The sequence below is a fragment of the Delphinus delphis genome, chromosome 16 (genome assembly GCF_949987515.2).
Source record: "Delphinus delphis chromosome 16, mDelDel1.2, whole genome shotgun sequence".
NCBI classification, from domain to species: domain Eukaryota; kingdom Metazoa; phylum Chordata; class Mammalia; order Artiodactyla; family Delphinidae; genus Delphinus; species Delphinus delphis.
In genome coordinates this window covers 15,299,472-15,371,560 of record NC_082698.1, presented here as the reverse complement: position 1 = coordinate 15,371,560, position 72,089 = coordinate 15,299,472, and the positions used below count along the sequence as shown (strand labels likewise).

At 38.1% G+C, this 72,089-nt stretch overlaps 1 protein-coding gene across 3 annotated transcripts; it reads left to right on the top strand.

The window, feature by feature from the left end:
- The first annotated feature begins 15,611 nt into the window (after window positions 1–15,611).
- Window positions 15,612–68,368, top strand: TRUB1 (TruB pseudouridine synthase family member 1). Of its 3 annotated transcripts, none has more exons than XM_060034015.1 (9): window positions 15,612–15,917; window positions 19,126–19,224; window positions 25,487–25,542; window positions 31,930–32,011; window positions 39,068–39,140; window positions 40,457–40,596; window positions 42,510–42,566; window positions 43,368–43,568; window positions 68,290–68,368. In XM_060034015.1, coding segments are annotated over exons 1-9 (990 nt in total). In that variant the 5' UTR covers window positions 15,612–15,637; the 3' UTR covers window positions 68,292–68,368. The 3 variants fall into 3 exon arrangements, with proteins under 3 accessions (XP_059889998.1, XP_059889997.1, XP_059889996.1); XM_060034014.1 differs by lacking the exon at window positions 68,290–68,368 and adding an exon at window positions 64,969–65,118; XM_060034013.1 differs by lacking the exon at window positions 68,290–68,368 and having other exon boundaries at window positions 43,368–46,310.
- The last annotated feature ends 3,721 nt before the right edge of the window (window positions 68,369–72,089 follow it).

Sequence of the window (72,089 nt, the reverse complement as noted above, 5' to 3'; positions counted from 1 at the left end):
CTTTAATATGTCTACAGCTGTAGAAATAGAAATCTGTGTGTTAATGCTTGATGATTCACTGTCTGATCTCAGGCTTGTCTTTTGCCCTTTAGAAAGAAAATGCTATTTAAGTAATGAGCAAGGTATCATGGCATTTCCTAAGTGTTCACAACTCAGGAGAGCAGTTGTAAATCACTGTGTTTTGTAAAACAGATGAAGTGTGACAGACATAAACCTTTATCTATCCAATAGTCATTTTCCCCACTGCCTACCTCCTTTCTTCCTTGGTAGGGGAGCCCTGATCTTGTTCAGGTAATTACCTTCCCACACACTCAGCCCCAGGAGGGAATCGCTGATTCACCACTTTAAACCAATTGTTGTAATTCCATTACCCTTGCTAATGATTGGTTTAAGCATGGACACATGACACCCCATGAGTCAGTTGGGCGGTTTCTACCCTGAAGGGACACAAATGAGAATTTACCCTTCCAATGTTTGGATGTTGTAATGTGAAGGCATGATGCAGCCATCTTTTGAAGAAAAAGAAAGATACTGTTGATATATTATGAATGGCATAGCAGAAAGATGGAAGGTACCTGGGTCTTGACAACATCCTTGAGCTTCTCAACCACCCTGACTTAGTCTGTAGGATAAAATTTACTGTTTAAGCCACTTATTGTTAGATATTTTGTTATTTGTAGCCACAAGCATAACTGTTAAATGACATAAGAGACTATGCTGTGGAAGAGAGATTGCTAGCTGCCTTGTACGGGATCTGTTGTCCATTTTTTTTCTTGTTAAGAGACCCCTGATTATATTCTTAGTAACAACTGCATACATTTTCCAGCTTCTCTTGAGGGCTTAACTGAGAGTCAACAAAAATTGATGGGTGTGTCTTTTGGGCTTGCTCCCTAAAGGGCTCTAATTTGGCTGAAATGCTCTCTCTTTCCCCTTCCCTCTTTCTTCTCATTACTTGCCTGGAATATAGATGTAAATCGTGGTACTCCGAAGGCCATATTTGACTGTGAGTAGCCTTTAAGGATGGAAGCCACTCACAAAGATGGTAGAGCAGAAAGAAAGAAGGAGCTTCCGTCTCTGATTGACCATGGAACCACCATGCCGGCACTGGACTATCTATCCCTTGACTTTCTCTTGTTTAAACCACTATTATTTGGCATTACTGATGCATGCCACCGAACCTAATTCTGACTGTTGCAGCTGCTGAATGGCATTAAAAGTGATACTTTTTGGAAGAAATTAAGTTAGGAGCAGAAGCCTTATTTCTTAGGAGACAGATTCTTTTCAAATTTAAATATTGTCATTGAGTTATTCTGAAAGAGCAAGGAGCTACTCAAATTGTATTTAATAATTCTATTTTGCATTTTTTACACAATCATCCTAAAAAATTATCTTTTGAAGCTGATTGAGAAAGCAAGGAATAGAAATCATTATAATTTGTTACCATCTTCCTGTGAATGCCAAGAAAGGAGTCCCAAATTGGGTCTCTGAATTCATTCATTCTGCACAGACTTATTGAGAACATAAGGTATTACAGGCAGTATATGTTAGGCACTGTGCGTGTGTGCGTGTGTGTGAGAGAGAGAGGGAATATCAGATATAGATCCTACATTCATCAAACAAAATGACTGTTTCCTGGCAGGAAACAATATGAAAAAGATAATGCCAATTTCATAAAAAGCAAAAATAGAAAAATACAAATAATTGCCTAAGGAATAGAAGGAAATAAGCTAAAATATTAACAGTTTATATCTTATGAATATAGCTTTTTCTCCTTTATATATTTTTCATGTTTCCTGTAAAGAATATGCAGGTTTTAGTCAGAAAAAAAACTTGATTAAAAAATTTTATTCTTAAAAAAAAGATGTAGTTGTTACAGGCAAGGAATTTGCAGGCAAAGCCCCCCACTCATTGTGTCCTGGGAATTCTTGGCTTTCTGCAGTTCACTTCCACAGCTGCTTAAAATTCTTCAGTTGATCATAGTGACTTTAGCTGCAGGTTTTGAACCTATTAAAGGGAAGGTCCAATGGGAGGCCAGTATTTCTTAATCAGGAATGCTTAGAGCTTTTACAAAATAAAAATTCCTGGTTCCCATTCCTAGTGATTCTGATTCACTAAGCCTGGAGTAGAACCAAACCACGTGAAACTTTACTTCCCATGTGATTCTGATGGGCACTCTGGGTTGAGAACCATTGCTTTAGGTTGTTATCTGTTATTTGAACCTTAGTATAAATGAGAATCCAAAGAAAAGTTTGATAGGGAATGAGGGGGCATAAAAGGATAGTGGCGCCTAAAACTGAGTGGATGTGAGGCAGTCAGCATTGGGGAGAGCGCAAAAGCCTGCAACCTCACCATTCTCCCAGGACCCTGCATGCAGAGATTATAAAGGAACAAAATGTATGAAAATATACGCTCTATAGTATTTCAGCTTATTGCAACAATGAAACAGCCAGGCTTAGAGAGGTAGGATGCAATAAAGAGGAAGAGAGAAACAGTTTGGATCTTCTGATGAACAATATGAAATCATCTCTACTGTGTCTCAGTTTTGAAAGCTTAAATCAGGACCAAAGATCAGGAGAGGGTCACTGGAGACACATCGAGAGGGAGGGTGTGATCTGGGTATCTCCAGATATCACTAAAAATTGGGAGATGATGTTTAACACAGGACACTGCTTCCTCAGGCTATTTAGGGGACCTAGCTGGGGTTCACCACAGTTTCAATACAGAGCCACATTCTGCTCCATGGTTTTTGTAAATGACTCTTTTCGTAAATGACTGGTGTGTATGCATGCCAGGATGGGTCCTAATCTTCATCTTTATTTATCACTGACAAAGGATGAAAACTATAGAAATAATTTTTCTCTCATATCTTGCCAGAACAAAAGAAGATCCGTCATCGGCCCTAAATAACCAGTTGGTTTTTTTTTTTTTTTGTGGTACGCGGGCCTCTCACTGTTGTGGCCTCTCCCGTTGCGGAGCACAGGCTCCGGACACGCAGGCTCAGCGGCCATGGCTCACGGGCCCAGCCACTCCGCGGCATGGGGGATCTTCCCAGACCGGGGCACGAACCCGTGTCCTCTGCATCGCCAGGCGGACTCTCAACCACTGCACCACCAGGGAAGCCCTAACCAGTTGTTTATATTGAAGATCTATAAAGCTCTAAATAAATATAGAGCTCTTAAAGCTCTATATTCCATTGTGTTACAGTAATTTCTTCCTCAACTCTTAAAGTATTACTATTTGAAAAATGAGCATATCTTTATTGCAAGTAGAATGATCATAAATCTTATAAATTTAAACCAGGAATGAATGCCCCCCCTGAGTTAGGAAGAAATCAAAGGACTGTAAAATATATTTCATTCATTTTTCCCTGAGCAGTCTGATTCTTCCAATGTCAGGATCTGCCTGCTATCTTTTCATAATAGGCTGAGCTATGCAGAAATTCAAGATGAGATATTACATTGTACATTACTAATTATATACATAGACCCTGATGCTCACAAATGTTTAATGCATTGAAGGGAAAAAGGCCTTTATTAAAGACCTTGTTGTTTATCAGCTTCTAGAGCTTATCATTTTGGATTTAGTTTGGAAGGATTTATCCAATTGAAGAATTATTTTTAAAAAAATAAATTTAAAGGAAACTAACGAACTTTGTAAACTCAATATGATGAAACTTAGAATTCCTTGTAGGAATGGAGACTGATTCCTTAGTGCCCTGGAAGGCCTACATATTTTCCTTTACTCATCCCTAGAAATAAAAGAGAATTATTTCAGAACAAAGCAGCCATTATCAATTCTATCAGAAGTAATTACCATACTAAATATTCTCACAGCATAGAGCATTGCAGTATTACTGATAAGTGAATATTTTAGTTTAGCCTCAGTAAAAACTAAAATCTTTCTCTTACCAGAAGTACCAAGTTAAGTACTGAATCACAGAAAAGCTTGTCTTGTATGTACAAGAAAATGTACATTGTGTTATAGACTTCTAGGGAAATACTGAAAACGGTGACTCTTTCTTTGGAGGAACAAAATGTAGTTTCTCCAAAGGCAACTCTTCCCTACAAAAGAAGAGCGAAGAAAAGGCTGTAGTCTTAAAATGAATCATTGAACACTAATACCCAGTTGCAGGTTTTATTACTGTAATCGCGAAAGGCCAAAGACCAATATCATTCCTGTCACAGCTGAGGCCAGTTACAACCTTTTAGAAAAGACCACGTTCCAAGAACACACACCCAAATAATTGACGTCATCTGCAAAACGAAATAGTACTCTGCAGCTTCCATCAGCAGCGCTGAAATGGTGGCAGGTTATAAATAACCTCAGCCTACACTGCCACTTCTGTCTGTGAAGCACACTCTGCTCCACTAGATCAACCTTCTGAATAATGATACCCAATTTCACTTACATTAAAAACCACTGAGACACTTTATTTGTTCATAAAAAACTGCTACATATGTCTTTTTGGAGCTATGGACAATTTCTAATTTTCAATATGATATCGAGTTATGTAATTGTCCCCCCACCCCCAATTAAATAGGTGTGTCCCAAGGTCATCCAACCTCATGCTCTGTATGCCTAGCAGAATGCTGGGTACCTTGCTCAATAAATACCACTGACTGATGGATTGTTCCAGGGCTGCATGTGGATTAGCCCAAGTGCGTGTCCAATGCCGGATTAAAAATAGTGACCCTACTTTGAACCCTCATTGGCAGCTAACCAAGGAATTTATGTCTCATCCATTCCAATTTCTGCAAATTATAAGGAAGCACTTTCTGAAACGCATTAAAGGAAGAAAATCTTTGATTTACCGCTACTAGCAGTCCTCCTTTGCTTTCTTGTTTCTTCCCTTTTCCTTCTTTCCCTTGAGCTCACTTTCCTTTCCTTTCCCTTTCTATTCACACCCAGAAGCATTTCTTGCTGGCTACCGAGCTAGGAGCTGTGCTTTTTCCTCCAACCTGCTTCAAAGGAGCTCCCAGTTTAGTGAGCAACCATTTATAATAATGTTAGCTTCGTTTATTGCACATTTGCTTCCTTCCAGATGCATTCTATCCATTGTTTTATTTAATCTTTACAACAATCTCGAGAGGAAGTCATTTGCCCACCCCATTTGACAGATAGAAAAGAAGCTTAGAACAGTTAATTAGTTTTCCAAAGGTCACACAGCTAGTAAATGATAGATTTGGGATTCAAACCCAGACCCATTTGGATCCAAAACCAATCTTTATTCCATAATAATATTCTGTTCCTAGAAAACAAAAGATAAGCTCCACATTGGAAGATATTTACCACTGCACTGAAGAGCGATTTCTACTCTTCTGAGGTTTCTCTGAAAATGCTTACGTCTCATTTGATTATAATTCATAAAGTCTCACACTTAAAACTCGTAAGGATATTTAAAGCACAAAGGCTATGATTTAGGTCAGTGATACTTCAAGCCTGATTCACAGACCAGTGCAAGCAGGTGATGTAAATATTATCAGTCTGTGATGAGCTAAATACAGAAATTGAAACTAAGCATTTAGGAACTTTTATAGCAATTTGACAGAGTAATTAAATAATATAATAATACACAATAACATATAATAATTATAATAAAAATAATAAACCACATGGCATTATATTGGGGGATTTTTAAAATTTAATTTTTCTAGTAGTTCCTTTTTATTATATTTTACAAAAATATCAGTCCACATGAATTGGGCATTTAAAAAAACTAGTCCACAAATAGTTTGAGAAGCACTGCTGTAGGTCATTCTGAATATGTAAAATTTAAGTCATGTTAGCTGGCTATCAATATGATTTTTCTGGAAACGCCACTAGGACACCCAGAAATAGATTTTTTCTCCTTTCTGCACCGATAGACTGCTAACTGATTACTGGATCTGTTTCTGGGGGATATGGGAGCACTGGGCCACTCGAGGGAGCACATCTGCTCCGAGCTTCTCTGGCTTGGTGCCTGGAACAAAGGGAGTTTCAGGAGGTGCTTGATGAATGTTAAATGGAACAATTAGTGACCAGTGACCCATGAGGTAAAGTTTCTCCTGAGTTTTAATTCATAGTGCTTGGTGAAAAAAGAATTAAGTGTGGATATATCAGTGAACCTTCCAGTAATTTTGATCACAGGACTTAGTGACAGATGTCGAAGATGCTTTTAAATGGTGCGATTTACAGACTGTGTTGATTGAGAGCGGTGCTCTTTACCCTACCTCGCTGGAGCATTTCAGTGAATAATACAAGGCTGTAAGATAAGCTCAGGGCTCTTCTGTGGGCAGAAGATAGACATATAATTTGGTACTTGGAAGAAACATCCTGGACAATTTATGTACCCAGGAATCAGAATTGGCTTATTCATGACTTCCAAGGGAAGACATGCATTTAAGGAACTGGTTATTGCAACTGGTGATAAAATGCTGCTGGTGGCAGAAAATGTTATTTTATGAAAGCTTTTAAAAGATATCTTTCCCCACACCCTGAATGAAAATATATTTAAGATTTCAACTGCATGTGTCATTTCCTTATTTTCAGAGCTGTGTCCTGGCCATGAAAACATCTTCTGCTTATAGTGACACCTTAACTGAAGTTGATAGGGTTGGTTTTTTGCTGGTTGGTGGCAAGCATGAATCCTTCATGGAAAAATCTAAAGAATAGAGCTCTGTGGCTTTCTCTGCCCCCAGAGATTTGCTGTGAGAGCACAAGACTGCTCTTTTATCTGTGACTGCAGAAGCTAACAGGATGTCTGGGAGGCCAGGGGAAAACATGCTCTAGGGATCTCTCCTTTCAGACCCTAAAACGGGAGAAAGATTAATGGCTGGCAAAGTCACACTGCAGATTATAATTCTCTTCAGGCAGGTTATAAAGGTGCACCGACAAACTCTGTGAGGTGGGGGAGATGAGGGAAGGGGGAGGCTCACAGCTGCTTTCAAAGCCATTTATCAGGAAAGAAAATATCTCTCAATAAAATGACACCATGTCTAAAAATTCTTGCCTGGCATCCCTATCTGTTATATGTTGGAGTGTGAATGAAATATGCCTTCATAGGGACTTCCCTGGTGGTCCAGTGGTTAAGACTCTGCACTACCAAAGCAGGGGGCCCAGGTTCGATCCCTGGTGAGGGGACTAGATCCCACATGCATGCCGCAACTAAGAGTTTGCATGCCACAGCAAAGGAGACTGCGAGCTGCAACTAAGGAGCCTGCCTGCCGCAACTAAGATGCAGCACAACCAAATAAATAAGTAAAATAAAAAAGTCTTTAAAAAAATATATTCCTTCATAGTAATAAGAAAATAGAATTTAGGCACATGAAATACATAAATATTAGATACATATGTTTAATAAAACAAGCTGGCTTGTTCTAAACGCTGAAATGAATCAAAATTAAAATTTCATATATGTGGTTGCTCATCTATTTGATGAATTACACAGACTGGCAGCTTTATGAATACCATAAGTGCCCCAGCTTTCTGATATAATATGGAATATTTATTTTGTAAGATAGAGAGCAGGATCTCAATATTATTCTAAAAACTATATATATTAGAGAGAAAGAGAAAGATAGAGAGAGATGTTTCCCTGGAAGAGTTATTTATTATCAAAGATAAATTTGTTGGGTGTAATGGGATTCAGGACATGCTACTCCAAAATATGCCCCCTTGGCATATTGAATATCTTAAGCTGAAGGAATTGGAGAAAACAGCAGAAGCAGGAAGGTCACTCTGACCTTCCTGCCTTGTTTTTCTTCCCTGAAAGCAGGAGATAAAATCTCCCAGGTGAAAGGTACCCTCCCTGTATCAGGAGGAAGGAAGACTTTCTTATCGCTAGATCCTAGAATTTGGGGCCTAGAAATCTGTACAAAACAAACCTGGTTAAACTAATCCTTACTAGTTACCTCTTCACCATTTGCCACCCCAAGCCCAAATCCCTTTGCCTTGTCAATTCTTCATAAATTCATTGCTTCTTTGTCTAAAATGTATAAAAGCTTCCTGCTCTGGTCACTTCTTCAGGTCTTCACTCTCTTGTGAAGGCTCCCACATACATGTAAAAATTTAATAAAATTTGTACGCTTTTCACCTGTTAATCTGTCTTTGTCAGTTTAATTTCCAGGGTCATCCAGGGAACCTAAGAGAGTGAAGAAAAACTTTTTCCTCCCCTACAGGGGAGATATAACCTTTAGCAAGATAGGCTAAAATAAGTCAGTTCGACCATTACCTGAGATGTCAGGGTTAATTCACAAGCCATTTATAAACTTGAAGTTCCCATCCTATAGTTTAAGAAACAGATCAAGGCCCAGCCGCATTGAGTTTGAGTATGATCTTAACTAAACTGAGAGAAAATTGTTTTCTTCCCTTTTGTTACTGACCCTCCAGAGTCAGCCTCCAGGAACAGTCCTGCTACCCGGTGTCGTTCAGCTCAGAACAAGACCAAGTAGTACCAGAAGCAAAGGAAAGTTTTATTCTTTGATCAAAAAATGGAGAGATGCAAGCCCTAGTTCCAGAGCACACCCTCTCCTGGACAGGCCTTGGGTGGGGCTGCTTTTTGGGGATCTCACCTGTGGAGTAAGGGACAGGGCTCTTGTTGGTAGGAGCAGGTATGTTGCTTAGGGCTCCAGGTTGCACGCCAGGGGCAGCATCTCTGCACACCGCATGCTGTTGTCATGGTGAATTGAGGTGTCGGGTGCACCGCTTCTGCACACGGCCCACCAAGTCACGTGCCAGGTGCAGCGGTTCTGCGTTGAGAAGGCTGATTCCACGTGTTAGGTGCAAGGCCTCTGCACGTGCCCCCGGTAGGCAAGTGAAACTAGACTAAGCACAAAAGAAGAGGTTAGACCTTATCTTATAACCTAGATTCCATCTTATTCTCCACCCCAGTGGGCTTTGCCAGTGACACTTCCAGAAACTCTGTGAAGTAGACATTAATTTTATTTCTGGGGAAAATGACCAGAGTATTCATGGTGAATTAGTGCTTACTCAAAGTGGGAGAGTAGAATAGAAAATAGAGAAAAGAAAAAAAAATTATGTTCATTATGGATTTAGATGCATGTCAGAGCTTATTTTTGTGATCCCTACCATAAAGTCTGTAGGGTATTGTCAATGAAAAATTAATCAGTCGATCTTAGAAAGAAATGGAAAAAAACTTTTTAGAAGTGCAAATTTTTCCAGTTTTATTGAAAAATAGTCGACTTCCATCACTGTATAAGTTCAAGGCATACAGCATGATGGTTTGATTTATATATACTGTGAAATGATTACCACAATAGTTTCAGCTGGCATATATCTTCTCATATAGACACAATAAAAAAAGAAGAGAAGAATAAAGAAAAAAATTTTCTCCTTGTGATAAGAGCTCTTAGGATTTACTGTCTTTTATTTATTTTTATTGAAGTATAGTTGATTTACAATGTTGTGTTAGTTTCAGGTGTACAGCTAAGTGATCCATATATATATGTATATATGAATATATATATACTTTTTCAGATTCTTTCCCATATAGGTTATTACAAATTATTAAGTATACTTCCCTGTGTTTCGCAGTAGGTCTTTGTAGGTTGTCTATTTTATGTGCGATAGTGTATATATGTTACTCCCAAATTCCTAATTTATCCCTCCCCCCGACCTTTTCCCTTTGGTAACCCCAAGTTTGTTTTCTATGTCTGTGAGCCTGTTTCTGTTTTGAAAATAAGTTCATGAAATGGATTTTTTTTTTTTTTTTGCGGTACGCGGGCCTATCACTGCTGTGGCCTCTCTCGTTGCGGAGCGTTGCGGAGCACAGGCTCCGGACGCGCAGGCTCAGCGGCCATGGCTCACGGGCCCAGCCGCTCCGCGGCATGTGGGATCTTCCCGGACCGGGGCACAAACCCGTGTCCCCTGCATCGGCAGGCGTACTCTCAACCACTGCGCCACCAGGGAAGCCCGGAATATTTTATTTGAGCCAAATTGAGGACTATAACCCGGGAACAGTCTCTCAGACAGTTCTGAGAACATTTCCACCGGTTAGGGGCCAAGGCACAGTTATATAAGTTTTTGAGACAGAGGGCTGTACGTTAAATGATGTATTATTGACTGTTTACACAGTCTAGTGAGTAGTGGGTCATGGGTCATCATGGCCCCTTACAAGATCAAGAAGGAATGTTCTCTTTTAAGGAGTTGCCTTGTTGATGCTAGGAATATATTTCTCTTTATGGTGGAGCAAGCATTTTTGCTGATTGGAAGGTTGGTCAATACATAATGCAGATACACAATGTACAATAGTGGGAAAAGAGGTCAAAAGGAAGAGAACATTTTTTCATGTTTAAATTTTTCTTGTCTTGTCATAAAATATGAATTTTATTTCACAATAATAAATGTATAATATACTATATGTTATCCAATGTGAAGTAGTAAAAAGTAATTTTGGAATTTCATACTCAAGCTTTGCTTTTTCCAAAATAGCTTTTCCTACTTAAGGCTAACCGCAAGAATCAGACATTTTTGGAGCCAAGGTATATCTACATAATCAAGAACTTATGCAGATGTGCCTTGGCTCCAAAATATGAGAGCATACTTTTATTTTCTAACGTAGCCAAAACATTCAGATGTTTTTCAAATTGTGGAATAGATAGCAAATCACAGATTAGAATGAACACACCCAAACATTCTCCAGCCCAAAAAAAAAAGAAAAAAATCAATCGTACATTTAAAAACCTGTAAAATATTCAAAAGGAAGATCATAATTTTCTAAATTCAATTAAGTAGTAATAGAATAGGTTGAAATCTTCAGGAGTTTTGAGATAACTGATGACCGGGCAAAGCTTTCTTCTTCTGCTAGCCTCTAGGCATAGTCCACGCTAAGTAAGAAGCTTTTCTTTCAACCTGGTAATGGGAAACATCCATCACCTCTGTCTCTGAGTCCAGCCTTAAACCCTTCCTCAAGTGGAGAACATTATTAAACGTTTAAAGAAAACTGAAGTCACAGAATGACATTTCCCCCGCTTATGATAGCATAGATTAATCAATGAAGACAATTTGTACATTATCTTTGGAATGTGAATATAGAACGGTTTTAAATATTCCAAATCCTCAGAGCCTACTTAAAAACAGATACTGATAACACTTTCTCCAGGCTGTTTATAAATGACTTTATTTGCAGCAGTGGTCAATATGAAAGTTATTTCACGTGCCTATCACAGAGCATGTGCCTGATAAATATTTGTTGTACAAATGAATGCTAAATAAAATAAAAGCAATCAGATCTACTGTGTCGCTTTGGCAGCATTAAAGGCAACATTTGACCAATCACAGAGTAATTTGTTCTTTTGTATTTGTAATTTACCTAATATATATAATCACATATATGTAGTTTGTATTAAACTATCAATATTTATATTATTCATGCCCTTTAATACAAATTTAATATTTATACTTGTATATATTGATTTAATTTCAGAGTTTATTAAATGTCCTTAATGTATCTCGACAACATTGTGTACATTGTAGGGAATCAATTGTGCTCTTTGAATAAACATTCTGAGAGCTCAGGAGTAATTACAATCATCTCTTTATAGACCTAAAAACACAAAATGTCAAGCACTCTTATTTTATACATTGTAAAACGTCTGTATTGTTCCAGGTCTTTCTTCATTGTATCTCCTCTTTTCCATCTCTTTGCCCCTTAAAACTTTTCACATTTGTTTAACCTGAGCTACTACATTGGGCAAGGGAGGGCATACTGCTCCTTTTTGCTTATTACTGTGAAAATGTGCTTTTTTTCATAGAGAGGTCATGTGAGCCAGCTAATGCATTGGCATGTGAACTAGCTTTTACTGCCAAATGAGTCAGCTGAGATGGGAACATTAATTTATTTGAATGGGTACGAGTTGACAATGCCATAAAGAGATATTGGTACAGCTTAATGGAACAAACTGTCAAGAAAGTGTAGGTTGGGTATGGTGTAATTCGGCAAGCATCTGAATGTTTCCAAGTTCACAAGTATCTGCCTTTCCTGATCTGAAATGTTGTCTCTTGTCTCTTGGATTCCTCCACTAAAATGGAAATACCCCTAGAGAAATGACACGTAAAATTATTATCAGGTGTTAATATTAGATTGAAATTGCTGATATTCAAACATTTTGACCTACACAAGTAGTAGTTTTATTTGATTCAACATCATACCTTCATAGGGATAGTTTATCAGATTGCCTTGTTATTTTGTTTTAATTAATTAATTTATTTTTGGCTGCAATGGGTCTTTGTTGCTGCACGCAGGCTTTCTCTAGTTGTGGTGAGTAGGGGGCTACTCTTGGTTGTGGTGCACAGGCTTCTCATTTCGGTGGCTTCTCCTGTTGTGGAGCACAAGCTCTAGGTGCCTGGACTTCAGTAGTTGTGGCTTGCAGGCTCTAGAGTGCACGCTCAGTAGTTGTGGTGCACGGGCTTAGTTGCTCCGTGGCATGTGGGATCTTCCCGGACCAGGGCTCGAACCTGTGTCCCCTGCATTGGCACGTGGATTCTTAACTACTGTGCCACCAGAGAAGTCCGCATCAAGCACTATTTTCTATGATTCTGTCATCTATAGAAAGTTGCACAGATGAGCAACAGTTGGAGAAGCCTTTGTAAAGAGTAAGCTCTCCCAGGCACACATACCTATAGCAAGGACCAGAGAAGTGCCCCAGTGATACAACCATGGGGGAGCCAGTGACAGATTTGGAATAAAACCTGAAAGTCTTATCAATTTTTGATTCCCATTAATTAACAATCTTTGGAGGCACATGGGTAGTTGAGGACAGCATGGAAGCTAGTCTAGAAAGCTGAAGTTTTACATAGCAGTAGGTAGTCTTATTTTTTCTTTGCTTCAGTTCCATACAAATAAAATGGAGATAAAAACATTTGAGGCCACATGAGATAAGCTACACTGGGAATATACATATTTTACGTGTCCAGCACTCTACTTTTCTGGGAACTGGCGCTATTCCCCTCTATCTACGTGGTTTCTGCTGGAGCTGCCATGTTTATTCATTCCTTTATCCAACTACTATTTATTGAGTGCTATACCTGACACCATTCCAGGTCCTGGAGATATAGCAGCGACTAAAGCATACAAAAGTTCCTCACAGAGCTTACATTCTGATGGAGGAAATAAGACATTAAGCAAAATAAGTAAATATTTGGTATGTCACATGAAACACGCTATGGAGAAAAATCAAGCAGGAAAATAATCAAGGAAAGTGCTGTGGTTGAGGAATGAAATTAGTGAAGTGCTATGTTCATTAGGTGGCCAGGAGTGGCTTCATCCAGGATATTTTTGGAATTGGATCAAAACAGGATGGTCTAAACCAAGAATGTGGAGTAAGGAGTAAGTAGAAAAAAAGCCTGTTAGAAGCAAAAGAGAAAAATGAAAAAAACACAAGAGAGTAGCATGAAAGGAGGATGTGGGGAGAGAGGGAGAAAAAGAGAGAACTTCCCAGGTTCTGCATAATATTCCGGTAAACTTCTGATAAACCCTTTTTAAAAAGAATCCTTCTGATAAATTCTAAGCTGATATGAATCAGTTTTGGTCACTCCCAACCAAAGAATCCTAACTCACACATATATTAAGATAACTTATAAATGCAAGGCTTGCCCAATGTGGGAGATGTTGGTTACCTCAGAAAATTAGAACTTGATGCTTCTGATGCCAATAATATAGATTTGATAGCAGAGTTGAATTAATTTTGCTGTTCCCTAGCATCCAGGAAATAAAATGTACAAGAAATACTTATTTCTTTGTTTTCTATTAATCAGATGAGCTCTGATTCTGCAATGGGCTTGTGGAAAATTCAAATGAAAGCGTTATTTTTTCACCCCTAGCTATGCCCTCCCTCCACTCCCCCATCGGAGTCACAGCAGAATTAGGGAAGCTTACTGATGTCTGGACAACTGGGAAAAGGCTCTCTAATTTCCAAGTCATCACTGTTCAAGCCTGCTTTAAACTTTCTCTGCCAAGAGGAGAGCACAGAAATCTTACCGAGGCTAATGGACGCTTTGCTCCCTAGGGTGTAGCCATCCCCTCTGAAGCCGAGCCACCTTCCTGGAGAAGGGAAAATCCTGAAGTAGGCTCAGGTATTCACTAATCATGGGACCTGTCAATCTTTCAGTTTCTCTCTCCTGATTCTCAAAACAATTCTCTTCTCTTCTGGCCTCCAAGGCATCCTGTGCATAATGTTTTCAGTTAGCTTAGGTTTTTATAATAGACCACAAGAGTAAGTAAACTGCTTCTAGGAATTTCAGCTTTCCACCCTACAAAAACTCTCCCTCCCTTTCTCACTCCTCCATGCTGGGTTTTTTGTTTTTTTTTTTTCTTTCTTTTTGTGGTATATTATACATCACATAAAATTTTAACCATTTTAAAGTGTACAGTTATGTTGCATTAAGTACATTTAGGTTGTTGTGCACCCCATAGATTTCATAAGAGTCCGGTGATCTGACTGAGGCAGAGAAGGGTGGAAATATAGGAAGAAATAATTATTGTATTTAAAAGGTTTTTTCGTTTTTCTTGAATGCATGGGGCAAGTTCAAATGGGATACCATAATTGGTGATTGTGAGTAGCTAAGAGGCATCATTAGGATAATAGATATAAACGTGAAAAAGGATGATGAGGAGAAAGGGTGGCTGTAAGGAAATTTGTAGGAACAATGAAGACAAACTTTATCTGTCTCACAACACTTGTGATACCATTTAATATATCTGATGCAGAAGTAAGATGAAGAATTTTTCTCCACTTTGCCTTGTGCCAGGATCAGAACAGTGTTCCTGAATTTTGTTGGGAACAAAACAAATAACTTCCAGAGAGGTCTCAAATCTAAAGTAAAGTTTAATTTTATGAACTGCAATAATGCCTAAGCAATGTGTTACTAAAGGATGCAATCCACAGAAGACTTAGTATTAAATATCTTAGAATCCTTAAGAATTACATGTGAGTTGTGTGGTTTGGGGGGTGGAAAGGAGTGCATGAAGGGCATCAAAATAAGCCTACGTGATTTAGCACTGGCTTGGCCTAGAGGTTTCTTTCAGGAATTTGAAGAACTCGTATCCATTTATCTGTTCCCAAATATTTAAGTGCCTGCTATGTGTGAGGCACTGGAATACAGCAGTGAACAAGGTAAACATGTTCTTTGCTCTGAGATTACATTCAGGTGTATTTTAATTCTGAACGATGAATCCAAGAGCACAATAAATTGAATAAAGCAGTGAACCACGGGAGCCGTGGTTCTTCACAAGCTGCAGCGGAAGTCAGCATCTTAAGTTTTCTATTCTTGGTTGCTGACTTCTGCTTAATTCTTGAAGGGGGCGGGGGGAGAGATGTGAAGCGATTTCTCGCCGAAAATATACACAGACTCGGTGTTTGGGTTCGGCAACCCCAAATTACACCTGCGGCACCGAACTAACCCCACCTAAGAAGCAGGCAGTATTAAAGGGGAAAAACTACTCCGTCAGAGCCCTCGGAAGACTCAGCGACTTTCGGCCAGCACGGGAAAGCCATGGACTACAATCCCCACAAGCGCTTGCGATCCCACCCCGCCCGGGCAGCTTCGAAGCAAGGGGAAAGACTGGGGGTTGTTGGGTGCACTCCTTTTGCGTCATTAGCGTGCGACTCCACGAAACAAAACAGGTCTGGGCTGCTAAAGTATGGCAGCTGCTGAGGCGGCGGTGGTATCGTCGTCATCCTTGAAACCAGATACAACCCCAGTCCCCGAAAGTGCAGGAATGGCTGCAGCCACGGCCGCCACATCCTCAGCGATGGCTGCAGCCGCGGCGGTTGCGGCCAGGACCGGATCCGAAGCCAGGGTCTCCAAGCCCGCGTTGGCTACTAAGCTGCTGTCTCTGAGCGGCGTGTTCGCCGTGCACAAGCCCAAAGGGCCCACTTCAGCCGAGCTGCTGAATCGGCTGAAGGAGAAGCTGCTGGCAGGTACTGCAGCCGGGTGGGGACCAGGCCGAGGCGAGGCGGTCGCCGTGAGAGCGGAAGCCGCACAGAGCACACTGGGCTTTTCGCGCTCTCGTGGCTCAAGAGATAAGAGGAAGGGAAAGGGAGAACGGCCACAGTGTAAGCTCTGGACAGAAATCTGGGGCATCTCCGGCTTGGACTTGTCCTCACGTGAACTCCTGTAGCCTAGTTGGCAGTTGTCGTTCTCAAGGGAAAAAAAACGAAAAGCAAAACCCACACATCCACATAATAAACCTCTGCTCTTGGGCCTGCAGACGAGTTTTCTACAGTCTGATCCCTCAGAAGCCTTTTGTTTGGCTCACGTAGATAAACTCTACCCAACGGAATCACTGGCTTTCTACACCCCAAAGTTGCATTCCTAAAAATATGTTGGAAATGCGGATGTTAACCAAGACTCAACACAGTGGTTTTCATAGAGTGGGCAAGAGTCCCTTGTACAAATGCAGATTCCTAATCCTTGCCCCCCTCAGAGACTGTGATTCTGAGGATATGGGGGTATTTTTAGGAAACTGCATTTTTAAACTGTTGCTCCGGGTGATTCTGGTGTAAGTAGTTAATGGACCACATTTTGACGAGCACTAAATATAGTGCTAAATATATTTGTTTGTTTGTTTCCTCATATACACTGGGAGAATATTAGAAAAGCCTGAAGGATCTCTCAGTTCATCAGTCCAGTAGATCATTTCAGACAATGGAATCAAGGAACCTTGGATTTTTTTGGATCTTGCAATAAGCCAGACCTGTGCTAACCTATGGAGAGGTGAGGGTGAAAGACACTGTGTCTTGCTAAGCTCATAGCAGTAATTTCTGCAAACTTTGGTGATAAAACTATTTAACTGGGTTTTCAAGGCCCTCCAGAGTTTGGCCCTGGCTTATTTTTCCATGAAATCAGTACAGGAAGTTTCTTATTTGTTTAGTGTCCCCTGGCAAATGTTACCACCTCCCCCGCCCTTTTTACTGCAAAAGCAAATATTCTGGTAGGAATTTGTTAATTAAAACTGACACAATACAGATTCAAATGTTTATTGGCAAAGGTACATTCCTGAAGATGTTTAATACCTATGTTATATCTGCTTATTCTTTTGTTATACTTTCATTATACTTTGTTACCTGTAAGGATGGGTCATATACGGGATGCTGAAGGAAGGAATTACATCAAGGACAAGCTTTGTGGTGTCATCATGGAGTTGTTTCCGTCATAGAATTGCTTTCATTTGGCCTGATTTGTTAGCTAAGCTAAGGCTTTTTTGATCCTCAAGGTAATGATTATCATTCTTTCTTTCAGACAAGTTTCTGATAGGATTAAAGCCATATCCTGGCCTTCTGGTTAATCTGCCTATCAAGAACTGAAATTCCTCTTGAAACTTAGTTAAAATTGATTGTTTCAAGGCTATTGCTGGACCATCTTCTGGAAGCCACTCACTCAGAAGTAGACATTCTCATTACTCTCCATTTCTATATTGCTTGTGATTGGCCTATTCTATATTTATGTTAGCCAGACCAGGGCTTCCCAAATGCCATTCTAACTGGCTGGCAGAATTGTCTGGGAAGGTTCTCTTAAAGTTACAGATTCCAGGGCAAGACATTCTAATGCCAGCCAGGTGTGACAACCGCTGATTTAGGCCACAGTCAGTTGTCATGCTCTCTACTAACATTCCTTGCCTTTCCTTACATTGATTCATGTCGTACTAAAACCTCTGCTCTTCCGTCTTTTTGAATCCTTCAAGGACTAAAACATATCAGAATTTTATAGCTAGAAAAGGTCTTAATAAATATTCATCCATGAATGGTACCAATGGGGTGAACCAAATTCCAATATAGTAGAGACGGTGTGTCTTCAGACTTGAAAGAAGTAAATTTGGACACAAAGGGAAGACAGTAAATTTTAGGGCCTCCACACTCCAAGGACCATCAAGTTAAAAATACAAAGAGTTCCCCAAAATATTTCTATGAATACAGGACGAGATCCATAATGGGTTGCAAGTGAAAGTGAAGGGTTTGAAGCCTAGGCCTCGCCTCACAGATTTATGTTAAAGCATATGGTCATGTCCTTCCAAGCAGGGTGATGTTGTAATCACAGAGTGACAATAGGACTGTGTTCCAGACGGAGTTCTGACTCAGTAAGACGGTAATTACAGCCCAACTTATCCTTTGGGCCATTTAACCTGGCTTCTTCACTGTTACTCTGCCTTCCCTCCTTTCCTATCTCTGTCTTCTCTTTTCATTTTCTTTTACTCTATTTTCCATCTTCTCTGTGTCAGTGGTAATAAGGAAGGTTTGATGGGTTTGGAGGGGTACAGATCAATAGAGCTCTTCCTGCTGTTCTCTCCTTTCCCATTTGAAGCCTAGTAGCCAATATTCTCTCATTACAATGTTATATGCCATGATGATGAGGATGATGATGATAACAGCATATTGTTATAGTGCTTTGAGTTTCCAAAGCACATTCAGATCGCATTATTTCATTTTATTTTTTACAATAGGAATATGAGATAGGCCAGGTTGGCTTTTTTTTTTCTTTCTTTTTTAATATCTAAATGCTTTGGAGTATAAGTGGCAACTTAAACTGTTACCCTCTTCCCACATAACCTTTTGTTGAGATTAGCTTCTTTAAGGAATTGAGAGTTTTGATTAGGAGAGGAGGACAGACCTACAGATAGTTTGGGTACTTAGCGTTCTCAGAAGTAACCCTGTATGAGATGTACTCCCAACATTTAGGTAGCTGGAGAGACCAGCAAAGAGCACCAGGGAACAAAAGAGATTTTAGAAATGAAATTGAGGACTTTGAAAACTAGCTGCCTATGTAAAAACCAACTTCTTCTCATCATTCTCTGTCTCCCAGCCCACTGCTACCGGGAATTTACTAGATCTCTGTGGGTTCGTGTGGATATTGACCCACTTTAAAAAAAAATTTTTTTTCCCTTGGAAAATGAATTCTAGTTTCTAGACAACTAATTTGGGAATACTATTTCTTTGTAATTTAGGGAGCGTCTGTACATTTTAAAGTCTGTTCTTTGTTAGTAATATCGTCCTAATCTTAACATATTAGGTTTGTACAGTACTTTTTATTTGTCTTGAGTACTCCATCCACACTGCCTCATCCCGTATTTATGGAGATTCTGCTTCGTCTGTCTCAGTACTTACCTTTTTTTCATCCCAATTACTCTTACAGAAGCTGGAATGCCTTCTCCAGAATGGACCAAGAGGAAAAAGCAGACTTTGAAAATTGGGCATGGAGGGACTCTAGACAGTGCAGCCCGAGGAGTCCTGGGTAAGAGATACGAATGGAAGTTTGATGTAACTGCCACTTACATCAGAAAGAAATATTGATTAAGAACAGATAAAATTAACTAAGGCCATGCCATTTTCAGTCTACTTTGGAATATTTCAAAATATCCAACCTTAGGATGGATTTATAGTGCCATCTTCTCAAGAAGCCCTTGTATCATTTGGCACGAGGTATCGAAGGCTGTTAGAAATAGCCACTTTTATGTCTGGATGGACTTTGAGAAAGGGTTTGTATCTGTGCAGAAAAGAGTTAACACAACAGGCCTGAAATCACTGTCTTTAGAAAGGCCTGCTTGCATCTGGGGACTTGGATTTGGTTGTGTTCCCACCCTTCCCCATCCAATAAGGATGGGTTTACTGTCCCTTGACTGTTTGTGTGAACAGTGTGGTTTATGCTAAACGCCTGCTTTCTATCTTGGAATCTGGGATTTTGTCCCACCATGCAGGCAGAGGGTGTCTGGGTGACCATTCCTCTCGTCCCCTCCAATAAAAACTTTGGGTGCTGAGTTTCTAATGGGCTCCCTTGAGCAGGAACATTGTACACATGTTATTCCTTGTTGGATTGTTGGAGGAAGGAACGTGCTCAAGTGTCCCCCCTTATAAGAGGGAGAGAGAATAAGGAACCTGAGCATGGATTTTCTCCAGTGTCTTTACCCTTAGGATACAGCTGTGTAACCTTAGGATGTCACGGTAGGTAAATCTTAGCCATGGATGAATCTTCCAGGGTGGGGTAGTCTTGGGGACTCCTGACAAGGTATATGGCTCTTTGTTCTGCCTGTATCGAATCTAACTCTGACATTAGCTCTCTTGAGAAGGCGAACCTTATAGTTCTTCAGAGGCAGTCACTCTGTCTTGGGGACATTAGTTGAATGTCTTATTGCATGTGGAGGAAAGTTGATAGAATTGATTGAGGGGAGAGGAGTGATTTATCCTTTTTTCTTCCATCCTTTTTTTTTTTTTTTTTTGCATCTAGTAGAGGTTCTGAAGTCTTATCTTTATAGACTGCTAAAGTGTGTATCCACAGGACAGGGTATGTTCTTAGAAATTTTTTGTAACTGTATCCACAGTCACAGAAATACATATGTTGGGATTCTCCCTATCTCCCCCTTCCCCACATACTAGAAAAAAACTTTTATGGAACAATCCTTACCTTTTTACATGCCCTGGTGTTTTATATTTTATTGTATTCCATTTTTTAAAAATGTTGATCATAATCCAGTAAATTGATTTCATGCTGCCCTAATGGATTGTGACTCATGCTTTAAAAAATACTGTGCTACATGATCCAGTCCATTTTATTAGAGCTAAAATTAGATACAAATAAAAACAAACCTGATCTAAGCTAGCCAAAGGAAATGAATGCTTACTTAGAAGAAAAGGATAAAATTGGTGAATAAAATTGTATTTTTCAAGAAAATTAGAAGCAGTTTATGATTTTGCATTTTCTGAAATTACAGATTTTATTTGATGCATGTTGACAAAAACATCTTTACCTGAGGTTAAAATAGAAAAAAAACACATGGAAATTCATTTTCCTGAATTAGAGAACTTGAATAGGCAAATTCTGATACCTTAATTACTGTTTCTTACCATAACTAATAATAATCATTATTGAGCACTTATTGTATGTGAGGTCCGTCCCATGGTTAGTGGCAAGGTCAGGAACTGAACCTGGACCTGCTCAGTTTTAAAGTCTCTGTCCTAACCTGGGATGGCAAATACCTGGCACTCCTGCCTTTGTTCCCTGCTCTCCATGTCCATAGCAGAAATTACCAATCAATCACAGCACTCTTTGCCATTGGTTCTAGAAGTGGCTTCAGGATTCTTATCAGTTCAGCTCTTCTAGAGTTGAAGCCTATTTATTATAACCTTCTGTTTTCTAAGGCACAGCACCGTAAATCCAAGAAGAAAGAGGATAAAATGTGCTGCTGTGATAGGCAGAATAATGGCCCCCTGAAGATGTCCGTGTCCTAATCTCCAGAACCTATGAGTATGTTAGGTTATGTGACAAGGGGGCATTAAAGTTGCACGTGGAATTAATGTTGTTCATTAGTTGACTTTAAGAGATATCCTGAAATATCCTGGTGGATCCAGCATAATCAGAAGGGTCTTTAAAAGTGGAAGAGGAGGCAGAAGACTGTCAAAAAAGATGTGGCAATGGAAGCAGAGTTTGTAGTGATGAGATTGCTGGCCTTGATGAGGAAGGGGGCCATGAACCAAGGAAGATGAACAGCTTCTAGAAGCTGGAAAAGGCAAGAAAACTCCTCTAAGAAGGCTCCAGAGAAAGATTCTCCCCTAGGGCCTCCAGAAAAGAATGCAGTTGTGCTGACACCTTGATTTTTACCATAGTAAAACCCACCTCAGACTCCTGACCCCTAGAACTGTAGGATAATAAGTTTGTTTTGTTTTAAACCACTATGTTGGTAATTTATTACAGCAGCAATAGGAAACTAATACACCCATCTATTATAAATCGCTTAAAATGGAAATTGAGTTTTTATACACTATTTTATTTGTTTTTTGTTTTTTTGTGGTACGCGGGCCTCTCACTGTTGTGGCCTCTCCCGTTGCGGAGTACAGGCTCCGGATGCGCAGGCTCAGCGGCCATGGCTCACGGGCCCAGCCACTCCGCGGCATGTGGGATCTTCCCGGACTGGGGCATGAACCCGTGTCCCCTGCATTGGCAGGCGGACTCTCAACCACTGCGCCACTAGGGAAGCCCTATACACCATTTTAGAAGTTATTTTTTAACTTTAGAGGTTAGAAAATTACAGTGAAAAAATTTAGAAAATACAAAAAAAGTTGAAAATAAAACTTATACATTTTCTACCTTGCAGCAATAATCACTGTTAACATTTTTGTTATATTTCTTCCTAGCTTTTTGTCGATGCAGAATTTTTAAGTTGAGCTGTTTTACTGTATGTATGTACATTGTATCCTTTTTTTACTTAACATCATAACATAGCATTTTTTTCATGTTAATTAAAAATATTTGTAAACATGATTTTTTCTTTTTTTAGACTTTATTGAGGAATAATTGACCAATATAATTGTGTATGTTTAAAGTGTTGAAATCATATCAAGTATCTTCTCCAACCACAATGATATCAAACTAGAAATCAATTACAGGAGGAAAACGATATTAAATAATACACTTCTGAATAATCAGTGGGTCAAGGAAGAAATCAAAAGGGAAGTCAAAAAATATCTTGAGACAAATGAAATGCAAATACAACATATTAAAATTTATGGGATGTGGCAAAAGCAGTTCTAAGAGGGAAATAAACATTATTTTTAATGGCAATATCATGTGATGTCATATTGATTTAACCATTTCCTTATTTGAGGTCATTGGAGATTATTACCAGTTTTGTTAGTAGGACTGATTTTGTAAGGATCATCTTTATGAATAAAACTTCCTCTTTGTTTTGGATTATTAAGATAGATTCCTGGAAGTGGAAAGATACTGGTCTTTCCAAGTGATTGCAAGGGTCTTGGAGAGTTAGATAAATGGCAGTAGAAACTTCCAACTGCAAAATGCTTTGGAATTACATGTGTAATAGACTTGCCGGCCCTAAAGTGACTCTCATCATAAATAAGTTCAATGATTTGAGAATAGAGTATTACGACATTTGTATAGGTTTGGAGACAGTGGCTTTATTTTTTTATAGAGAAACATCTGAGCACAGAAAACTTGGGAGATCATAGAGTGGTAATTGCGAGACAGTACTTGGAAAATCCTGGTTTTCATTCATTCTTCTGATTCTTTACACTTTTTCAAACTGTTGCGTATTTGCTTATGCTTTTCCTCTCAGGTAAACTGCTCATCTCTGTCTTCTTTAGTTGTAGAAATCCTACTAACCTTTCCTGATTTGGTTGAAATGCTGTCTCCTACATGTGAATCCTGCCCACTTGCTTTTTTATATTGCCAATGTAAAACTTCACGGTATTCTTTGGTTTTGTTAACTCACTGAGGGCTAAAACAAGGTCTTATTTATTTCTGTACCTATACAACAAAATTTTGAATGGTTGAATGGGAAAAAGCTGAATAAAAATTCTGTCCTATAAACTGTCCCTTGAATGAAAAGCTGCTGGTTGGCTAGGTCTCAACTCCAGTTAATTTTTCTATATACCACTTCTGTATTAGTCTTCCTAAAATTCTGCTTTCACTAATCACCGAACTTCAATGGACCTTGGTCTTCTTGGGTATAAAATGAGAGCGTTAAGCTGGGTAACTCTAAGATGCCTTGTTGTTTCATTCTGGATCACTGAACTAGCAGAGAAATCATCATCAGTCCAGCATTTAAACCATGATAGAATCAAACACATCAGCCTGCTCTTAAGACGCCCTGCACTCTGGTTGAGAAACCCACTGTGCTCATCCTTGTATCTGAGAATTTGTCAGTTTGTTCCTTCTTTAGAACATGCTTCTCTCTTGTCTGCATCTTCATATCCTGTACATCCTTTAATCCCTAACTCACACTAAACGTTTGAATGAAGCATTCTCGGGCCTCTGTAGCCATTTAGAGTGCTCCCTCCTTTGACCTCCTACAGCAGTTATTCTCTGTGTGTTCATTTTGACACAATCATATACCGTTGTATTGTTATTTAGAGTTATTCACTCATTAATTCAGGCAACAGGTTTTTGAGCACTTGCAGTTTCCCTTATCTGTATTGTATTTTCCCCATGAGATTATAAGCTCTTTCAAAGTCAGGAAATGTGCTGTTCCATTAAAAGTGTTCTTCTTGGCATTGAGTGCATGGTAGCTCCTTGCAAAATATTGATTGGGGATTCTTGAATGGAATAAAATTGAATTGAATCTTTTATTATTGTACAAAGTTTTTGCCTCAGCAGCAGCTGCTGTTATTTGAAGGGTGCTATGCTCAACAGAGGATCCTGAAGGCAGACAGTTTCTATGTTGGTCCTTGAACCAATATGCCTGTCAGAGAAGCCGAGAGGGGTGGGGGTTTGGGATGGACTTGATGAAGGAGTTGGGATGCGAGCTGTGTTTCAAAGGATGGACTTTGAATACTTTACTAAGGAGTTGGTACTGTAGGCATTGGGACCCTATTGAGGATTGTTTGGGGGCTTTGTGCAGTATAGGTTTTCAGAAATGGTATGAATTGGGAGAGGAAGGGATAAGATGTAGAATAGCTAGGTTTACAGTATATAGGCTGCTTTAGGCTGGCGGCAGTGGGAAGAATGCCTAGATGAGTAAGGTGGCAGGGAGGATGAGAGGAAGGGGGTCTGCTGTTAGTCTGGTTTGAACTTTAACTCCACCATTTACTAGTTGTGAGATGCTGGGCAAAGTTCTTAGTCTCTCTATGCCTCAGTTTCCTCACCTATCAAATAGGGATAATTGTATTATCTTTCAGGGTTGTTATAAGGATTAAATGAGCTAATGAATGGAAAACATCTAGAGTAGAATTTGATTCATAGTAAACTCAGTGAATCTGCTATAAATATTCATGATAATTCTTTTAGCTTGCCAATTGTTTCTCCTTGTTGCTTATAATTCTGAATTGTGGTGGTTATATTGTGTTCTTTTACAAAATTGTATCCATTAATGAGAAATACTTCAATTCTTACAAAAATTTGCGTGCTATTAGGTGAAGAAATGATTATGTCCTCTCATCCTCGGCTGGTGAAATGTGTTGTCATAAGGATAATGTTTGAAATTGAGGAGACGTGAGCCATTGTACTTTGTGTACGGCCTACACGAACATACACTCTCCAGGCTCTCATTTTACCCTGTATTCTTTTTTGTGTTGGGTTGATTTGTTGTTTCTGTTTTCTTGATTGTATGCTACTGGGCACTAATCATCTTTAAATGGTTCATTAGTTATGAGGCTTTTGCTTTGTTTAATAATGAACTCTGTCAAATATTTTATCATACCAAGATTAATTGTACCATGTATTTTCACTGATGCCCATATAAAATTCCAGTGAGTCCTTTGAGGTTTTTCCAAAACTTTTTGTTATCTGATTGTCTGGACTGAGGTTTCTAGTATGTTTCACAGTTCGGAAAAGGAAAAAAAGTCTCCCACCTGCACTTCAGAATTTCTTACTTGCAGGACAAGTTCAACCAATTGGAGTAATAGGAGCCCTCACATTATGCTAAATAAATGGTTTTCCAACTTTACATTACATATGCCAAGAAATTATGACCAATGTATGTCATAAAACATTTTTAAAACCTAGGTTTACAATAGAGTGTCATGATATTTCTTTCTTTGATTTGTAGTGGTTGGAATTGGAAGGGGAACAAAACTGTTGACCAGTATGTTGTCAGGGTCCAAGGTAAGAATACTGGAATGGTTCTGTTTTTCTTCAATGTTTTCTTAATGACCTATGTGTTGGATTTTATCAATTCAAAAATAAGCTGTATAAATTGCATGAATGTCAACACTGAGTATTAAACACAATGTCTATAATCATGATATCTGAGATTCAAAATATTGAGACTATAAATTAGTGATTTAAAAACAAATTTGACTCATAGAAGCAAAACTTTTGTGATGCCCATAATTTAAACATACATGTATTTAGGTTCTTTTGGGTTTTTTTGTTTTGTATAATCGTATTTCTTAAGTGAAAGGGAACTTACAGATCATAAATTCTACCAGAAGATTTTTTTTTTTTTTTTTTGTGGTGCGCAGTCCTCTCACTGCCGTGGCCTCTCCCATTGTGGAGCACAGGCTCCGGATGCGCAGGCTCAGTGGCCATGGCTCACGGGCCCAGCCACTCCGCGGCATGTGGGATCCTCCCGGACCGGGGCACGAACCCGTGTCCGCTGCATCGGCAGGCAGACTCTCAACCACTGTGCCACCAGGGAAGCCCGACCAGAAGATTTTTTTAAACCTTGGAATTTTTGTAGAAGCAATACCATTTTGTAAACCATGCAATTTCCAACAAAAGATACGCTTTTTTCAATGGTTATAAAATGTTTACTAAATAAAAGAATGGGGCCTCTTTAAGATGATGTTACATCATTCCTTGACTAAATCCGAAAGCATCTTTCCTGGTATTTGCTAGGAGAGGGAGGAGGGGTTAGGAAGAGGCAGGAGAGGCTCTAAACCTGTTGAGTGAGAACCCTCATCGAAATAGCAGGGGAGCCCTAAGACAAGTCTAGATGTCAGTATTTGACCTCTCCGGGCCTCTCAGTTTTTCCTTAGGACAAATGGTTTTGATTCTCTCAAGGGTCTCTTCTAGCATTAAAAGAGATAATAATATCTGTATTCCAATTAGCAACTAGGTGCTGGTTATGATAGTTGGGGCCAGGGGCCAGTGAAAATGCCTGTGGAAGGAAGATTAATATGCCACTAGTTAGGGAAGAATTTCAGCAATTTCCTGGACTAAACTTTTTATTTGTTTTAAAACCCTTGCTCCAAGCAGGATATAAATAGTTTGGATAAAGTGGTTTTGTCTAAATTGTTTCTTTAAAAAAAAAAAAAAAAGTGGTCAAAGACCATTTAAAAAACTTCCCATTTCATTGCAGACTGATTGATGACTTTTATAAAATACAGTTAAACTGTTATGGCAATGTCAAATTGCTAAAGAAGTTTCTAAGCACCTTCATTTTCTGAACTTATCTCATGGTGGATACCGGCCCTTGGGCCATACTCTGAGTGCCAGGGGTCTAAGTAAGCTTTTCTTAAAATAAAAAGCCCTGGAGAGCCTGTTGCCTTTGACATCCCATTTTAGTTATTAACTGGCATAAAAACCTGTGTCTTTCAGTTGGGAAGGATCTTAATACCTTAGATAAATGGAAAAATTTCCATGCAGCTTGCTCTGCAGTCTTCAAAATATTGGTGTTGAAAAATCACAGAGTATAAAAATTGTGTTAGAGTGGAGGAGTTTGACAGTTTTACAGTAAATTTGAACATTGTACTGACCCATGGAGTTTAGAATCTGTTTCTGTTACAGGATTTGCCAGTTGCTTGATATATGTTCCTTAATTCTAAAATATAAACAGTGGTTACCTTGATACAGGATTATGGATGATTTTATTTTCTTTTTTCACATTATTTGGTGTTCTCCAAAATCTTTACAATGAAAAGTCACTTTTATAATAATAGCAAAAAGATATATTTGCATTAAGGAATGTGTTTGTTTTCTTTTTCCTCCCAAGATAACATACGTGAAGTTCACTGGAATATTCATTATCCAGCCCTCCCCTCCAAAACCACAAGTACATGTAACACACTATATGTTGTTGAAAGGTTTTACATGTAAATTCCAGGCATATTTCCAGAAATATGATGACTGGAAATATAAATACATCATTGGCTCTGGCTTAAGTTTATTTATCACAAACCATTTTGGTATTCAGCTAGGAAAGCTGAATGTCATACAGTGAAATCACCGATCCTCAGATGACTGTAAAGTAAATAGAAAATCCCAGGTGCATCTTATTATAGAGACCTAGTTCTTGGGTGTTTCATGTTTCAAAAATAAGCGTTATTGGGCTTCCCTGGTGGCGCAGTGGTAGAGAGTTCCCCTGCTGATGCAGGGGACACGGGTTCGTGCCCCGCCCCGGGAAAATCCCACATGCCGCAGAGCGGCTGGGCCCGTGAGCCATGGCCGCTGGGCCTGCGCGTCCGGGGCCTGTGCTCCGCAACGGGAGAGGCCCCAACAGTGAGAGGCCCGCGTACCACAAAGTAAGTAAAAAATAAGCGTTATTATCTTGTTAGCTATTTGTGTTTCTTATACTTTTAATTTTAGATTATGTACTTGTTGAAAAATTAAATCTTTTAAATTTTACCTTTAAGTATGTTGGACATTACACTTTTATCAAAAGTAGTTAAAAGCTGTTAATGAATTTTTTAAAAATTTATTTATTTTATTTATTTTTGGCTGTGTTGGGTCTTCGTTGCTGCGCTTGGGCTTTCTGTCGTTGCGGCGAGCGGGCGCTGCTCTTCGTTCCAGTGTGCGGGCTTCTCACTGCGGTGGCTTCTCTTGTTGCCTAGCACGGGCTCTAGGTGCGTGGGCTTCAGTAGTTACAGCACCTGGGCTCAGTAGTTGTGGCTTACGAACTCTAGAGTGCAGGCTCAGTAGTTTTGGCACATGGGCTGAGTTGCTCTGCATGTGGGATCTTCCCGGACCAGGGATCGAACCCGTGCCCCCTGCATTGGCTGGTGGATTCCCAACCACTGTGCCACTAGGGAAGCCCTGTTAATGAATTTTTAAAAATAGATTTTGTTTTTAGCACTGGCTGTAATCTTGGAGATCTTATGCAGTGACTTACAAAAATTTTTTGAGGAAGACTCATAATAAGAATTTCATTTTACACATGACTCTATATATCCATTCATGTATAAGAACCAAAAATTTTATCAAACAACTTTAACCCTATGTACAGTGTACTCTTGATATCTTTCTTTCATTTAAAAAATTGTCTGCAGCCTTCTAATGGGGCACAGGCCTGCTGTTTGACCTCATATTTACTTTTTCCACTTTTACAGATGAATTTTTTTTTTTTTTTTGCGGTACGCGGGCCTCTCACTGTTGTGGCCTCTCCCGTTGCGGAGCACAGGCTCCGGACACGCAGGCTCAGCGGCCATGGCTCATGGGCCCAGCCGCTCCGCGGCATGTGGGATCTTCCCGGACCGGGACACGAACCTGTGTCCGCTGCATCGGCAGGCGGACTCTCAACCACTGCGCCACCAGGGAAGCCCTACAGATGAATTTTTATTTGCATCACAGTGCTACTAGAAAAATTAGCCTTTTAGTATGTGTAGAGTGGGGTTACCTCAAGAGTAGAAATACTTAGTTCTAGGATGGCAGATACTCGCTGTTCATGTTATAGCCATATCGTAATACACCGTTGCCTCACCATCCAGTCCTAAGGAGAGACATTGTTGATTGAATGTGACCTAACACTCTTTTCTGCTGAACCAAGAAATATCCTTAGAATCCTATTCAATGTAATAAATACCAGTTCATACAACACTATCAATTAATGGGTGGAGTGCTGACCTTTACCTAAAATCTTTAGGCCATGAGATTAATTTGCCTCCATTTTGTGGAGACCACAGATTATTTAGACCACCCCACTCCTTTCATGCATTCCTTCCCAATCAGATTGGAGTAAGATTTAAGAAAAGAGCCCTTCCTTGTCTTCGTCATTAGCTTTCTCTTTGTCATATGGTAAGCCTTGCTCTGCCAATGATCAACTTTCTCTTGAGCCATTTTTTCCTCACTGCATTCTCTTTTGGGATTATGAGTGTAATGTGTGCATAAAGCATGTAGGTTTTCTGTACAGTGCCTGTTACACAAAAGTTGCTCAACAGATACTGTTATTACTATTCTCAAGTGTTTCACTATCCCCAAATCTCTCTCTCCTGAGTTTCAGGCCTCTTGGGTCCCTCTGGCTACATGTTCCATAGACATTAATTTTATTCAAGCAATTTCTGTTGGAAATCTTGAATACAGTTAATTTCGTTGCTTTTATTTCTATCTATGATTTTTGGTGGCCTAGGCAAAAATATGACATTCATTAGAAAGAGAAAGCATGCCAGTTTTTTAATGAAGAGACTTTACCCTGGGCATTATAGTCAGAAAGAAATTTCTTACAGTAAGGAATATTGAGTGACAGATAGTGGATCTCAAAATAGTTTACAACAGGTGAAGAAGTGGATCTGCATGAAATATAACTTTGGTAAAAGGATTCTAAGGGGGTTAGGCTAATACATCCCTTTGACCTAACTTGATCTAATTATGGAATATAGATTACCTAGAAGAAGGCAATAGATGCATAGTCCCTTTACTCTCTTCCCTAAATTATACTTTCTTTGAACCAGTCATTCAGCAGAATCTGGATGGCAGATGTACTTTGAAGTAACAGACTTTGATGAGGTTTTGGAGTATTATCTTTATTAGCTTTCTATATTGCTGATTAAAAGTTGGTTACTTATATGTGCTTTTGAAACCAGTGAGCGATGGAAGGGTTGATGTTCTATTAGGAAATCATTGATGCCATATAAAGACTCTTACCTAGCAATTTACAGGTATATAAGGTATATATATATATATGCAGAGATAAACCATAATAGTACCTGTAGGCAAAGCCAACATTTCGTCAGAAAGCTGCTTTGTATCCCCCTCCAACCCTTGAACAAGTGTTATCATTGGGATATACAAACTTTTCCCCTGGGATATTTCAGAGGGCAGTAATTTCCCCCAGGTATACAGTAGCATTTTTAGGTTAACCAGTCAATGTCAATTCTGAAGTGTGACTTGAATAATGTTCCTCTGAAACTTAGCAACTCTCGGAGATTAGAGCATCTCTAATCTACTTTCTCCAGAGGTAGTCTAATTTGTACCTTTTCTTTACACTCTATTAATATTCATACATTTCATAAGTACTATATTGAAAATTTTGAAGGACTTACATTTATGAACTGTATAGAGCTATTGCTTTTTAATGAAGATATTCAAAACCACATGTTTTCGGTGTGGTAGCGTAATAAGCTTATCATTAATAAACATAATCCTGCAAAGTTCTCCAGCTTAAATTACTCAGCGTAACTACATATTCTTTTCAGTGGGAATTATATTCCTTGCATTTTTCTCACTACTTCATGTGAACCTCCAAATAAAATTTGAATTTGATCAAAAGAGAGGAATACAAAGAATATGTAGTATAAGTGTGGCCTGAGATGGGAAGCAGAACAATCCTCAGTTAACTCAGTGATCTACTTCTTCATTTGTGAATAATGAGCAGTTCTGAGAAGTGACTTTTATCCTTTCAGAGAGCTTAAGAAGTAGCAATTTCTCTTTATTAAGAAACACATATGTACATTACTTATGCTATACTAGTTTTGCCTTATTTTCTACATATTTAGCTTTTGTTTAAATGCATAAACAAGTTACTAAGATTACTCTTGGTATTTCATGTAAGAAGTAATAAATTGATTAATTAAAAATTAATTTTACTTTTAAGTATGGTAAAATCATTGAATCTTGAGATGACTAGGTAGGGGATTATTGTACCATTCTCTCTACTCATAGGTGTATTTGAAAATTTTCCTTCAAAATCAAAACTGCCCAGTAGAAAACTGGTTTAAAAAATTTTTTTTTACAGTAACAGTATATTTATAAGCCATGATTATCAATAAAATCAGGCTTTTCCTTGTCATGTTGGCTGGTGTGGGAAGTTTGTGAATGTTCCTCAATCTGTACAATACTTCCCACATATCAGAAACTAACAAAGCGGGGCTTCCCTGGTGGTGCAGTGGTTAAAAACCCGCCTGCCAACGCAGGAGACACGGGTTCGAGCCCTGGTCCGGGAAGATCCCACATGTCGCGGAGCAGCTAAGCCTGTGCACCACAACGGCTGATCTTGCGCTCTAGAGCCCGCGAGCCACAGCTGCTGAGCCCGTGTGCCACAACTACTGAAGCCCGCCCGCCTAGAGCCCGTGCTCCCAACAAAAGAATCCACCACAATGAGAAGCCCACTCACTGCAACTAGAGAAAAAAGCACGTACGGAGACCCAATGCAGCCAAAAATAAATAGATAAATAAATAAATTTATAAAAAAACTAACAAAGCAATTGCAGTCTATTGATTTTTGCCTTTATTTTGTATCAGGTAGTATTAGTAAGGTTCTGTATAAACTTTAAGACATGCATAACAGTTCTTCTTTACCTTATGGCCTATTTCTCTCCCTTGTTTCTCTTCCTCTAGAGGTATATTGCCACTGGTGAACTGGGGAAAGCTACTGACACGCTAGATTCTACAGGGAAAGTAACAGAAGAAAAACCTTACGGTATGAAGTTCATCTTAGGTAGTCCTTGTTTTTAATATTTAGAGAAAGTTTCTCTGAATTCAGAATTTAAAATAAATCTCATATTCCCAGTGATTTTAATTGTCAGTACATTTCTTTGGGTTAAGAAGGTTGGAAAAACATATTTGCTTATTTGGTATGTCTGTTAATAAAGATTTATAATAATTACCTCTTTTCCTATAATCAGTTTTTCTTTAATGTGCAGAATTCTTCCAACTAACTCCCTTGCCAAAAACCATTTATAGCTGGGATTTAGGACATTTTTCCTAATGAATGTGAAACAAAGCAGAGAAACTCTCTTGCTAGATTTTACCTGCATCTTGCCATTGTTGTTGTTTTGTTTTTGTTTTTTATAATTATCTCTTAGCTGTTGAGATAAATGTACTAGGGTTAGTACTTTTAAATTGATCATATTTCTATGCTTTTGGAGTATGTAAAAAGATAAGACAAAAGGAAAGCTGTTTCTCTAGCAGTAAAGCAGAACTCATTGGGGCCCACCTTAATTTTTCTACCATTCCTTCTTGCGCTACTTTAAGAAAGGATAGATAAATGGTTTCCTAGCAATTCTCATAGTGCTTATGCTATTTATAATGCAGCAGTTGTGGTTTTTGTACAGTCAGTTCACCCACATTATTGTGTCATCAATTGTGAATTATTTGTAAGCTTCCTGGGTTTCTTTTCTGCCTGGGCTTAATGTTATCTTTTTTTAATGTACCTATAGGCAGTCTAGCATCTGCTTCCCTATGTTTTTGTGTTGAGTGGTCTTAATATATATTACATATTACCCTCGTAGTGAGACCAACCTTCTTGTTCATAATAGCTTCACTTGTCCTGTTAACATTAATATGTGGCTTAGTATCTTGCATGATCAATCAAGCACCAAAATGAAAAGAAAAATCACTGATTTATTTCGAATCTTTTAAAAAAGATGTTGAATTAGCCTTGAAATTATTATTATTATGGAATAATAGCAGATGCTCACTTAATGGAAACCCAACTGCAATCTTCAGCCAGAGTGCTTTTAAGATTCAGGCGGCCTAGGAGAATGTCAGCGATTTCCAGAGTATCCTACAGTATATGTCAGTACACATATAATTAGAAGAATGGTGAGGAAGTGAAATTGGTGAGACTTGGTTGGATGAGGTAATGACAGAGAGGAGGTTGTTAACCACTACCTAGGTTTCTGGGTTGTAAAACTGGTTACATGATGGTGCAGTTTGTTGAGTAGGTGGTATTAAAAGAGGACCAGGGTGATGAAACTACTTAAACATACTCTTCCTTCCTGCCCTTAAGCATTTTGGAATTTTTACAAACTCTACTTTGTATTGTATCATTTATAACCTTATTTACTTACCTTAAAGAAAGCATATTAGTTTGTTAAAATCGTCTCATTATAATCTTGAAAAGCAACTTTCTTTAGGCCCTGAAAGGAAGAGCTCCCTATAGTTTATTGAATAGTATTTGTAGGCCCAGAAAATGAGAGCTCAGAGAATTTTGCTGATTGACATGATTTTTCTGTATGATTTCTGTAAATCAGTAAATGTTTGTCATCTGTTTAAGCTGTACAGCAGGGTACCAGGGGGAAGATAAATACAAGACCTACCCTGTTTCCTTAAGGAACTTGTGTCATATAGAGAACTAGGACCTATGTTCTCAACCCTCTGTGAACTAATACTAAGACCTATAACTTATATTTTCTAATGGCTTCTTTATTATCCTGAAATAAAAGTCAGAGGTATTCTCCACTACCTACACGTTAAAAAAAAAATCAATGTTAATACAGTAAGTGGACTATAAAGAAGAAATAAAGGTAATTTATAGTAAAATAGACATATCATTATGTAAATACACAGATATTACTACATGGAAAGTCTTCATGAAGTAGTCATATATATACTATATATAACAGATACTTATACGTAAATCACTGTGAATGCCACAAGTCAAATGCGGACTGACAGGAATGTGGTATTGATGACTCAGTACTGGAAAGTTCAGTATATGTAAGACTGTACAAAAAATTCTGCGTTTAAATGGGAAATGGAGTTATGTTCTAGCCTAAGGTAATTATAAACAGACTTTCACCCACATGAACATCTGGCAGACCTCCAGAAGTCATGAAGGGCATAGGACAGTTCGTCACTGTGCTGTACCACTGCACATTGCAGGAAATCCAGCATCCCTGGTCCTCGCCTATTAAGTGCTGCTGATGTCGCCACCCTACCCAATCATTATAACAATCAAAAGTACGGTTCTTAATTAACCTGTTGAGAACAACTGACATCTGGTTAAAGTAAGGCAGTATGCAGTAAATGGCAAGTGAATGATCTTAGGTCATTTTATCCTATCTAGACAAATAATATTTTTAGCCATAGAAAATGAGTGTGTAGCTCAGTAGACGCAACGTTCAAACCATATTAATAGGGCCCTTTCTTTTATTCTCTATCCTGACACCTTCTGTTATTTCTAAACAGGGTTTTTCACCATTTATTAAAAATCAATCTTTGTGCTAATACCAAACTATCTTAATTGCTATAGTTTTAGAATGAGTCTTGTTATCTGAAAGAGCAAGTTTTCCTACCTTTTCTATTTATTTATTTATTTTTGGCTGCGTTGGGTCTTCGTTGCTGCATGCAGGCTTCCTCTAGTTCGGTGAGCGGGGGCTGCTCTTGTTGCGGTGCGCGGGCTCCTCATTGCAGTGGCTTCTCTTATTGTGGATCACGGGCTCTAGGTGCTTGGGCTTCAGTAGTTGTGGGACACGGGCTCAGTAGCTGTGGCTCACGGGCTCTAGAGTGCAGGCTCAATAGTTGTGGCACGTGGGCTTAGTTGCTCTGCAGCATGTGGTATCTTCCCAGTCCAGGGCTTGAACCCGTGTCCCCTGCATTGGCAGGTGGATTCTTAACCACTGCGCCCCAGGGAGGCCCTGCTACCTTACTTTTATAGATTTTCTTTTATAGGTTTTTTTATAGCTTTCTTATCAAAGTAAGGAAATTGTTTTCTATTCCTAATTTGCCATTTGTTTGTTTTTTTAATCATGAGCAGCCATTGAATTTTATCAAATTTTTTTGTATCTGTTGATTTTCCTCCTAGTCAAATATTAAAGTAACTTTACATTTCCAGAATAATCCCAACCTGATCATAATATGCTATCCTTTACATAAATTGTTGGATTTAATTTGCTAATATTTAGTTTAGAATTTTTGCATTTTTGTCTATGAGTGAGATTACCCTGTATTTTTCCTTTCTCTTAATGTCCTTGACTGGTTTTGATATCAAGGTTATACCAACCTCATAAAATGGGATGGGGAGTATTCTCTCTCTCTTTTTTTTATTCTCTGGAAGAATTTATGTGAGATTGGCATTATTTCTTTTTCTACTGTTTGGTAGAATTTACTGGTAGACATCTGATTCTGGAGTTTTCTTTATTAGGAAGCCTTTTAATCATGGATTAGATTCCTTTACTAGCTATCAAACTTAATATTTTTTATTTCTTGTGTCATTCTAGATAATTTTTCCCCTAGGAATTTGTCCATTGCATCTCAAATTTCCAAGTTATTGCTATAAAGTTGTTCATTGTATTCCTTTAAGATTTTTCTTTTTATTTATTTATTTATTTTTTATTATTTTTCTTTTTATGTTGAAATAATATCAAACTTAGAGAAAAGTTGCAAAAATAAAGCCATATTTTTGTAGATTTCAGTGTACAGAGCTTTCACTTCTTTTGTATATGAAATCTCTAAGTACTTCGTTTTTTTAACGCTATTATAAATTGGATTTTTAAAATATCAATTTCTGATAGTTCATTGCTAGATATACATAGATGGAGATGACTTTTGTGTATTAATCTTATGCCTTTCAGCCTTGCTAAACTCACTTATTAATTCTAGTCGCTTTTGTATGGATTCCTTGTTAGGATGGGTCTAAAGTAGACTTTTTTTCAGGTCTGCATTAGCCCTACTCCAAAGGCATGGCTTTTCTTGGGTGTCTATCGAGTGCTGGGGTATTCAGCAAAGTTTCTTCGTTCTGAGGGGTTGGAATTTGGACATCTTCCAGCCTTGTAAGAGGTTTGGTAGTAGCTCTTTTTTTAACTTTGTTAAGACTCACTATATATGCACAGCTTGGAATTTAGCCAGTTTCAAGTGGACCCCTATAGACATCACTTTCTCTGTGTAATGCTCTCAAATTCCAGCTGCTGCCGCTTCCCCAAATTCTGATCTTTGCTCAGAGCTTTGTTTGTTATTCCCCTCCCTGCAGTACAGTTCAGAAAGCACCCCCAAGCAAAAGCAAGTGATTGTGGGCCTTACCTTGTTTTTTTCCTCTTCTCTCAGGGATGATAGTCCTTGCTATGTGTTGTCTAATGTTTGAAAACAATTGTTTGCTGTACTTTTTCCAGTTTAACAGCTGCTTTTGGTGACAAGGCTTGTCCAGTAACCATTTAACTCTATCCTGGGTGAATTTTTTTTTTTAAGTCTTTACTGAATTTGTTTACAGTATCGCTTTTGTTGTTTATGTTCTGGTTTTTTGGTCATGAGGCATGTGGGATCTCAGTTCCCCGACCAGGGATCGAACCCACACCCCCTGCATTGGGAGGCAAAGTCTCAACCACTGGACTGCCAGGGGAGTCCCTGAATATCGTTTTTAAATCCGTCATCCTGCTTTTAACTCCATAGTTCAGTTAAGTACCAGCTTTCATGTTGGAAGTTCACTGGAAGAGCCAATAAATTTTAAGCAAATAATAACATGTAACATGGTCTTGTATATATTAATTTTATGGGAGTGACTTTTAAAAAAATTAATTTCAAATGAATACTATCACATTGATGATTTATTAATTTGCTAAATAAAGAATAATTACTCAAGTTCTATGGTACTTCTGTCGTACCTATCATCTTCTACCAAAGGTCCTTCTTTTGGCCAGTTATTGGATATACTTGCTTTAGAGATTTTATTCTTGATTTCTTTTTAAATCCTTTGGAGGTAGAGTCTTTATTCTTACAGGGACAATTATTATTATTTGGATCAGACTAGTATCATGTTTCAGATATAGCCAGCATGCTTCACTACATATTAAAAATATCTAAAATATTATATTTGCTTTTATTGTAAAATAACTTGCTGCACAGGCTTTCTGTCTGGCGATTTGAACATCAAATGAATGATTCCTTGGTGACTTTTAAATGCTCTTTTAACCTTGAGATTCTGTTATTCATCAGCAAATTAAATTCAGCAAGAATGTCTTTAGTACCATCTTAATTGTGTGCATTATATAAGAGGAAAAGCTATCTTTGCCTTTAAGGAGATAAGAATTCCATTGGTGAGGTAATACCTACATATATATAGTAGGTAACAGTTAAAAATTGTGAATGATTAATTTCAGAATGAACAGCAAAACCATAAATGCCTAGGATGCATGGCAGAAGTAGAATGAGAAAGAGTACATCTTGTCACCTTGTGGGAGGGAATATCAGTAAAAGAGAGCCACTGAAGCAGGACAAAGGAGCACACGTTGGCAGGAATGTCAGTAAAGAGACCAATTTGGCGGAAGTAGAAAGCTGTTTGGTCTTATTTTTAAAATGTGTGGCAGACTAGATTGTGAACTATAGCAATTTTATCAACAGTGGCATTTCTTTCATCAGTTGCCAGCATGGTGGTAATGTTGGCTGTCCAGATTTGGAAGTTTTGCATAACTAAGGTGCCACCAGTAATTATGTTTTAATGTTTCAGTAGAGTAAAAAATTTTCATGGAAAAATCCATTCATATCATGAGATACATCTGTTTGAAAAGCAGTTTGAACAGAATAGGCTTTTCAGATCTGCCTTTTTGGAGCTAGGTGTTAGAGAAATTCTTTTGAGTTCCGTAGCTCTCCTCTGAGTCTAGTAGATTCTGGTCTTTTGTTCATGTTTAGCTTGTAAGGATCAAGGTCACACTGAAGTTAAGACTCTCTTGCTGCATTGATGATGAAATCTGGACATGTTCCATGCTGTCTTTTAATTTTTATTCTGGTGTTCGAACAGTAATTCAAAGCACATTAGTTAGTTTTTGTTTAATATTGTTCAAATAAAATCAAATCCTTTGACATGTGTACACCAGAATAAAAAAGTTTAAATAAATTTCCTACAAAGTGAAAAAGAAGACTGTAATTTCTTTCCATTGCTATAACCTAAACAAGTTATAGAATATTTCTGTAACTTAGTTTATTAGTGAATATGAAATATGGATAGTCATCTATCTATATGTGAAAATCCCAAATATTGAATTTCAGTGTGTTATAGTTTTCAGTTGTTAAAATTATAGAACAGTACTTTAATATTGCATCATTTTGTTTGAAAGAGTATCAAATACAAGCTGAAAAGCTTTATCTGACTAAGACAGATAAAATCTTTGCTATGTATATTCTCTTTTTGCACTGGCTTATTTTTGAGGCAAAAGTCAGACTCCTGACTGCAATTCCAAGAGCAGTGAAGGAGACATAAATACAACTTTACTTAGGGACAAAGTTAATGTGAGTGTGGAAAATGTATACCATACCATACAACAGTTTTGAAATCTATCAGGTCAAATTTTAAATGTTGTTAGTACTTGATAATCTTCAATAATTTATTCAGTTATTTATAATATTTGACGCCTGGAAAACCTTAGAAATGAACTTTACAGGTATTTTTCTACTTACTTTCTGATCACTGCAGGACCATTCCGATAGCTTTATGCAACATTTTTCTCAGGTCTTCTGAAGGCCATAGTAAGTATGTAGTAAATGCATATAAGATGATTGGATCATTTTTAATGGAGAAAAAAATGAAGCAAAGGAAATTAAATTTAGTCTTAATATTGGACAATATAAGACTTTCCCCCTTTTATCTCATTAGCATGTATTTTATCCATCTCAACAAGGTAGAATTTGACCTGCAAAACGTACATTGTAATAAATGCTTTGTTGGAAATTTTTTTTTAATTTTCAGAGTTGTCAGTGCTGTAAAAATAGCACATGTACTTCTGTGGTTGTTTTAGTGTCACTTTTTTTGGTTCATTTTTGGCAGATAAAATAACACAGGAAGATATTGAAGGCATTCTACAGAAATTTACTGGGAATATAATGCAAGTACCTCCTCTGTAAGTTCAATTAATGAATTTGAATAAATGTTTAATTTTATTTTCCAGTGGCTAACATCACTTTAATGAAAAAAGAAAAGAGGAGGGGCTTCCTTTTACTATATGGTGAGGCAGGTTTGATGAAGTAAGGTGAACCTGATTCAGACAGGATGCAGAGCTTCTGACACTCTCTAAGAGGTAGTGGGATGTAGTCTCCTCTGTCTCTGGATATTGCCACAGCCTGACATCTGTGCTCTTCTAGGATTTATTGGTTCTTCTGATTCCATCTGTAGACATCAGGGCAGTTCTGGAGAGCAGAGATGTCACTTTTCCCAGAATTGCTGTGAAGGGACCAGTCCAGTCTGGTACAGGCATCAGAGCTGTGATTCAGAGTCCAGTTGGCACTTCCTGTCAGGTGTTGGGCCCATTCCTTTTGGACCCAGAATCTTATACTTCACAATTCTCGGCAATAAATGAAACAGATGAGAATTATAACTTATTAAAAGTATAATGATACTGATTTACCATTTAGCCATATTTTTGTGTATGTTACCATTTCAAGCAAATTGCTTCTTTTTTTTTTAATGGCTTATAGGATGTGTCAGGATATGTTACTAACAGTTCTTTTAGAATTTAGAATATATTTTGTGTTTTAAAAACATCTTAAGTTTTTTCAAGAACACTGAAATATCTATGGAGAAATGTTTCTTCATAATTTTGCCTCAAATGTGAAGACTTAAAAATTGTAGCCGGATCTGAATAAACATTATTTTGGATCATTATTGTTAAGATAGAGTAAACATTTATAAGAATCGTTTTAGAATTTTCTTCTCTGTGATTGTTCCAAGGATTTTGTGGTCTAGTAAAATTTAATCACACAAAGATAAGATCTGTTATTTGTTTATTTGCTCTTTGGAAACATTTTGGTAACTTATATTTGAAAATGAATATTATTATAATGGAAATATATTGTTTCAAGGAAATATAGCTGAGATCATTGTGACTGGAGACCCTTAACCCAGAATGAGGACTAGTGAAGACATGAATAGACCATCTCCAGGAAGATGGTTAAAGAGAAATATTGACAACATTGCTCACTGAGTGCCAGAATGAGCTGTATTAGCCTCAAAGATATTTAGGAGCTCTATATGTGACACCATTGTGAAGTAGATTAGAAGAAAAAATTAGTTCATTCTTAGAAGGATTTTCAGTTTAAAGAGCTGCTAATCATCCTTTCTTTCCATGCTGTAATCTGGAATTATTTTCTCTTTCTTTCTCAATCTCTCTCTATTCTTCCTCCCTCCTTCTCTTCCTGTCTCCCTCTTGTACCTTGCAAGCTATTCTGCATTAAAGAAAGATGGACAGAGACTTTCAACTTTGATGAAGAGAGGTGAAGTAGTAGAAGCAAAACCTGCCAGGCCAGTTACCGTGTACAGTCTTTCCCTACAAAAATTCCAGCCACCATTTTTCACATTAGGTAAGATGGAGAAATTTGAAAACATTTGTATTTACATGTGCCTTTATTTTATATTTGGCTACTTTTGTGTAATGTTAATGGATCCCTAGGATATTGGAGATTTTTAAAAATTTGAGTTTAAAGAAGGTTAGAATTTGTTAATACCTTTTTGACAGCACAAATAATGAGAATACCTATAGCTATATGGAGGTTCAGAAATGTCCTAAATAGTGTGAGTTTTTCATATATTATATTATCTTACTATAAAGTTGGAAGTAACATACTTTGGATCTCTATGGGGAAGAATAGGTAAGGAGTACCTGTTTTCAAAATTTTGTATTTTATTATCTTATGGATACTTGTTCCCCATTTTGGCTAATACCTGATAATTTACACTCAGTTTTTTATTGACATTAATTTGTCCTTTTAAAACGATGCATTTTCAGTTTTTGGACGAGAAATTCTAAGAGTGGAGTGACCCCCCCCCCCTTCTTTGTCACCAATAAATCACTGCTAAAGATCATGAAAATATAGGAGTAATGGGTAAGGCAGAAGTGTATTCCTAGACGTGTGGTAAATTTTAACTCAAGTTATCGATTTGAATTTATCTATAATCCATATTTGAAATAAATTTAAAACCGAAAAAGTTTTTTTCTATTGTTTGGAAATTTTATGATCTCCTAGCTAAAGCCCTGAACGTACAAGAGCTGTGGAGAATCAAAAGCTGTATTTCTTATTAATCCTCAGGCTCCCTGAAATTGACCCTGCTCCCAATTTCATGGTGCATACTGAATGGGATTCCTTGTAGACATAATTTCCCAAAACCTTTTTTCCTGAACTTCGTTGCTTTTTTTCCCATTGACATTATTATTTAGTGTGTATTAAGTTCCTGTAGATTGTGGGTTTTGTACAATTTTCTTAAAAAGTCACTCCTTAAGTTTCCTGATTCTAAAATATTAGGCGAACAATGAAACAAACATACTCAAAAATGTTTCACTCCATTCCATGAAAATGCGGCCTCTGTGTTGGCACAATAGATATTATCTATGAAAGTAAAAAAAACCTCAAATTTTTCCAGTTGCATTTGTTCACTGGAATTTGTAGTAGTCCAAATTTGACTCTTTTCACCAAAGTCAAATATACTGCAAGGATATAGAAATTCCCTCAAATAGCTTTATTTGTATGCTAAGCTAGAAACAGAAAGTAGTCCGTTTGTGTGAAAATACGGTTCTTTTCAGGATGTCTTCTGGATGAATAAAAATAATCCAGAGCCCTGCTCTTAACCAATAAACTTGTATTATACTGCGTTAAGAAGATGTTTAGTTATGCATTCAGTTCTGGTACATTGTGTAATTTTAAGTTATTTCATGATTTTTTCAGGAATATTTCCAAGAGAACATTTAAATATGCGGAGTTCTCCATGTAGTATATCACCCCAAACATAATTCCTGTCACTGAAAAGGGTTTTTTTGTTTGTTGTGTTTTTTTGAGTGTACAAATCTGAAAATATTTTAAAAATCTACAGCTCATGATAGCAAGGCTGAGATGTCTAAGCATTTAAAGCCTATTAAATGAAAAAGATGTACAAATCTGAAAATAGTTTTTTAAATCTGCAGCTCATAATAGCAAAGCTGAGATTTCTAACTATTTAAAATCTATTAAATGAACAAGGCTGAAGTATTAAAGTGGTATGACTTGCCATGTAATTTAAAATGTGTTCAAGAGTTTCTGCTGTTTGCTTTCTCCACACTCTGACTTTGCAGTCTCACAAACACATATGCTACTGGATGAATAATTTATATTTTAGCGCATAAATGTTTTATCACTCGATTGTTTGCATAGTGCATTTTTACATTTGTTTAGGGGCATCATTTCTATGTAAAGTGGATTTCATAGGCGGTTAGCAATTTACCATGTCACTGTTAACATTCCAGATGTTGAATGTGGAGGAGGTTTTTATATCAGAAGCTTGGTCAGTGACATTGGCAGAGGTAAGCATAAAGATGAATTATGAATTATCATTTAGAGAATAATATTCCTTTTTGATGGGAGGAAGGAATTTTCCGTTTTCCATGTCTCTGAGTACTGGCCTTAGGAACTGGATTCTTGCTGCCCTTCCACCTTCGAAGCGTTATAGGTTTATGGAAGACAGTTATCAGCGTAAGCAGCTGCAGTGAAATGCTTGTAATGGGAGAGAGGAGAAAAAGAGGAATAGAAAATAAAGATGTGAATAATGAATCTCAGGACCAACATTTTTTTCAAGTATAAAATATTTTAACTCAAAGTAAGGATAAGAAGAAAAGATTAAGCCTTCTAAAAGTTATTTTTATCGCTACAAGTCAAATGTTGTTTGAAAACTGGAAGCCATAGTCTTAGAAACAGCCAGGAAGTTGCAGTTCTGGCCCTGCCATTTTCTGGCAGTCGTGACACTGGACAGGTCACATTACCTCATCCTCAAAGTGAGACGAATAGTAACCTCATGGGGTTGTTTCATGGGTTAAATAAGAAGAGTGTGCAACTTCCTTGTAGACTTTAAAGCAGTTTATTAGGTCAGTTATTAAATGTTATTTTGCTCCTTAATCATTTCTTAATCTCAAGGCTCTTGGCTATTATAATGGATAATTACAGTTTTACGTTTGAGGTGGTTTTGAGAGGTCTGAATCGAGTTCTGTCATTTGCAAAATTATGGCCGATGAAATACTGAATTACTGGATCATTTATGTTGCTTCAGTATTTGAATGAAATGCTGAATCATTTATCTTTTGTTTTCCTTTCACCTTTTGTTGCCATAGAACTGTCTTCCTGTGCCAATGTGCTAGAGCTGACCCGCACCAAACAGGGACCCTTTACACTGGAGGAGCACGCCCTTCCCGAAGACAAATGGACAATTGATGACATTGCACAGTCTCTTGAGCAGTGCTCATCCCTTCTCCCAGCAGAGACGGCACTTAAAAAATCAAAACCTGAGGAGTCTAATGAGCCAGTTTTGAGCTGTGAGTACATAACTCTAAATGAGATAAAGGGAGAAGATGATATGATTAAGACATTTTAAGTTTGGATTGGGGTTGTCTTCATTTCCTGGTTGACATTTGCATCCTGTGTGCAGAATGACAAGCTGTGTGTGTGCCAAGACAAACGATTCTTTTTTTTTTTTGCATGAGGAAAAATGTCCATCATTTATGGTTTCTACGGTGCACAGTTTATCTGCTGTACATTATAAATAGCCTTGCAGTTGTTCAGTTCTTGCTGTACTACAGAATGTTCTTCTAGGATGTTATTATGTTGTTAGATTGGATTCAGGAAAATCAACTTTCTGATTTTGATCTCTCATCAAAGTCTTTTCCTGTGAAAAAGTTGACCACATTTTCTAATCAGAGGAAAAAAAAATATGAGCTAAATGTTTCTTTGGTGTGACAAAGTGAATGTATATTAGTTTCTTTGACTTTATTTTGGCTTCCTCGTGACTCTGGTTATTGAAATTCCTTAACTATGTTTGAAAAAGCCATTATTTAACTCATGTTTTGGAGAGTTTATGATTATTAAGAACATTTCTTTGATAAGGCTGCACTTATCTTGGTAATAGCTGTGTTAGTTTAGATCTTAGAAGCTAATAAACTTCTATCGTAAATATTTGTAGAAGAAGCAAATTATTGCTGCTACCACTAATGGAATGTAAATTGAAGACTAAATGTTTAATTAAATTCACCTCTACTCTCCCATTAGCACAGAACAGCTCCTATGGCTTATGTTTTGGCAGCTATGAGATAGTTTCCTGGTAATTTAATCAGTACAGTCGACCACCCTGTACCAGTTTACTAAATAACCTAATTAAAATTAAGCTAAAGAATGCCTTCAATGAAAAACTTCTTTTCTTTATTCTTTAGTACTTGTTCATACATCTTTATAGGGTATTAATTCCCATGATACTTTGCTTTCAATTTGCTCTTTCAAGTGATGTTTATATATGCTGAGATTGCTGCCCTGCATTTCCAGTTAATCCCTTCTGCTCTAAATGTTTAAAAACAGTTATTCTCAAACGTTTTCATTCAGGTAGCCTACTGAAAGTTCCCTGTCCCTCTCTACCATAGTTTTGAAAACAGTCACATTCTGAAATAGTAAATTTCATATGTAATGAGTACGTCATATTTTTGTTATAGGAAAGCAATATATAGTGCAGCATCTGTAGAAATTTTCAAATCCCCCTGCGTTTATCCAAATAAATAGTTTCAAAAGGAAGACTTGTTAAATTTTTCATCATATAAGAGTTTTTACATTTTTATGGATTGTCTTTCTTTTAAAGGTGGTTGCTTTGCAACCTCTAACTTATAAATTTTAAATATGTAAACAAACGTGATCTTATTTGTGGTTAACCTAATATAAACTCAATATAAAAAGTTATATGCTTCAATAGAACACTTTCAGCGTATTGGCAACATTTTTCAAGTGGAAATGGAAATATTAAAACATTCTTAGTATGACACAGAAAATTATAAGGAAGATTTAATTATCATAATGCCTTAAATAAAACACCAAACACACAAAGTTGTAAATTGAAGCTTTTACAGTTTTACATATTCATATCTAGTGCCCTGCAGTTTGTGTAACCAAAGGTGGCAGTGGCTGCCTCTTTCTGTTGGAGTGGTACAGGTTACAGTATGTCTTCATACACTGCCAGCTAAGGTCCAAATATAAAACAACTAGGGCCTCTCTGCTCTATTTCTCAACTTAAAATTTAAAGTGTATAATTTACTAATGGAGAAGAGTATAAATTTTTTGAAAAGACAAGTGACTTTTTAAAATGATAACCAATCTTTTTCTTTTATCGAAAACATTGAAGAAAATGTTGCCAAATGGAAAAATTACCAAATCCTCACCATCTTGATACAGTGACTTCAGAACTTTAATTTCATATTATTCTTTTCCCTTCTTTTGTTCACATAATTACAGTCTGAAGACACCTATACTTTTTATTGACTATTTTTTAAATTTCATATTCTTTTACTATTTGTATTTAGTTTTGACAATGATTATCTTAATCATATTACTTCAGTTTGTTTAAACCATTTCTCTATTGCTGAATACTTAGGTTATTTTCAATTTTATTAGGGCAAGTTCCTGGGAGTGGGATTATTAGATGGAATAATATGAACAATTTAATTTTCCTCAATGAGTTTGCCTTATTGCTTTCCCAAAGAGTTGTAACATTTTACAGTGTCATCATTTGAGTATGTCAGTTCACTAAAATTCGACAGCTTTGGGTGGGGGATTTATATGTCGTTGCTCATTTAGTAACTTATACGGGTTCAGAGTTGCTCTGATTTGCCTTTGTGTGACTTTTTCACATACTTTGTTCACTTATGTAAATAAATGTCTTAATGGTTTCTTTATACATTTGTGTGAGTTATTTGTGCAGTAAATACTTGTAGAAGCATTTTCATGGCCTGTTCTTTCTTATTTTAGTTTCATTTTCCATTTTTACTAACCACATTTGCTAATATTAAGAATTCTTCCCCTTTTAGAGTCACCAGATTTATGAGTATGAATAGTTAATATTTATTGAAAACTAAAGATATTATTCTTAACTTTCATAAGCAGCTGTAACTGATCAAGATTCTCTAAAAAGTTTAAGACTCATCCATAAACAAATTAGTTTTCTCTTGAGTCTAGTATTTGAATACCAACTGCTTTGTTTTTTTCATTTTAATCAAAATATTAAAGAAATAGCTGTGCCTTATATGTTTCTAGGCCTAATTCTTTATGTAATAATAAAGTTGTTTTACTTGTAAGAAAACGTGTTAGAAATTTCTGGAAATGTTTCAACCTGGAACATACAAATGACTTCATATTGACACTTAGTTTTTTATATTTCTGGAAAATATTGTCTTAAAAGTCATCAAAAGTGGTCATAGAATTATTTACAGTTTTAAGATCCATGAGCATTAAAATAATATAATTTTTTTCTTTGATAATTCAAAATTATAAAATTTGCAAGGGCTAAACTCACATTTTCCTATACTGACTAGGTCTTTTCTTCTTAAATACTTGAATTAATACAAGCTACTGATCCATCATCAGAAATGATTCATTGTACTACATAAGAAAAGAATGCTTCAGTACGTTAAAAGGTCTTCGGTACATTTTATGCCGCTCTGATCAGTTAGAAATTTGTATCAGACTTACAATGAACATTTAAAGGTTTAATTAGAAAAAAGAAGAAAGTAATTTACCTCATATCATGATGTATATAATAGAAAAATTATAATTCAAAAAGCACTCTAAAATATTGAAACATTTAAATAGAGGAATATGATAAATATAAGCTTTATGGCTTGAAATGATTGTAATGGTCTTGTAATTAAATTGAAATAGAAGACTTGTCTTGAAGCTGTTTCTTTAAGGTATGTGTGGGCAGCTGTAGCCTGGCCTAATCATTTATTAAATGTCACTTGTTAAACACTTATTACATGGCACTTGAATCAGTAGTGCCTTCATAGTTTCAACTTGAGTTAAAATTCTCTCTTTGAACAGGAATATTGCTGTTCATATTGCTGTTCATGTTCATCTTGCTGTGTTACATAATCATACCAGTAGGAAAGTTGAAGTCAGAAACTATATTTTGCTCCTCTTATTCGTAACTCTTAAAATATAACATATTAAGATGATTTCCGTCTCCGCTAACAGTCAGTTTCTTGATCCAGGCAAATCACTTAATCTTTTTAGGCCTCAGCTTTCTTATATTTAAAACAAAGGAGACAGACTAGTCTATCTCTAAGAACTTTTGCAGAACTAAAATAGGCTGGTGAGCGTAGGTGATTTGTATTTATTCTGTTCAGAGCTTGTTCTTTTTAAGCCTGAATTTTCACGTTCATCAGTTTTGGAAAATTCTCATCCCTTACCTCTTTGAATATCACATCTTTTCCATCTAGTACTTCTGTTAGATTTATGTCTTCTCATTTTATTGTGTCTAATTACTCTTTCATATTTTCCAGTGCTTTATCTCAGTGCTTCTTCTTGGGGAATTTCCTTGAACCTTTTTCCCAGATATGAATTCATTCTTCTGCTATTTTAATTTACTGTTTATGCATGTATTTATTTCAGTGATTACTGTGTTTTTTTTTGTTTGTTTTTTTTTGTTTTTTTTTGCGGCACACCGGCCTCTCACTGTTGTGGCCTCTCCTGCGCAGAGCACAGGCTCCAGACACGCAGGCCCAGTGGCCATGGCTCACAGGCCCAGCCGCTCCACGGCACGTGGGATCCTCCCGGACCGGGGCACGAACCCGCGTCCCCTGCATCGGCAGGCGGATTCCCAATCTCTGCGCCACCAGAGAAGCCCTACTGTGGTTTCTTAAAGTTTATAGAACATCAACTTTTTTTTTTTTCAAAATCCTTCTTTTTGTGTGTGTTGTCTTTCATCAGGGCTTTAGTTTAAATATATATCATATATATATATAAGTATCAATAAAAGTTTTATATGTGTGTGTATATAATTTTTACTGATATTTAATATCTATACAGAAACTTGCACATATCATAAATGTATCATCTGAATTTTTACAAAGCAAACATGTGCAACCAACAACCAAATAAAAAAAAATACAACAGATCATTACTAGTCCACTAGAGGCCCTCTAGAGGTTCCCCTCCAGTTACTAGCTCCCAGCCCCACCCCACTGCCAAGGGTAACCATATCTAACATTATAGATTGTTAATTTTGTCTGCTTTTGTGCTTTATATAAATAAAGCATACAGTATATACTCTTTCCATGTTCGGCTTCTTTTGCTCAAAATTACGTTAGTGAGGTTCTTCCATGTTGTTGCACACGTTCATAGGCCATTCATTCTCATTATTGTTTAGTATTCCATTGTGTGAATATACCTATATTTGTCCAAAATTATGTTAGTGAGGTTCTTCCATGTTGTTGCACACATTCATAGGTCATTCATTCTCATTATTGTTTAGTATTCCATTGTGTGAATATACCTACATTTGTCCATTTTACTGAATGATGGGCACTTGATTAGCTTTCAATTTTGAGTATTTTTAGCATTCTATTACATCTTACTCATTATTTCTCACTCTTGGCTTGTTAATGTTACCTCTTTAAAATTTTTTCTTACTGTTTTCTGTAGAATTTATGATACATGTCTTTAACTTATCACAGATTACCTTCAAATAATACTGTACCACCTCATGTATATTGTAGAAATCTTACAAGAGTATATTTCCATATCTTCTATTGTTTGTGCTGTTTTCATACTTTTTACTTTTACATATATTATAAACTCTATAATATATTGGGTTTTTTCTGTTGTTGATGATCTTTATTTTTACTTTATTGCTTTAGACCAGGGGTCAGCAAACATTTTCATTGTTTTGTGAAAGTAGCCCTTGACAAGACACATAAATGAGTGGATGTGGTTATGTTCCAATAAAACTGTATTTACCTTCATGTTGTAGCTTGCTGGCCCCTGACTGTCAGTTATCTCCTAAAAAGATTTCTAAAACTTTTATATTTATGTACATTCTGCTGTTCTTCATTTTTTAATGTAGATCCAAATTTCTATCTGGTATCATACTCCTTTCTGAGTAATTTCCTTTAACATTTCTTATAACACAAGTCTGAGAGCAATGAATTTTCTCAGCTTTTGTCTGTCTGAAAAGTGTTTTTTTTTTACCTTTGTCTTTTGAAAGATATTTTTGCTGGATATATAAATCTGGATTGTTAACTTTTTTTTTTTCTTTCCATTCAGCACTTTAATGTTGTTAATTATCTTCTGGCTTGTTTAGTTTCTCTGGCTACCTTCAAGGTTTTATCTTTGGTTCAAGGTTTTTATCTGTGGTTTTTGGCTGTTTGACTCTGATGTGTCTAGGTGTGTTTTCCTTTGTATTTATCCTTGTGAGGGCTTCTCAATTTCTTGCATTTTCAGTTTATTTTCATCAATTTTGAAAAATTCTCAGCCGTTATCTTTTCAAATATTTATTCTACTCCTTGCTCTCGCTTTTCTCCTGAGACTCAAATTATTATGTTCAACCTTTCGATATTGGTGCATACCTCTTGGATGCTCTGCTCTTTTTTTAAAAACTTGTATTTCAGTTTGGACAATTTCTGTTGACCTGTCTTCAAGTTCACTGATTCTTTTCTCAGCCATATCTAGTGTGCTGATACACTTGCTAAAAAAATTCTTCATCTCTGATATCACGTTTTTTAATTCAGTGTTTTTTTCCGGTTTCCATCTCTCTACTGAAATTCCCTATTTCTTCATGCATGTTGTCTACCTTTTCCACTATATAGGTCCATTATATTAATCAAAGTTATTTTAAAGTCTTTGATATTTCTGACACCTGGGTCATGCCTATTTCTGTTGATTGCTTTGTTACATACAGTCTTTTTTATTACTTATGTGTATGTTTCATATTTCTTGATTGAATGCCAAATATTGTGTATAAATATACATTGAAATAAATAAATTCAGAGATGGGCACACATCTTCTGTCAGGCCATTAGTGTGGGGATTGGGGCAGTCTAGTCAGTAGTTGAAAAAGGTTTGGGTTTATTGTTGTTATATTTGCTGTCAGTGTACCAGACTTCCAATCACTGTAGGAGTGGTCTGCTGCTACTTTGTATTCAGTGGGAGTCTGGATTGTGGAAGGATTTTTCGCAGTGTTCCTCTCCATGCTCAGATTTCAGCAAGTCCATCATACCTATGGAATGGAAGGAATCTGACCCATGCTTTTTCACCTCTCCCGGTGGTAAACTGCTATTGCTTGTTACAATAGTGAGGTTCAAGGGGGTGTTTCCTCAGTTCTCTCACTCCAGCCTCAGTCTTAGGCCCTGCAGCCCTGGACTTCAGGGGTGGAGTCTCTGAGCAATTCTGCCCCTTCCCCAGTGGTAGCAGATCACTGCTTTGTATCAGTGCAGGATCCTGAGCTGAACTTACTTTCTCCCCTTCCTCCAGTAGTGGGCAGTTTTTTCTTCCACCCTTTCACCAGAGGCAGTGCATTTTTGCTTGGATCTCTCCTCTCCCCCAGCACTTGTAGCTTTTCCTTCATATAAGAGAAAGGTTCATGTAGCAGGTGGGTTTCATGACTTGGTGCCACCTACAGGGTCTTTCTCAGGTCTCCTGTCCTGCCCCTAATCTTTCTTACGAGCGACTAGTGGAAACCCTTGGAGAAGAACTAGGAAGTGACTTCTTTTATGTGTGGGGCTCCCAAAGTTTCTAAACTGTCACTCTTGGCCTTTAAGAATTCATTTCAAATTTCAGCTGTTGTCTCACCTGCTTTTATGATGACTGGCTCTTCCTTCTGTATTATGCCCAAAGTGAAACAGTTCGTTTCCCATCTCTCCTCTGAGGAGTGTGTCACCCGTTTGAACTCGTTTTACCTCCCAACCGTAGCTCCCTGGTGGGCTCAAGAAGTTACACAGTTTTTTCTTGCTGTTAGGGTGTGATTGACATTCTCTTAAAGCTTTTTATGTCTAAGTGAAAGAAGAACCTTAAAAATTGCTTACATGTAATTTCCCCAGGATTTATAGTCGTGAGGATTTTGAGGTTATTTTATCTTTTGTTTTTGCTAGAAATGAAACTCTCCATATCCAAAGAGCGATTAAGACAGATAAAGTTAATGACTTGCAACACCATTACATTGTAGTTAATTTTATATCCTCAGAAAATAATCTGTCAAGCCCTTGACAAATGGCAAAGCATTTAATAAGTTAGCATTCATCTGTTCAGGGTGCTTTGAAATTATTTGACTTTTAATTCTTCTATTATAGGTGAGAAAATTAGGACATAGAAAAATAACTTTTCCCAACTCCAGGTTAAGGCATTAGTAAGGATAGGACTTAGAGGCCAGATATCTTAAGTCATGACTATTCTTTTGGCTTGTAGAATTGACTATATTATCTAAAGGTGTTGACTAGGTGATTTTATTCCATATTATTTAAATATGTCAATAGTCAGATATTCACCAGTGCCTTTGCATGGGGAAACAATGTATGGCATACAAAAGAAGTCTTGAAGACATGGTTCAGGCCTTTAAGAAGCTTTCACTTTACTTCAAATAGGAACTCAAGAAATGTACATATAAGAATGTAAGTAGCACCATAAGACAATGCATAAGTATCAGTGAGTGATATTGCCAAAAAATGCTGTTGATGTTTAATGGAGCAATAATTTCTGCAAACATTTGTTGACCTCCTACTGAGAACAGAGGAAGGAGAACATGGATGTTCAGTACAGCTACATTGAGAAGGAAGACCTGATTTGAGCCTTGAACAATAGATACTATTCAAAGAAGAGAAAAGTCAGACAGAGGGGAGAAGAGTTCCAGTGAAGATGGCAGTGTACAAGGCATATTCAGTCAGGAAAGAGGAGAATGGTCTGGATGGAGAGGAGGATTTATGCTGATATGTGGTTGGAAAAGCAGATTGGCATTACATCGTTCGGAGCCTTGAAAGGCAGAATTGAGTAAAGCTTCAGAGGAGGGACTAGTTCATATGGAAGCTTTGTTTTAAGGAGGTTAATCTGGCAGTGGTGCATGGCAAGAGCTAAAGAGGTGGGAACAGGAGGCAGAAAAGTCCAGCTGGAACTGAATCTAGTACAGTAATCCAGGACTGAGGTAATGAAAAAACTCTGAACTAGAGTATTCTCAGATAATAGATCTTTGAATGGACAGTTTAAAGGAAAATAGATGATATTCAATGATTTATTAGATAATTGACAACCAGGGAATTGGAGGAAAAATGATTAGCAATAGTCATCAAATAGTTTTTCTTAAAAGAAACAAATCTGAGGTTTTGCATAGGCGTAAGCATTTTCTTAGGCATCGGATAGTTGGTACAGCTGCCTATGATAACGATGACCACTTGCTTATTCCTTTTTAATAGCCACGTGTTCCGTGGCCAAACAGTGAGCCTCCTGGAGAGAACTACGCCGTTTCACTTCTCCTCTAAGCGTCTGGCTTATAGTAGGTTTGTTGAATTTAATCTGTAATTAGGGGTTCCTGATTATTATTTGAAATATTATATAAATCATGCCCGTGGTTGAAAGCACGGGCTCTGGAGTTGTTAGGTTTTCCAAGTTCTACTGCTTACTCAGCTAGTAACCTTAAGAAAGTTAATTAACTTTCTTGAGCCCCAGTTTCCTCATATGTAAATTGGGGATATTAATAGCGACTACTTCATGAAATTAGGAAGTCTAAATTAGGACATTCAGGTAAAGTGGTTAGCATACTTCTTAGACCTCAGTAAATAGTAAACAGAAGCAAATGCCATATACCTGATTTACATTTAAGTGAAGGATAAATCTGAAATTCTCACGGCTTATGGATTCCAGGTATATATGTCTAAGAGGCTTTCTAAGATATTGCTTTGGTGGGAAGAACTGAGCTGAAATAAAGAATTTCCTGACAGCAAAGATTATTAAATGGTACAGTAGGCTATTGGTGCAAGTAGAAAAATCTTTAGAGAACGTAGATGTTCACCTTTTGTATATTTAGTGTACTAATGTAGATATATACACACACACATATAAACATACATGCCATTAAAGTTAGTGAACCTTTTTCATTTACATCCCCTCATTTGACCCTCCAACAATCCAGTGAAGTAGGAAGAATTAGTCTTTATCTGTTATTTAGGTGAAGGACTCGAAGTGGCTCTGAGTGCTAGGGGACTTGCAGGGTCACGTCGCCAGAGTGGCAGAGCTGGGTGCCTGTACTCTTTTGATTCCCAAATGCTGTCATATTACATCTGGAGAAAAGTGATCTGAAGCACAGATATTTTGTGGGAAGAATGAAACACATGCTGTAATGCCAAAAAATAACTGGGAATAAAAGCAGATAACAAGACATTTGTTTCTGTTATAATGTGACAGAAAGCAAGGCTCTTGTGGTTTGGGATTGAGCATTCAGAGGAGAAATGGGCAGCAGTTGAATTTGGGTGCGACTACTCTGGGAACACTGCATCTGGTTCTGGCCTCCTCATCGCTGGGCTTATGGAAACCAGCTGGACAAGGTTCAAAGCAAAGCACCAAAATGATTAGGAGCTGAGGGCACTGTTAAGTAAGGGAAGATTAAAAGAATTAAATATGTATAGTTCAGCTAGGTACAGACTACGGAAAGAGAAGCTAACTATGTACAAATATCTGAAATGTGTAGACATTAAAAAGGTAGATTAATTATTTAGCGTGATACATGGGGGGTGTAATATGCAGTAATAGGATGTAAATTTAAGCTGAACGTAAGGAGAAATTTCCTGATAATCTAGGAAAGCGCTCTGTGGCATAGTCTTTCCCTAGAGAAGCAATAGAGATTGCAAGCCTTCTGACTTCTGAAACTTTCCTGTGAGCTAGGTATTAGACGATGTTAGAGACTTATTAACATGGTCAGGTGTGATAGTGATACTGTGTTTATATAAGAAAATGTCATTTTTTAGTGTTACTCTGAAATCTAGAGGTAGGACAACATGATGTAAAAGATTTGCTTAAAAGTACTACTACACAAAAGAAAGGAGGGAGGAAGGGAGGGAAAGAAAGAAAGAAAAAAGGAAAGGCAAAGAAGGAAGAGAGGGAGGGAGAAAGAAAAAGGATGAAAGAAAGGGACAGATGAAGCAAGAGTGATAGAATGTTGATAATGTTGAATCTGAAGGGAGGACATATGTGAGTTCGTTTTACTCTTTTATGTCTATTTGAAAACTTTCATAATAAAAAATCTAAATTTTCCTGAACAAAACTCAGTAGTGTCTTATTACTCACTGGCCTCCCTGAATAGAAAAGCCTTATGGCCCCACACACAGACTTCTGGTTGACCCGGGCCTCTGCTCACCGCCTTAATCTGAGAGATAGATGGGGCTGGGCTGAAGGACTCTTTCTAAAACTGTAGAGGGATATCCAAGGAAATTCTTAGAATTGTAGGCCTCTAGTGGTAGCTTCAGGAGGTTGAATTTCTAGTGAAAGAGCAGAGAGCAGGGTTGTTGAACCATTAACTGACCTCTCCTGCTCTCCTGTCCATTGTTCATGGAAAGTACTGGCCATTGAGCAGAGAACCAGGTGCCTTCAGAATGGCCATATCCTATTCTCTTGAATGAAGAAACATTGCCCCCTTGTTTGTAGAGTTTGTGAAGCAAGAAGTGGGGTAACTCACGAAGTGAATGATTTCAAAACCCAGCAAACATCTATGAAGCTGAAGCTTTTAAAAACTTCTTACAAAACCATCGTCCCTTCTTTAGCCTCTCAGGGCAGATCTCACCTTACCTTGCAGGTGAATGTTTAGGGCAAGAGATTTAGGGAACATTTGAAATGTGTATCCCAACTTTGCTCTTTTGTTTGTTAGAGGAGTATAAATATTTTATCTGAATTTCACTAATGGCAATCCAGCATGAATACAGACCCAGCATTTGAGGACCTGTCGTGTCTGAATTTCTCCAGAGTGCACCACTAGGCCAGCAAACGTGAGGCGGATTCCAGCTCAGTGTAAGAATGGATCTGGGAGCCACTGGAGCTGTCTGGAAATGTCGCAGAGGCTGAATGGTGGACAGGTTTGTCTGAGTCTCTCTCGTGTCCAGACGTCCTTCCTCCAGCCCCAACATCACTCGATTAGCTCAGGCCCTTATCATCTCTCACCTGGGCTATTGCAGTCACCGTATTTAGACTTCCTCACCGCTAGCCTCTTCCCTCTGCCATTATCCTCCACTTTGCCTCCAGCGTGGCTGTTCTGCAACACAGCTGATCGATCATGTCATGCCTCTGTTTAAACTCTTAGCACCTATACCCAGCGATTTTTCAAGACTCCGAGTGTATAGTAATGAAATCTTTCATCAGGGCTCAGTCAGAATCAATCCATCCTCATCTCAGTTGCCATGGTACCTCGTATACACGTTCATTACCATACTTAGCACCCCATTTTAATCATATCTTTACTTGTCTTCCCCACCAGACTGAGGGCTCTTTGAGGGCAATTACTATGTTTTCATCTAATTTCCCCAGTGCCTGGCGCATTCTAGGCACTCCGTGTCATCAGATAAGCCTTAGGAGCCAGAATATGCCAAGTATAGGAAGACAGTGGACACTCAACAATTTTAAGGGCATGAATAAAGTATAAAATAAATATTTATTTTATAAATAAAATACATTTTATTTTTTATATTTTAAAATAAATATAAAGTATATTTTATTTTTTATATTTAATAAAATAAATATTAAAAAGTACATTTTTATAAATAAAAATGTCCTGAATAAAGGACATTCATTCAGCCCTTATTTATTGACCAGAGATCTAGCTGATCTCTCAATTAACCTTTAGCCTATCAGTGGTCCTTGAAGGCGGAAGCGTTTCCCCCCATTTCCGGTGTAGTTGGGACAGGAATATGAGTAATGCAGTGAATGATACAGTCTAGAAATATTTATTCCTCTACACTAAGCTGTCTTTCAACTTTCAGATTCTATGAAAGAAACAAGATGATATATAGCTTATTCTAATTTGTGGTAACATTGTTTATTTGTTTCCTTTTTTAAAATATTTATTTATTTTTGATGCGTCGGGTCTTTGTTGCTGCAGGCGGGCTTTCTCTAGTTGTGGCGAGCGGGGGCTACTTTTGGTTGCGGTCGGTGTGTGGGCTTCTCATTGCGGTGGCTTCTCTTGTGGCAGAGCACAGGCTCTAGGTGCACGGGCTTCAGTAGTTACAGCACATAGGCTCAGTAGTTGTGGCCCGCGGGCTCTAGAGCGCAGGCTCAGTAGTTGTGGCGCATGGGCTTAGTTGCTCCATGGCATGTGGGATCTTCCCGGATCAAGGCTCGAACCTGTGTCCCCTGCACTGGCAGGCGGATTCTTAACCACTGCGCCACCAGCGAAGCTCCTATTTGTTTCCTTCTTAAGGAGGAGGTGGAATTGGATTGTTTGTTTGGTTTCTTCTTCAGTAAGAAGCATCTTAATATAACTAGTCTGGACATCTGTCCCATTTTCAAAAATTACAAGTTTCGATCATTGCTAAACTGTACAGATCCCAATCTGTCTGCTCTGCATATATTTGCATTTATAAAAGCAGAAGCAGCCTAAAAGTTTTTCTAATGCAATCCCCTAAATGCATGAAGTGTTAGATTGCTTTCCCCCATTGGTTCATGCATTGCTAAGGGCTTAAAAGGATCATTGATTTGAATTATTGAATGTGAACAGCAGGTTGAGTTTCTTTTTTTTTTTTTTATAAGGACCTTTGGGACATTGCCTTAGTTTTTTTGTTTTTAAGTTAAATCTTATTTTTCTCTGAAAATAAGAAGTTAAAGCTGTATTCACATAAGCTCCCAAAGTGCCAGATTTTCATTGTGTTTTTAAACCATATAGGAAATGTTTGATTCTGACGGAACACTGCTGCTGAAAATTGGGCTGAAATTTCTAGGCTGAAAATATAGTTATAACTACTGTTATTCAAGTGTTGTTTTATTTTTCTTTCTTTTTAAAAAATTTTATTTATTTATTTATTTATTTTTGGCTGCGTCGGGTCTCCGTTGCTGCATGCGGGTTTTCTCTAGTTGCAGCGAGTGGGGGCTACTCTTCGTTGCTGTGGGCGGGCTTCTCATTGCGGTGCCTTCTCTTGTGGAGCACCAGCTCTAGGAGCGCGGACTTCAGTAGTTGTGGCTCGCGGGCTCTAGAGCGCAGGCTCAGTAGTTGTGGTGCACGGGCTTCATCGCTCCGCGGCATGTGGGATCTTGCCGGTGCAGGACTCGAACCCGAGTCCCCTACATTGGCAGGCGGGTTCTTAACCGCTGCGCCGTCAGGGAAGTCCTATTTTTCCTTTCCTGAAGTTGATGCAGAAGAAATAAAAGAGAGAGGGAGAGATCCTATCTATAATAAAAAGCCATCCTCGATTTTTGTTGTCTTGAAATTTAAGCTCGTTTTGACTTAAATTCAGTAAACACAGTTCTAGACTTTAAATGTTGAACATTTTTATTGTGTAATTTAAATTTTAGTTCCTATTGCTTTTTGATGGTTTACTCTTTCCCTGTGGAAAGGCAGTTGTGCCGTGTCAGCACAATTTGTGATGGTAACATCTGGGTGAATGGATTTATTTCAGTTTGTGTTCTGTTCAGAAAGCTTGCCAAAAATAGAGACTTGTTTGTGATGTCTAGTGTGGCTTCCTAAAACATAGCAAAGAGTCTTACTTAATTCATTTGTCAGGACACTACACAAATAAAAAAATGGAAGTCTCATTCACATAAGGCAGTCATGTGATATAAAAAGTTTAGGTAAGGGGATTGATAGGGTGACCATATAATTTAGTATCTCAACCCCGATGCTTGTGAGAGTGAAATGGGAGTCCTAAAATAATTGAGACATTATTGATCCACAGCAGGTCTAAACTGGGGTTATCCAGGACAACCAGATGCAATTGTCACCCTAACTACTTGCAACTACTATTTAAAGTCTCATTTACCATGGTATATAGCAAGTTCTTCTGGGAATTCTCGTACGTCATTGATGTAGCTGTGTCAAGGAGTGATGTGGTAGGCATTCTAATATATCAGGCAGTGTAACACTTTCCTGGACTTCTAGTAGGTAGAAGGCGTGTTAGGGCAGAAGACAGAGCAACTGGGACTTGACAAAGGCTTGAACGCTGCCTAATGAAAAACCTGCTATAGCTAATGGTTAATTGTTATTGGCTAAACATCTTTCTTAGTAAATCAAATATATTTAGCACTTGTAGGAGGGCACAGAAATTGATAGCCTACAGGGGAAAGTTGTGATTTGGGTTGCCTGTGGCTTTGATTCCAGAATCAGAAATATTAGCCAAGGATGTCAGCAAATGAAATACGTTTTCTTTGTCACATGTCATGAGATGCAGCTACTGCCCTATTTTCACTTACAGTCTTCCTTCTGAATTAATATACCTTAAAAATAGCTGCGGATTCTCAAATCTGTAAGAATAGTATATGTTGCCTGCCACAATTTCTTTTCTCCTGAAGATCTCTTCAAGGTCTTTCAAGAATGCAGTTTAACTTAGCAAATATTAGGGGACCTACTCTGTGTGTTAGATGCCTCTGAGATACAAAGAGGAGGGTGAGTCTCTGCCCTCAAGGCATTTTCTATAATACAAGAAAATAAAGTGAATGCATAGCAATGCAATACTACAGAGGCAGTTGCCATTAAAAAGATACATACGTTACAGCGGGGTGGTGGGTATAAGGATATTTATAGCACAAGTCTATAATTTTCTGCATGTTTGAAATATCACTTAAAAAAATTTTAAAGCTGTATATCGCTATATCTATATAGTACCAGGAGAATTCAGGGAACTGGGCAGTTACATCCGGTTATGAGGATCTGTGTTGGGTTTATCTACCCTTTTCTGCAACATTCCATATCCTTTAATTGTCACTTAGCTTCCCTAAAAACTCTCTCATGAAAAGAGTCTTCTTTCTCCCACGCCTATTCAGTGGTAGGCAGCACAACACACATTCTTTCGGGTGCCCAGAACATCCCCCATGGTTTGCCGCTAAGAGTCTTTGATGTGAGGTTCACTCTGTCTTTCTCTCTTAACCTTGCCCATCTCACATACACTGTGTGTTGGCACCTGCCCCCAAGACTGCCTCTCTCCTCACCCCATCCCTTGCCAAGGCAATCTGGTATATGCCCACTACTCACCTTCCCCAGAGCACAGCTCCAATCCAAGCCACACACAGCTCTTGACAGGACTCTGCAGTGGATTCCTTTGTCTCCCCGTACAGGTCTTGTTCTCTGAGCACCTGAAGGAGGTGAGACTGGGGGAGAAGCAGGTCTGGAAATCCGGAGGATGTTGAGAAGTGCCTGTGCTGGCTTGAGAAGTGTTATATTCAGGAGTTGCGGTTGGGTTGGTCTCAAAGGAGAGATGGAGGCTGAAGAGCTGAGATTCTTCAATGTGTGACGGATGTTCTAGGGAGAGTGTAGATGGAGAAGCTGAATGACTTCTGAGTCCTTAGTCATCCCAAATCAGGCCGATGTGGTAGAAGGAAGCCTGGGGAGAATGAAGGGGGTACTGGTCAGTGCTAATGAGAGAACTGGTCAGGTCGGAGCCAGTGATCACCGAACCTGGAGAACTTGAGTTTGTTGGTCATCTTGAAAAGAGTAGGTTCAGAGACCATTTGAAATTATTTGTAATTGCATTATTCTGGGCCAAATGACCAGAAAAACAACCAATACTTACTGAGCAGTTACTGCATGCCCCGCTCTGTATTATTCCCACTGAGGTCTCCCAGCAGCCCTCTAAGATAAGTACCATATCCCCATCTTACAGATGACAACACTGAGGCACAGAGAAATTAAGTCGTTTGCCTAAGGTTACACCAGCTGATTAGTGCAGAGCGAAGATTTGAACCCAGGCACCGTGACCCCAGAGCCCATGCTCTTAATTACTAGGCTGATGCTCACAGAAGATTGTGTGGGGGCTAGGGGGAGAAGGGGAGGAGAGGGGAGAGGCGGGGAGAGGCGGGGAGGGGAGGGAGCACCTCTGGACTAGAGAATTAGGAGTTGTTTACACAGAAGTAAAAATGAAAGCTGTAGTTGTGCATGAGATCAGTGAGGAGAGTGAACTTAAGTGTGTGGAAGAGAGAGACACCCAGTAATCACAGGGACAGTGAGCTGATCACTAGCTGAGGATTAGACCCTTGAAAATATCTACGGATAGACCCAGGTTTCTTAGACTCTGAAGAACTCACATCGCCTTTGATGAGCGCAAGAACTTCATATCCTCCTGTAATGTTATTTATAATGCAAGTCACATTAAATGCTGTGAAGGAAATCAAAGCAATGGACAAAATGCCACTTTGTTTTTGAACTCAACCCTTACTCCCAGATTCTGATATGTGTCTATACGGGGGCTGACAACACACACACAGGAGCAGCCCTGGCTTGGCAGGTGGGAGGAGAAAGTTGAACAGGATGAGCCATTTGAGAGAGGGTCAGTCAGAGGCCAAGAGAGGAGACCGGGACAGGGTTTCGTAGTGGAGCCCAGGGGATGAGGCCTCTCATCTAAGAAGAGAATGGCAGCGCCGCTGGATGCGGAGGGCAGGGTGCCTTCGGGGCTGCTGAGATCTGTTCACCTTGGTAATAACACTGGTGCATATGCAGTAGTGTAAGGAAATGGATATTGTGTTTACAAGCAGACAACGTGGTGGGAAAACATATTTTCAGACCCATAATGGATAATAGAACAACAAGCTGAAACCCTCCAATCCATTTTCTTGCTTTCCTGAGAGAACTGATCATTAGAATTGCGGGTAACCTTGAGAAAGGAAGAAAAAAAGCTCCACTGGAGCTGGGCTCATTTTCAGCTGTCAGCGGAAAAATACAATCCCGTACCAGCCTCCAGCAAAGCTCTCAGTCTTGGCCAGCCAGTAGTTGTTTTCCAACTTCTCTCTGTTACCTTTAAAATCCAAACATTTTTCCATCCGTTCTTTTCTGCTGTGCCAGCACTGATCAAGCTAAGTGCGAGCATTTGCAACATCAAGATACCAAGATTACTCACTATGTCACTGGACATGCAGATGCGGACGGCCCACCTCCTGCAGCTGCCGGATCAGGCTGTGCTTTTTTTTTTTTTTTGGTAGAAGTTCTTTACATATTTGCATTGTTAACCCCTTGTCAAATATATGGTTTGCAATTATTTTCTCCCATTCCATAGGCTGTCTTTTCTTTTATTAAAAAAATTGTTTTATTGAATTAATTCAACATGTAACGTTGTGTAAGATTAAGGTATACAGTATGTTAATTTGATACATTTATGCATTGTAATATTGTAATATGATGTTTTAGCGATATTTATCACATTACATAATTATAGTACAATATTATTGTCTGTATTCATTATACTGTGCATTAGATCTCTATGGCTTATTTACTGCTTGTTACACATTTGTACCCTTAAACACCATAAATCTTATCCACACCCCATCTCCCTGGTCACCAGCATTTTTACTCTCTACTTTTTACAGGTTGACTTTTTTAGATTCCATGTGTAAGTGACATACAGTACTTGTCTTTGTCTGACTTATCTTGCTTAGCATAATATACTCAGAGTCCATCCATGTTGTCACAAATGGCAGGATATCCTCCCTTCTCATGACTAAATAATATTCTGTTATGTATATGTACCATGTGGTTGTTTTTCCATTCATCTGTTGATGGGCATTTGAGTTGTTTCCATGTTTTGGCTCATGTGAATGTGTACTCCCATATTTACTGAAGCATTATTCACAGGCCGTGCTTCTGAAGGGATATGGTAACAGCCACGTTCAGTCAATCTTGCCTTGAACTAATGGACGAAAAGAGGCAGCTGACCCTCCACTGTAAGGGATAGCAACACTATAAGAAATCATTTTTTTTTCTGTGTCAGTTTCCTACCTTTCCCTCATTTCATAGATGAAATCACATGTGTAGAACCAACTTTGCAGTTTAGCTCTGAAGTCCAGAATGGCTACATGGGAGTGCCGTGCCTTTTCAGATACTTATTCCCTTATGTGTTAAATCACCCAGAAAGCTGGAGGAAGATGCTTTCCTGCTTGAGCAGGTGCAAGAAGGGTGCTCTCTGAAGGATATTCTGACATTTTACAGTTGAAAGGATGTGGAAGGTCTGGGAGTATTAATAATAACTATTACTTTTTATTTTTTTAAATAAATTTATTTATTTTTGGCTACATTGGGTCTTCGTTGCTGCGTGCGGGCTTTCTCTAACTGCAGCGAGCGAGGGCTACTCTTCATTTTGGTGAGCGGGCTTCTCATTGCGGTGGCTTCTCTAGTTGCGGAGCATGGGCTCTAGGCACGTGGGCTTCAGTAGTTGTGGCTCGCGGGCTTAGTTGCTCCGCGGCATGTGGGATCCTCCCGGACCAGGGCTTGAACCTGTGTCCCCTGCATTGGCAGGCGGATTCTTAACCACTGCGCCACCAGAGAAGCCCCTATCTTTTTATTTTTAACCTCAGAGGCAGGGAGTGGAGTCAGTTATACTGCTCAGTTCATGGCACACTTTTATTGCCATGCCTTACAATGCCTGCTCTTCTTTCATGTATTTATTCCCCATTCCTGTTCTCTCACTGACCACGCCCCCTTACCCCCATAGGTGATTTGCTCTAATGTGTTTACTGTGTATTTGTTTATTTGTGTGCATTCTTACAAATTGTGTACTATCAACCTACATAATGCTGCTTACTGTGTTACGTATCTTTCTCTTTCTTTTTTCACTCAACTAGGTTTTTAAGATTTATCCTTGTTGCTATGTGCATATCAAGTCTATTGATTCTAAGTGCCGCAGAATATTCCACAATTCTTATCTCTTCATTGGGTGCTTAGTATATGCTAGGTTCTATATTAAAGTGCTTTAGATGCGTCATCTCACTTGATCTTACCGACAACCCAGGAGCAGGGTACTGTAATTTTGGCCGGATTCCCAAACCGAGTGAAACAAATCAGAATCATGATAGGGGATTCAACAGAGTGAAACCAGTGTGCCAGGAGCCAGGTACTATTTGCTCAGCATAACTCAGGGGCTGCTCTAGCAGCCCCTTCCTGCTTCATTTCTTCTCTTGGACTCTAAACACTGCTGATTTCAACTCATGAGTTCAGCAAATGATTCTTGGGAATCATCTAATACCCAAAGGCAAAGGAGCTGCAGTAAGCATTGGGATCCATGTAAATTCTCTCGAAAGAATAATTTTATAGAAGCTAAGGTGGCCTCAGTGCCCCTTGAACATAGTGTGCTCAGCCCAGACTCAAGCCTAGTGGTTCCAATAGGAAATTACAGAAATTTTGAGCTTCATAGCAGGATCTACATCTTCAGTGGCACAACCAGTTGGGTAAAGAGACAATTGCCTGTGATCTCAGTTGCCTCCTTTTCTCCGGTGGAATGGAGAGATGGTGGGATGTGTCACTTGAGTGTTGCCTAACAATCTCATGCAAGAGGCTGGAAACTGTGACTGCAGATCATAAGTATGTAAAAATTAATAGACTCTTTATGCAGAATATGAACTCTTGTATGGATATAGTTAAAGGGTTGTCCTTTATGTCTTGATTCCCACCTGAATCTGGTAGAATAACATATACCCCTTAAAAACTTTTTGTCAACAATTGCACTATATCCAGTGTAACTCCCAAATCAAACTCCATGAAAATGCTTCAAAACCCAGTATAGGGAGATTTTTAACCATGTGTGACAAAAGAGAGCTTACTTCAGTGTTGAAATTCTTCAGAGAAGTATTTAATTATGTTCTCTCAGATCTTGTATTTTGTTTCTCAAGCCTTCATTTCTATCTTATTCATTTTGGAAGTAATGCATTTAAGTAAAACTTTCAATGATCGAGTATCTTTGGAAAATTCTCTGGTTCCTTTCATATTTCTGTAAAAAATAATGCTGATATTACATTTCTTTCAAATTGTTTATTTCTCTAAGGATTTAAAGCATATGTCTAATTTGTATCGACTAGTTTTCACTTCTGGTCATCAAGCTTCTGTTCTCTTATTACCCAGTAAATCCAACTGGCTAATCTAATAAAGAGCTTCTAACAGATTCTTTTTTCCAGTATGTCTTATCTTTTGACTGAATGCCAGTAACAAACTTAACTGTTAGGATTCTTTGCAATATTTCCCAGAGCACACTGACTACTTCCCTCTTCTGAGAGTAATGCCAAAGTATGATGCAATAAGATAATGTGAACCCAGCATGGACATAGCAAAAATTGGAAGGAAAGGAACCTCTCTGGGCTTGAGCCATAGATGATAGGCTCACTGAATCTAGGCTCTGAAAGGTCCCCAGGTGAAACAGACATAGTCTGTGCCCATGAAGTACAGAGGAGGGATGGAAGAGTCATGCCTGATGAAGCTTGATACACACCAGGGAGGAACTCAGAGCTGCCCTGTGCAGCCCAGGGGTCAGGGAGGGCCTCCCATAGGGAGCAGCCTCGGAGCTGCCAGGTGATGGGGAAACTCTAGGTGAGCTCTTCTGACTTCCCAGAGCTGCTTTTTCATATCCACTCATTGGCATTGGAGTGTGACCACCTTCAGGGACCCACAAGTCTGCTGGGTCCTCTTCTCTGCAGAGTAGTAACACTAACATGGAACCAGGCCCTAGGAAAGGGCTGTCACCATATCCTACTCAGAAACTAGTTCACTGGAAGGACCTATGGGCCACTCACTTTCTGACTGCAGAAGCCCATGGACATTTCCATTGCTAGGTCTCCTTTTCTCCTTCTCTTCCTTAGAATCAGAATTTAGAGAACACAATGTGCCAGAAAGTCATCCCTTCCTTGCAGGCCAAGACCTAAGGGCCTTTCCCAGCAGGAATAAGAGTGCATGCAAGTTTCCTCTTCTTCCTGTGGTGGATAGGCTCTCTGACAGCCCAGAAAATTTTAATTACTTGGGTTTTTTTTTTTGCCACACCCCAGGGCTTTCGGGACCTTAGTTCCCCGACCAGGGAGTGAACCTGGGCCGTGGCAGTGAAATCACCGTGTCCTAACCATTGGACCGCCAGGGAATTCCCAGCCTGGAAAAATTTGACACCAACCTGGCAGGCAGCCCAAAGTGGTGGGGCGGGGTGGTGGTGGGATGAATTGGGAGATTGGGATTGACATGTATACACTAATATGTATAAAATGGATAATTAATAAGAACCTGCTGTATAAAAAATAAAATAAAATTCAAAAATTGAAAAAAAATTTGGGTCTTTGTGTTGGGTCTTTGTTGTGGCGCGGGGCTTCTCATTGTGGTGGCTTCTCTTGTTGTGGAGCACGGGCTCGAGGTGCGCAGGCTTCAATAGTTGTGGCGTATAGGCTCAGTAGTTGTGGCTTGTGGGCTTTGTTGCTTCGCAGCATGTGGCATCTTCCTGGACCAGGGCTTGAACCCGTGTCCCCTGCATTGGCAGGCGGATTCTTAACCACTGCATCACCAGGGAAGTCCCTTCTTCCTTATTATGAGCTCTATGCCTTCAGAGCCTATTCTGATTATCCTATGATGTCTGCCTCTCCCTCTTCTCTGTTAGAAATGGAAAGACATGGAAGCCACTTGCCTTTTACTGAATGAAGAATTAGTTAAAGAAATAAAAATTGATAGGAAAAATGAAAATATAAATTAGGCAGTATACTAACAGGAATGAGAAGATAGTTGACTCAATTAAAAACTGACAGGAAGGAAAAGAGAAAAGAGGGAAGAGAGGACCAAAATAATAACCTGAATGACCTATTTGTTAGAAAAATAACATCAGAGAAAGTAGATATTGTTTATACTCATGTATATTTCTATAGAGTAAAATTTATAGATATCATATCTGATCCTTTCTGAGTAAAGAGAGCTGCAGGTAGAATTAAGAAGAGATTCAAAGAAATGTAAAACCCTAGCACATGCTATGTCTACCTGGAATGGTTACTCATCTGCTCTAAACTATGAAGTGTTTAAGACTCAGCTTTAATGTAATTAAGATACATAAACTGTATTCACATGTAAGTTTGTACACTATGTAAATTGTAAAATGTAAATTGGTACAACCTCTATGGAAAACAGTAGGGGGGTTCCTCAAAAAATTAAAAATAGAAAAAAAAAAATTAAAAATAGAACTGCCATATGATCCAGCAATCCCACTTTGGTGTGTATACCCAAAGGAAATTAAATCTCTATCTCAAAGAGATATCTGCACCCCCATGTTTACTGCAACATTATCTATAATATTCAAGCCATGGAAACAACCCAAGTGTCCATCGATGGGTGAATGGACAAAGAAGATGTGGTATGTATACAATGAAGTATTATTCAGCCGTAAAAAGAAGAAAATCCTGCCTTTTGCAACAACATGGATGGACTCTGAGAACATTAGGCTAAGTGAAATAAGTCAGACAGAGAAAGACAAATACTGTATGACCTCACTTATATGTGGAACCTTAAAAAACCGAAATATACAAACAGAGAAAGGATTAGTGGTTGCCAGAAGCAGGTGTGAAAGGCAGAAGAGATGGGTGAAGGTAATCAAAAGGTACAAAATTCTAGTTAGAAGATAAGTTTTGGGGATGTAATATGCAGCATGGTGACTGTAGTTAACAATACTGTATATTTGAATGTCACTAAGTGAGTAAATCTTAAAAGTTCTCATCACAAGAAGAAACATTTGTAACTGTGTGAGGTGATGGGTGTTAACTTACTGTTGTAATTATCTTGCAAAATATACAAATATCGAATCATTATGTTGTACACCTTAAATGAATACAATGTTAAATGTCGATTATATCTCCATAAAACGGAAGAAAAGGAGACTATACAGAGAGAATGAAAGAACGAGGCAGGAGAACACTCAGGATTTCTTACTTCTCAGTCTCCAAAATCACAAGTGTCTCAGACAAAAGAGGAAAAAAGCAACTCTGTGAAAGAAAAGCTTGGTGCTGTAAGGTTTAAAATGTATTCCTGACCCAACTCCACCGTTGAAATCCTCCCCAGTGTTGCACAGCAAAGGATCCCAATCCTAGGAAGTGTTAAATTGAATTTCTGCAACATAAAATACAAAATATCAAAAAGTACTGTGAAGCAACAGTTACTAAATCTGAACTGGTGCAGGAATAAATCAACAGATCAATGAGGCAGATCAAGCAACAGATCAGTGAGGCAGAAATCAAGTCCAGGAATAGACTCAAATGCGTAAAGTAATTTAATATAAAATAAAGGTAACATGGTGAACCAGTGGAAGAAAATTGATCACGCAATAATTGATATTGAGGTAGTTGGCTTGTCACTGGGAGAGAAGTAAGCTTATTCCCTACACTAAATGAATTGGAGATGGATAAAAGACATCTGTGTGTGCTAAATACATTGAAAATATAGTTTTTAGAATATCTGCTGGAACCAGCCATGCCACTGATCAAATAAAGATGCAGAACTGTAAAACAGACCCAGTTTATCAAAGCATTTTATTTAAAAAGTTTGTTTACTTTTTAAAAAATTTATTGAGGTATAGTTGATTTACAATATTATATAGGTTTCAGGTATACAACATAGTAATTCACAATTTTTAAAGCTTATACTCCATTTATAGTTATTATAAAATATTAGCTATATTTTCTGTGCTGTACAATATATCCTTGTAGCTTATTTATTTTATACATAGTAGATTGTATCTCTTAATCCCCTACCCCTATCTTGCCTTTCCTCCCTTCCCTCTCCCTAAAAAGCATTTTATTTTTAACATTCTGCACTGACTCGCTGAATGAGGATTAATATGGAAGGTGCCTTTTCCAATGATGAACTCAATCTTCCCATTCAATGTAGGAACCTCTAATATTTAAAAAATAACTGGATCAGTTTTTTTTAGGCCCGGTGAGAGCTAAACGTTATACCTGAGGACCAGGAGATTGGTAGTTCTTTGCATAGAGGGTCAGAGTTAAAGTTGAGCTAATTCTGACATCTATTAACACGAAGCAAAATTAGTAGAGTATACCTGCTTGGACGCTTTTATGGTTAAATTTGTTTATTGAACCAACAGATGCAGTTTATATTGGGAATTTTTAACATATCAACATGATCTTGGCTTAGCCTAGCAAAATAATATATTTTGTTTATGTTAACTATTTTCCTCAACAGGCTGATTTTAGCTGCTTGAAGAAAAGACATACACACAAACACATACATTTAGAAATTATATAATATCAAAATTCAGTCCTAAATGTCAGGGCGCAGAACTACATCCTAACAACAGAGATGCATATAAAATTTGTATTTTTGTGTTTCAGAAATTACTCATAGGAATTTGATAATGATTTCTTGGATATGATACCAAAGGCACAGGCAACAGAAGAAATAAGAAGGCAAGTAGGACTTCATAAAATTTTTAAATTTTGTGCAACAATACACTTTCAACAGAATAAAAAGTCATCCCACAGAATGGGAAAGAATATTTGAAAATCATACACTTGATAGGGAACTAATATCCAGAATATATAAAGAACTCCTAAAACTCAACAACAACAAAAACAAATAACCCAATTCAAAAATGGGCAAAGGACTTGAATAGACATTTCTCCAAAGAAGACACACAAATGACCAATAAGTGCATGAAAAAGATGCTCAGCATCACTAATCATAAGGGAAATGCAAATCAGAACTACAATGGAATGCCATCTCATGCCCATTAGGATAGACACAATTAAAACAAAACAAAACAAGACAGAAAACAGCAAGTGTTGGCCAGGATATGGAGAAATTGCATCCCTTGTGCACTGCTGGATGGGAATGTAAAATGTAAAATGGTACAGCTGCTGTGGAAGAGTGTGGTGATTCCTCAGAAAATTGAAACTAGAGCTACTATATGATCCAGCAATGCCACATCTAGGTATATACTCAAAAGAATTGAAAACAGAGTCTTGAAGAGATATCTGTATACCCATGTTCATAACAGCATGATTCACAATCATAGCTAAAACGTGGAAGCAATCCAAGTGTCGACAGATGAACAGATAAGGAAAATGTGGTTATACGTACAAGGGAACATTTTTCAGGAAATAAAAAGTAAGGAAATTCTGATATATGCTACCACATGGATGAGCCTTGAGGACATTATGCTAAGTGAAATAAGCCAGTCACAAAATACAAGTACCATATGATTCCACTTACTTGAGGGACTTGGAGTAGTTGAAATCATAAGAGACAGAAAGTGAATGGTGGTCACCCAGGGCTGCAGGGAGGGGAAAAGGGGAAATTATTGTTTAATGGGTACAGAGTTTCAGTTTTACAAGATGAAAAAAGTTCTGAAGATGGATGGTGGTAATGATTGCACAACATACGAATGTACTTAATACCATTGAACTGGACACTTAAAACCCATCAAGATAGTATATTTTATGTTATGTGTATTTTACAATTTTTAAAATTATTTTAAAAAATTTCTAATAAGCAAAATATCAATAGTTCCACAATCAACCCTCAATTACCTGAGGGAAAATTAACGTGGTTAAAGACTCAAAATGGCATAATGAAATATACCCAAAAGGACGGAAAAAAGGAATGAAGAGTAATAAATGAGGACATTAGGGCACAGGCACCATGAGGGCTGGGAAATGAACTTGCTTTTGAATGAAAGCAAAAGGTAAGACTAACACGCAGAAGTACCACAAATTGATAGCTGAGCTCTTATGATGTAACTGTTCTAATCACTTGACATCCATTAACTCATTTCATCCACACAGCAGCCCTCTGAGGCAGACGTTATCATCCCCATTTTACAGATGAGGAACACACCCAAAGAGACTGAGCAACTGGCCCAGGTTCATAGCTGACACGTGGTGGAGGTAGAATTTGAACCTGAAATTGACTCTGATCCATGTTCTCAGTCGCTGCACGAAGTGAATATCAACGTTGGCAGAAGTGGGCCCCACATCTGCCTCTGTGTTTTCCAGTAGCCAAAACAGAAAGTGTGATCAGATCTCACTTTAATAAAAAAAAAAAAAATCTCAAGGCAGAGAAATAGTGTCTTGATGAACACACCCTGCTGTGTGTGTTTGTGTATATACCAACCTCACTGATACTTTCCAGGTGGCCCACGCATTTATGCTCTAATGTCTTACAGAATAAAAATGGCCAGAGTTAAGGTGTGGTTTCTAGGCCCTGAGGTTCGGACTGAGCTTTTGTTTTTATTTTTCCTTGTAGACTTTATTTTTTAGAACAGCTTTGGGTTACAGAAAAATTGAGAAAACAGTACAGAGTTCCCGTATACCCCACACCCAGAGTCCATGATTATTAGCATTTTACGTTAGTATGGTACATTTGTTACGATTGATGAACCAATACTAATACATTATTATTAACTCAGGTCCATCCTTCATTCAGATTTCCTTACTTTTTACCTAATGTCCTTATTTTCTTCCAGGAATCCACGTGACGTTTGATTTTCATGGCCCCGTAGGCTCCTCTTGGCTAGGACTGAGTTTTCATCTGCCTTAGGCAGAAAATGAGGATGTCAGCTTAGTTCCTTTGAAGCATCACAGCTCCATATTTTCAAGCGCTGTACAAACAGCCTAATGTTATGATGGCTCATAACAGTGTTTCAAGGTGGTGAACATCTCTGTTTTCTGTGCCAACTGAAAAATCTGCTGCTTAGTCTCCTGCCAGATGACTGGGTATGCAAGAGCATTTTTCCAGGTAAAGTATCTTTCCTGGGATTTCTTAAAATGCAGGCTTATATGCAATAATTGTCCAGTTACAAGACTTATGTTCACATTTCATCCATTCTATTTTCACTATATCTCCAACTCTGAAAAGTATGGTTTTAATCACTCAGAAAATTTAACATGACTGTAATTATATTTTCGCCATCAGCTTCCCCTCCATCAACTCTTTCCCTTTTGCCAATTTGCTTATAAACACACTCAGGATTCCCCAAGCTTTAAAAAGCAAAGTAAAAGTTTCTTAGTATCCAGTTACTGTCTGATTCCATTGTTCCATTCATTGCTGGAATTCTTGAAAGTCTGGCCTGTATCATTATTTCTGTTTCGTTTCCATCTTTTAATTTCTTAATCCAGGATAGTCAGGCCTCCTTCACTGCTTGAAACTTCTCCCTGAGGGTGACTCATAAGCTCCAAATCTAGTCACCTTTTCTTGCTTCTCTTCCTTCTTATGCTCTTAGAGCATCTGACTGTGTTGTTTATTTCCTCCTTTAGAGCGTCTCTCATTTGGTTTTCAGAACATGAAGTGATGAGGTTTTCTTTTCCCTTTCCAACCATGCCGTTATCTTTTCAGCTTCCCTTCCCCTCTCGTGTCCTCGATGTCATTGTTTCCCAGGATTGGCCTCACCTCTTTGCCTTCCCCAGGCCATCCTGTCCACACACGTGTTTATGACATTGTTATATATATGTCAATAACTCCCATCTTTCTCTAAAGCCCCAGTTTCCCATTTACAAAAGTCCGTAGACATTTCCAATTGAATATCTCTCTAATATATTTAACCTGCTGAATATCTAACAGATAGTCTTTCCCACCAAATCAGTTCTGCTTCAGCTTTTCCTGTTTCCTCTTGGTGATACCACACTTCTCCCAGGAGGCCAGACTTGAAACCTTGAATTTTTTCACAACTTCCCTCTTGTCTCGCATAATTAATCAGCAACTGCTATCAATTTTTCCTTGATAAAATCTTTCTATACTTCCTTTTCTGCTATTATAATTCATTCATTCATTCAGCAAATATTTATTGAGTGCTTACTATACACCAAACATTTTTGTTTTGTTTTCCTGTCTCTAGTTGGTCCCCTGCCAATCAATTCAAAAGTACTGCCAGGTGTATATTCAGAATATTCTATTCTGATTATGTCATCTCCATGCTTAGAAACATGCAACGGCTGCCCTTTGCCTACTGCAAAATACAGAAGCACTCTGCAGAGTCCTAAGGGTTCCGTGGAGCTCCTTAAAGGTACCAAAGTATGTGAGATTAATGGGAGGAAGCACTTCAGCTACAGCAGCTCTGTCTGCTCCCATTTAATAATTGTCTTTAAAAGCTAAAAAAATGTTTTCAACACTACTGTTTTAGCCTTAGCCTAATACT

Bases quoted from the DNA above. Each gene is read 5' to 3' on its own strand.
- TRUB1 (XM_060034013.1), top strand. From the start codon at position 15,638: ATGGCAGCTGCTGAGGCGGCGGTGGTATCGTCGTCATCCTTGAAACCA. The intron at 25,543-31,929 runs GTAAGAATACTG...CTCTTCCTCTAG, and splicing joins GTATGTTGTCAGGGTCCAAG to AGGTATATTGCCACTGGTGA. The intron at 42,567-43,367 runs GTAAGCATAAAG...TTGTTGCCATAG, and splicing joins GGTCAGTGACATTGGCAGAG to AACTGTCTTCCTGTGCCAAT.